Source organism: Triticum urartu, chromosome 3A (genome assembly GCF_056163025.1).
Source record: "Triticum urartu cultivar PI428250 chromosome 3A, HENAU_Tu73, whole genome shotgun sequence".
In the NCBI taxonomy this organism is placed as follows: domain Eukaryota; kingdom Viridiplantae; phylum Streptophyta; class Magnoliopsida; order Poales; family Poaceae; genus Triticum; species Triticum urartu.
This window is the reverse complement of record NC_141875.1, coordinates 597,467,588-597,539,676: the sequence shown is the minus strand read 5'-3', so window position 1 is coordinate 597,539,676 and position 72,089 is coordinate 597,467,588. Positions and strand designations below refer to the sequence as shown.

Sequence of the window (72,089 nt, the reverse complement as noted above, 5' to 3'; positions counted from 1 at the left end):
TTGCCATCTTAGCTGTTAGTCGGTGGGATGTTAGCATTTTTTTGATTTTAGTGTTTTTGTGTGATCCACACGGGCATGGTTTGGCGTTACTCAGAGTTACGTTCATGGGTTTTTGTGTTCCAAACAATTCTGCTCGCCAGTTCATTTGGAGAGGCATGGCCATGAACTCATGGGAAGCATTTTAACGCATTGGTCAGAGCCAAGATACCACGGTTGTATGCTTTTGGTATTTCCAAATGATTTCGCTCGCTCATTCTCTTGGAGAGGAATGGATGTGAAAACGGCGGGGGCAAGTATTGTTATTAGCCAGAGTCACGTTTGTCCACGTGTGTGTTACATTTATTTTCTCTGGCAAGTCACTGTGAGGTCCGTGGAAGTGAATCCGAGTTGGCACTGTGTTGCCAATGCAACAGGCACATTACTTGCGCTGTGTATGGAAATGTTTTCCTTCCTTTTTTGTTGAGAGTTGCGGTGGTGCGTTCTAGGGAGGCACTGTTTGTTATTAGAGAGAGTCACGTTGCATGGTTCTTTGTGTTCCAAACGATTTCGCTCGCCAATTCATTTGGAGAGGCATGGACATGAACTCATGGGAAGCATGTTAACGCATTGGTCAGAGTCAAGTTACCACGGTTGTATGCTTTAGGTATTTCCGAATGATTCCGCTCGCTCGTTCTCTTAGATGTGAAAACGGAGGGGGCAAGTAATGTTATTAGCGAGAGTCACGTTTGTCCACGCGTGTGTTACATGCATTTTCTCTGGCGAGTCACTGTGAGGTGCGTGGAAGTGAAGCCTAGTTGGCACTGTGTTGCTAATGCCACAGGCAGACTACTGACGCTTTCTATGGAAATATTTTCCTTGTCGACTCGTTCCTTTTTTTAGGGAGAGTCGCGGTTGTGCATTGCCGGGAGGCACTGTTTGTTATTAAAGAGCGTCACGTTCGTGCCTGCGTGTGTTACGGACGTTTTCACTAAGGTGTCGCCTCGAGAAGCGTGCAAGTTAATTCGCGGATATAGTAAGATTTTGATATAAATATCATTTCAAAAAATGGCAATGCATAATAGTATGAATTCGACAGTAATTTCTCTGGAATACAGTCAGACGTATACATTAAGTTAACTGTGTTTGAGATGTTTTTTTATTGAATATGTATGGACCATTTGAAAGAAGTTGGGTGGTTGTAGTGTGGACGAACGCACGGGGAGATGAAATGATAGTACTTGTCTTTCCCAAGCGTCCAGAGTTTGAGGTATTTAAGAGAGATTGTGAGAATTCGAGGCGTTGGTTACTCTGTTTGACCGTCTGACCGGTGTGCATGTGTTATAAAAAGGTACCTACTCATGGAACATTCCGCGTCCACAATTCTCCAGAGTCAGGCCCCTCTTCCTAGCTTGTAGCTCCTTGCTTGCGCCATGGCAGGTAAGAGGGGTTCTGGATGTTCAAGCAACCACGCAGCGAGGACCAAGGCCGCGGAAAGAAGGGAGAGGTCCCGCCGCTACGATGTAGCGGAGGTAGGGATATCTTGCCCCGTTGCCCAGGTGTCGAACGATCTCTCGCATGGAGGCGAATCCTCCCACAAGCACATTCGCCATGGAGACGATCTCGGCAAGATGGCAGTATCGAATTCCTTAGCCAGCGACGGCGTGCTCGATGAGCTAATTAAGCAGCAACAGTTCATCGCTCGGCTGGAGAAATTGGTGCAGCAGAGCAATGCCTCTATGGAGAAGTCCACTGGTCTCATATTTCGATCTTTGTATAAGAATGAGAAGCTTCTCAAAGAGCTCCACCAGAAGGATCAGGAGGCCGCCCGCTGGAAGAATCTGTATGAGCAGAGCCATGCGTTGGTGCAGAATCTGTCGGGCGAAGTGGAGCAGCTTATGGATGAGAATGCTGAGGTTCTCGTCAAGTACAAGAGCCTGGTTGAGGATTCGTATGCTGCTGTGAAGGAAGGTCATGAGGCGACGAAGAAGCAGATTGAGGATGCGCTCGCCCACCAGCCGATCAAGAACGCTGCTGGAGTGTAGGCAGAGAGCTTGAAGCGTATGTTTTTCTGTTGCATTGGGGCATGTGGCCTTTTGTACTTACATGAACCTGTAAAGCATTTATGCGTTGCATTGTCTTCGTGTTGTTTCGTTCTTTGGTACATGTAGATGAGTAGGCTCTGGGCATGGATGTCGCTAGTTAGCGTCGGTCGTGAAGTGAATACAGCGTCGGTTCTGTACCAGTTAGTGACATGAGTTGTGTACTAGCAATGGCATGGACGTTCGTGGTTCTGTGAAGGGTCACAGGCACGGGCGTGGTTCTGTTAAGGGTCACAGGCACAATCCTTGTTTTTAGAAGCCACGGCTCTGTGCTGAGTTGCGTGGCGCTTCTTTTATTAGAAGCACGGGCGTGAAGTGACTACAGCCACGGTTCTGTTCCAGGTAGCAACATGACCTGTGCACTGACGATGGCGTGGACGTTCGTGGCAGTGTTAAGGGTCACAGGCACGGGCGTGAAGCGCTAAAAGGCATGCTGCCCTACAAAATAGAGTCACGCTCTCAAGTGTTTGTGTTCCGAATTGTTCCGTCAACTCCATCAGACGGAGATGCACGGGCGTTTAGCACACAAAGGTTCTTTAATTGGGGAGACCCAGCGGAATTGGTTCAGATGTGAATACCCACTGTTTACTCTGTGAAGCACGGACTAGCAAATTCGAATAGGCACGTACGCAGGTGAATCCCATGGGGGCATGGTTTCGTCTTTCGCATAGTCACGTTCGTACGTTTATCATGGAAAGAAAGCAGAATGGGTTTAGATGTTAACGCTAGCTGTTTACTTTATGAGTGGCCGATTCGAGAGTAGAGTTGTTTAAAAGCGTAAGTTCCTTGTTTTTAGAAGCCACGGCTCTGTACTGAGTTGCATCGCGCTTCTTTTATTAGAAGCACGAGCGTGAAGTGACTACAACCACGGTTCTATTCCAGGTAGCGACATGACCTGTGCACTGACGATGGCGTGGACGTTCGTGGCAATGTTAAGGGTCAGAGGCACGGGCGTGAAGCTCAAAGAGGAATGGTGCCGTATGATATAGAGTCACGAGCGTGAAGTGACTACAGCCACGGTTCTGTTCGAGGTAGTGACATGACTTGTGCACTGACGATGGTGTGGACGTTCGTGGCAGTGTTAAGGGTCAGAGGCACGGGCGTGAAGCTCAAAGAGGCATGGTGCCGTATGATATAGAGTCACGCTCCCCTGTGTTTCTGTTCCAAGTGCTTCCGTTGACTCGATCAGAAGGAGATGCACGGCCGGTGATCCTACAGAGGCATAGCTTTGCATTACACATAGTCACGTTCGTTTCTTTAGCCTAGGGAATGGGTTGAGGTGCCAACACTAACTATTGACTCTGCTGTTAAAAGTTTGTTTGCTCATTTTCAAAAGCACAGTCACGCTTCTTTCTTGATGTTTCGTATATTATTCGATAAAGGCGTGGACTCGATTAGATGGAGAGGCACGGGCATGGTATTTTCTTATATAGAGTCACGCTCGTCTATGTTTGCGTTCTGAATAATTCCATTGACTCGATCATATGTAAACCCAGCGGAAAGGCATCGTTTGGTCTTACTCACAGTCACGTTTGTTTCTTTAATTGCGGAAACCCACTGAAAAGGGTAAGAGTTCCTTGTTTTTAGAAGCCACGGCTATGTGCTGAGTTGCATGGCGCTTCTTTTATTAGAAGCACGGGCGTGAAGTGACTACAACCACGGTTCTGTTCCAGGTAGCAACATGACATGTGCACTGACGATGGCGTGGATGTTTGTGGCAGTGTAAGGGTCACAGGCACGGGCGTGAAGCTCTAAAAGGCATGCTGCCCTACAATATAGTCACGCTCTCGTGTGTTTGTGTTCCGAATTGTTCTGTCAACTCCATCAGACGGAGATGCACGGGCGTTCAGCACACAAAGGTTCTTTAATTGGGGAGACCCAGCGGAATTGGTTCAGATGTGAGTACCCACTGTTTACTCTGTGAAGCACGGACTGGCCTATTCGAATAGGCACGTATGCAAGTGAATCCCATGGGGGCATGGTTTCGTCTTTCGCATAGTCACGTTCATTCGTTTATCATGGAAAGAAAGCAGAATGGGTTTAGATGTTAACACTAGCTGTTTACTTTGTGAGTGGCCGATTCGAGATTAGAGTTGTTTAAAAGCGTAAGTTCCTTGTTTTTAAAAGCCATAGTTCTGTACTGAGTTGCATCACGCTTCTTTTATTAGAAGCACGGGCGTGAAGTGACTACAGCCATGGTTCTATTCCAGGTAGCGGCATCACCTGTGCACTGACGATTGCGTGGACGTTCGTGGTAGTTTTAAGGGTCACAGGCACGGGCGTGAAACTCTACGAGCCATGGTGCCGTATGATATAGAGTCACGTTCCCCTGTGTTTCTGTTCCAAGTGCTTCTGTCGACTCGATCCGAAGGAGATGCACGGCAGGTGAGCTCACGGAGCCATAGCTTTGCATTATGCACAGTCACGTTCATTTCTTTAACCCAGCAGAATGGGTTGAGACGCCAACACTTACTATTGACTCTGTTGTTAAAAGCTTGTTTCCTTGTTTTCAAAAGCATAGTCACGCTTCTTTCTTGATGTTTCGTATATTACTCGATAAAGGCGTGGACTCGGTTAGATGGAGAGGCACGGGCATGGTGTGGTGTTATATAGAGTCACGCTCGTCTGTGATTGCGTTCCGAATAATTCCGCTGACTCGATCAGATGGAAACCCAGCGGAAAGGGTTCAGGTGTGAACACTCACTGTTTACTCAGTGAGGCACGGAATGGCTTGTTCAAGTGAAGCTGTTGTGGTGTATTCTTTGCACGGTGGTGGGTCCGAGGAAGTGACGGCGTGGTTGTAACGCCCCGGACGCACCCGCCGGTGGTCGTTACTCCTGGCGGGATCTAGACTGGCCCGACAGATCAATACTATTCTTTTCTGCGCACTTTGTCCTCACTCGTGCGCACCCGGGAGCAACTTCCCGGTCGGTCACCCATCCTGAAACTACTCCAAGCTGAGCACGCTTAACTTTGGAGTTCTTTCTGAATGGGCTCCCAAAAAAGAAGGAATTCCTTATTGATATGCGTAGTCTATCATCCCTAATAAGCCAGGCTATCACATACACCCCCACTCAAAGGAACCGACGTCCTCGTCGGGCCACAGGAACATTCCCTCTTGGCACATACGTCTGTGCATCCAGTCCGGTACATGTGCCATGCCGTGTGCCACGACGGGTCACAAACGTCATGCACAACATGACAACGCACCTGTCTGCAACCATGCGTGTAACCGCGAGGGTCGGCTCTGATACCAACTTGTAATGCACTGGACACACCCGCCGGTGGTCGTTACTCCTGGCGGGATCTAGATTGGCCCCACAGATCAATACTAGTCTTTTCTGCGCACTTTGTCCTCACTCGTGCGCACCCGGGAGCAACTTCCCGGTTGGTCACCCATCCTGAAACTACTCCAAGCTAAGCACGCTTAACTTTGGAGTTCTTTCCGAATGGGCTCCCAGAAAAGAAGGAATTCCTTATTGATATGCGTATTCTATCATCCCTAATAAGCCAGGCTATCACAGTGGTATTGTGAGGAGTCATGTTATGTTGTTTTCGTGTTCCAAATGATTCCGTTGAACCGTTCGCAACGGCAGGCACATCCGTGCATCGCGAAGAGGCATGGTTATGATTTACCAATAGTCACATTCGTGCGTTTATGGCGGAAACCCAACGGTTCAACGGCCGTCTCTTCGTACGGGAGTGAACACCATGTGGCTCCGCTCCAGAAACCTAACGGTGCGACGGGCGTCTCCTCCGGTGACGCCGTTCTAGCTCGTCGCCCGAGACTAGGTTCCAGCTATTTAAGGCAGACGGACGGAGTGTCGAAACCCTAGCCACATTCTACTCCTCGCTTCGTTCGCCGCTAGGCCTTCCACTCCTGTTGCTCATCATTATTCACTGACCATCTCCGCCATGGCTGGGCAGAAGGAGACTATTCCGGACCGCCGTGCCCTATCGCGGGAGGAGATCCAGGCTTGTGAGGGCTCCTCGTCTGTAAGTTCACCCTATTTCTACTTCTCCTTTATTCGTTTTTTGTTTCTTTTGGCTGCTTTGATTTAGTTTGTGAAACATGAATTATTATGGTCAGTTGACTCCTAATTTGATGTGGGTCTGTCTTGCTGATACTGATTTACAGTTAGTTGGAGGTAGGGTTAGTCTGCGTCATGGTCTTGAACAGAAGTCCCTTGCTGTAGAATTGGGGAGCAGCTGTGGCTCGAAAGAGATGGGAGTGGTGAGCGGAGCGGCGACGGGAATGGTGCACGTTGTTTCATTTGCAGAGGCTAACAAAACATGTGACGAGCTTGTGGAGATCATCCACCGGTGGCAGGAACTCTTCCAGGAAGCAAGGGAAGATTTGAAGAAGGCGAATGCCGGGATCGTAGAAATTACGGTTGAGAAGAACAATCTCCTTGAAAAGCACGTCCGGTCGTTGCAGGAATCGGTTGCAGCTGCGAAGCGACATGACGAGGATGTGAAGGCGCTGAAGAAGGAGATTTATGAACTGCGCTGGGAGCAAACCTGCAACAAGATCATTGGAGACTAGGTATACAGGGGCATCCCTGGCTGTTGTGTGCGTCTGGTGTTCTTAAGCAGTGGAGTGTAGTTTCTTACCTTTACTTGTGAAATTCTGTCAGCTACCTTGCAAACAAAATGTATTTTGGTTTCGAGTATCGTTGTAATTAGGCGCCATTACTTATGATGCACGGGACGTGAAGTCTCTGCATCTACGGTTGTTAACCTATTATTGTAATGACTTGTGTACTGATGAAGGCGTGTATGTTTGTGACATTACTGTGTTGCTGTGTTTCGGGTCACAGACATGGCCTTGCATCCCACAGATTCATGGTGTGGTTTTATATAGAGTCACGTTCGCTTGTATTTGTGTTCGAAATGTTTCCGTCGACTCGTTGAGAAAAATAGGCACGTACTCTGGTGAATCCCACAGGGGAATGGTTTCGTCTTTTGCATAGTCATGTTCATACGTTTATGATGGAAAGAAAGCAGAATGGGTTTAGATTTTAACGCTAGCTGTTTGCTTTGTGAGATTCGAGAGTTGAGTTGTTTAAAAGCGTAAGTTCCTTGTTTTTAAAAGCCACGGTTCTTTACTGAGTTACGTCGCGCTTCGTGTATTAGAAGCACGGACGTGAAGTGAATATAGCCGCGGATGATGACTTGTGCACTGTCGATGGCGTGGACGTTCGTGGCAGTGTTCAGGTCTTTTGCATAGTCACGTTCATACGTTTATGATGGAAAGAAAGCAGAATGGGTTTAGATTTTAACGCTAGTTGTTTGCTTTGTGAGATTCGAGAGTTGAGTTGTTTAAAAGCGTAAGTTCCTTGTTTTTAAAAGCCACGGTTCTTTACTGAGTTACGTCGTGCTTCGTTTATTAGAAGCACGGACATGAAGTGAATATAGCCGCGGATGATGACTTGTGCACTGTCGATGGCGTGGACGTTCGTGGCAGTGTTCAGGGTCACAGGCACGGGCGTGAAGCGCTAAAAGGCATACATCCCTATAATATAGAGTCACGGTCTCGTCCGTTTGTGTTTCGAATTGTTCCGTCAACTCCATCAGACGGAGATGCACGGGCATTCAGTCCAGAAAGGATTTTTAATTCTAGGGAACCACCGGAATTGGTTCAGATGTGAGCTCTCAGTGTTCACTCTGTGAGGCACGGATTGGCCTATTCGAATAGGCACGTACGCAAGTGAATCCCGTGGGGGCATGGTTTCGTCTTTCGCATAGTCACGTTCGTACGTTTATCTTGGAAAGAAAGCGGAATGGGTTTAAATGTTAACGGTAGCTGTTTACTTTGTGAGTGGCCGACTCAAGAGTCGAGTTGTTTAAAAGCGTAAGTTCCTTGTTTTTAGAAGCCACGGATCTGTACTGAGTTGCGAGGCGCTTCTTTTATTAGAAGCACGGGCGTTAAGTGACTACTGCCATGGTTCTATTCCAGGTAGCGACATGACCTGTGCAGTGACGATGGCGTGAACGTTCGTGGCAGTGTTAAGGGTCAGAGGCACGGCGTGAAGCTCAAAGAGGCATGGTGCTGTATGATATAGAGTTACGTTCCCCTGTGTTTCTGTTCCAAGTGCTTCTGTCTACTCGATCAGAAGTACTAATTTGATGTGGGTGTGTTTCCGCTGACTCCTAATTTGATGTGGGTGTGTTTTGCTGATACTGATTTACAGTCAGTTGGAGGTAGGGTTAGTCTGCGTCATGGTCTTGAACAGAAGTCCCCTTCTGTAGAATTGGGGAGCAGCTGTGGCTCGAAAGAGAAGGGAATGGTGAGCGGGGCAGCAACGGCAAGTGTTGTGAGGTCCTTGTTAGTTACTCTCAATAACCTGGTCGATGAGATGAATACTTTGGTTTCACTTCCAAAGGCTGACAAGACGTACGAGCAAGTGCTGGAGATCACCTACGCGTGGAAGAAGCTTTGCGAGGAAACAAGAGAAGATTTGGACAGGGCGAATGCCAGGATCGTAGAAATTACGGCTGAGACAAAAAATCTCCTTAGAGAGCACATCCGGTCATTGCAGGAATCGGCAGCAGCTGTGAAGCGACATGACGAGAATATGAAGGCGCTGAAGGAGGAGATTGATGAACTGCGCCGGGAGCAAAGCAACAAGAAGGTTGGTGGGGACTAGGTATACAACAGCGTCCCTGGCTGTTGTGTGCGTCTGTCATTGTTAAGCAGTGGAGTGGAGTTTGTTACCTTGTCTTGTGAAATTTCGGTGTCAGCTACCTTTCTAACAAAATGTATTTTGGTTTCGAGTATCATTGTAATTAGGTGCCGTTACTTATGATGCACGGGACGTGAAGTGTCTGCAGCCACGGTTGTGAACCTAGTATTGTAATGACTTGCGTACTGATGTAGGCGTGTATGTTCGTGGCTTTTGTGTGTTGCAGTGTTTCGGGTCATGGACTTGCACCCCACAAATTCATGGTGTGGTTTCATATAGAGTTACGTTCGCCTGTATTTGTGTTTGATATGATTCCGTTGACTCGTTCAGAAAAATAGGCACGTACGCAGGTGAATCCCATGGGGGCATGGTTTCGTCTTTTGCATAGTCACGTTCGTACATTTATCATGGAAAGAAGGCAGAATTGGTTTAGATGTTAACGCTAGCTGTTTTCTTTGTGAGATTTGAGAGTCGAGTTGTTTAAAAGCATAAGTTCCTTGTTTTTAAAAGCCACGGTTATGTACTGAGTTACGTCGCGCTTCGTTTATTAGAAGCACGGACGTGAAGTGAATATAGCTGCGGATGATGACTTGTGCACTGTTGATGGCGTGGACGTTCGCGGCAGTGTTAAGGATCACAGGCACGGGCGTGAAGCGCTAAAAGCATGCTACCGTATAATATAGAGTCACTTTCCCGTATGTTTGAGTTCCGAATCATTCCGATGACTCGATCAGATGGAGAGGCACGGGCGTTCAGTGCACAAAGGCACCGTCAGGTTCTTTCTTTAAATGGGGATACCCACCGGAATTGGTTCAGATGTGAACACCCACTGTTTACTCTGTGAGGCACCGAATAGCCTATTCGAGAGACGCTGGTGTGGTATATTCTTCGCACGGTCATGGGTCTCAGGAAGGCACGGCGTTTTATTGTGTAGAGTGACGTTAGTTTGTCTTGGTGTTCCAAATGGCGTGGTTTTGTGTAGAGTCTCGTTCGCCTGTATTTGTGTTCGAAATGATTCCGTTGACTAGTTTAGTACAAGAGGCACGGACATGAATGCCATCAGGGCATGGTTGGGTCTGTCGGAGAGTCATATTTCGTAAGTTTATTGTTGAAACAAAGCGAAATGGGTTTAGGTGTTAATGCTAAATGTTTACTTTGCAAGTGACCGGTTCCAGAGTCGAGGTGTTTAAAAGCGTAATATCCTTGTTTTTAAAAGCCACGTCTCTGTGCTGAGTTTTGTGGCTCTTCTTTTATTAGGAGGACGGGCGTTAAGTGACTACAGCTACGGTTCTGTATCAGGTATCGACATGACTTGTGCACGGATGATGGCGTGGACGTTTGTGGCAGTGTTAAGGGTCACAGGCACGGGCATGAAGCGGTAAAAGGCATGCTGCCCTATAATATAGAGTCACGGTCGCATGTGTTTGTGTTCCGAATTGTTCTGTCGACTCGATCAGACGGAGAGGCACCACCGTTCAGCGCACAAAGGTTCTTTAATTGGGGAGACCCTGCGGAATTGGTTCAGTTGTGAATACCCACTATTTACTCTGTGAAGCAGGGAATGGCTTATTCGAGAGACGCTGGCGTGGTATATTCTTCGCACGGCTATGGGTCCCAGGAAGGCACGGCGTCGCATTGTGTAGAGTGACGTTAGTTTGTCTTGGTGTTCTAAATGACTCCGTTGAACCATTCACACTGAAATACACAACTATATGCGTTACACGGAGTCACATTCGTGGCGTTCACTCGTATTCGGTGTGAACGCCTCTCCGGAAACCTAAGGGTCTGACATGCGTTTCCTCCGGTGACGCCGTTCTGAAGGAGGTGGAGGTATTTAATAGAGTGAACGCCACGTGTCCGTGCTGCGGAATCCAAAAGGACCGACGGCCGTCTCATCCGTCGGTGAAGCGAACGCCGCGTGTCACCCTTCCGTCTCCCAGGGTCAACAAGCAGTTATTTAAGCCGAGCGGCGTCCGCCACCACTAGACATCATCCTGCTTCTCCCTCTTTCACCGGCAATCTTAGGAAATCACCCATCTTCCTCTTTTCGCTTGTGACGTTCCCCGCCATGGTTCGTCACAAGATAACTACTTATGCGATGCTTACTCCCGAGCGTCGCTTTCAGTTGCAGGAGGACATCCGTTCGAGGCGCGCGACTCGGGTCGCAGCAGGCATGTCTCCAGACTCGCCGGGGCTGGAGGAGATTGGGGAGGTGGAGGAAGTGGAGGGGGATCCGTCGAAGCTCATGCAGGGAGTTGATCTAGTTGGGGGAGATGTGATGGAGGAAGAGGAGGGGGTGACAAGGATGAGGAAGACGATGTGGAAGTCATGGACGAGGATGACGAGGAAGGCGTGGAGGAGGATGACGAGGACGACGAGGAAGGCATGGACGAGGATGAGGAGGACGACGAGGAAGATGTGGACGAGGACGACGAGGAAGGCATGGACGAGGATGAGGAGGACGACGAGGAAGGTGTGGACGAGGACGATGAGGAAGACGTGGATGAGGATGACGAGGACGTCGAAGAAGGCTTGGGCGAGGATGACGAGGACGACGAGGAAGGCGTGGACGAGGACGACGAGGAGCGAGATGACGAGGACGTCGAGGAAGGCTTGGACGAGGATGACGAGGACGACGAGGAATGCGTGGACGAGGAAGACGAGGCGGAGTTCTATCTCGGTGAATCGGCCTTGATGGCGGAGCAGACCGCTATCCTGGAGTCCATCCAAGATGATGCGTATGTGGAGTCCAACCGACGCTTCCTCCGGGAAGAGCAGGCGAAGATCGATGTGCTCTTCGACGAGCTGGATGCGGAGCAGGAGGCGGAGGCCAACGACGTCGATGTCACAATGGAGATAGTGGACATCTCCGACGACGGGGAGTAGTGTAGTTTTGTTGGTAGATGTTTGCTTTTCCATGCTTTTTATGATTTTCATGTTTTATGTGTCTGTAAAGGTTGAACAATGTCAAGCAATCGTCGTTGTCAGAACGGAGACAGTTTCGTCTTAGTGTCAAACAATCGTGTTTTGTTCCTAAGTAGTAGTACTACACCGTCCAAAATAAATGTGTCAACTTTGCAGTACAATTCACATTGTACTGGTTAGTACAGTGTTGAGCGAATTAATTTGTGATGGAAGGTGTATGTTTTATTTCAAATTGCAGTTTTAAGTACCATATTTGTCTCGTAAGGCGTATGTTTTATTACACTATATTGTTTTATTATAGATTGCAGTTTCAAGTACAAAATAAACGTCTCAACTAGGGCACATATTTGATTCTAGAGATTTCAGTGTGGTTAGATTTGATTATGGTTTCAACATGGTTAGATTCTAGAGAGGCACTCAACAACATGCACAAAAAAGCCACAGATGTGCTTCTTCGACATTTATCCAGGACATTCGGGGTTTTATAAGTGTAGAAAGAATTTTTTTTTCACTTATATGTTGTGTGGCAGAGGCATGGCAATTACTTTTGTGAGAGGCATGAATGTGCCGACGGAACGGGCACGGTCACGTATCAAATAGGTGCAAGGTGATCCCTAATGTCTCCTTAAGGTATCATCTATACACTTTACTGTTACAAGCACGATCGTCGTTCTTGTTGAGGCACGGAGGTGAAGGATGGAGTATTTGCGTCAGCGATAGTCACGTCCTATATTAAGGAGGAAGCAAATCTTCACAACTGCGATATGTCGGAAGCTGGTTGTAAGGCACGCTCCTGCCTCTACGTTTTCGTTGACGTCACGTTTTTGTTCTGAGCAACCTTGTTAACATGTTATGCCCGAGAGAGGTACGGTGTTACCCGGCGTAGAGGCATGCACGTAACTAACTGGAGGCACGGAGACGTCATTTCAAGGGAGGTACGGACGCGAAAATGATCGTTATGCAAGGACGTGAAGGTGTGCCTCTGCTTTAAAGAAGCTTTCACTGGCACATTTTCATTGTGGGGGGCATGGACTATGAGCTCCATGTGTTTTCGAACGCATTAGACCTCATTAATGAACATATCAGAAAGAAGGTGAATCTTTTGGTTGACGTCTAGAATGTTGCGTAAAATGACGTGAATCCAAGTTACGCATGGTCCCCTTGGTATCAGAGGCACGTAGGCACGTAAGTGCCTATTGTGGTGCACTGGAAATAAACTTGTGCAAAAGACATGTAAACTGCAAGCAAACTACAAGGTTAACTGCGACACTAGCAAACCTAAATTTATAACAAGCAAAAGGCAGTCTTGAGCGAAAGCAAATCTAATGAGAAATCTAGAATGTTCTAGATAATTTTGTTTGCCGGGACCATCTGCTTCAGTAGTCGTAGTCGCCACAGGACCTAGCGCGCTTCCTGGTCTGCTCCTTGTCGAGTTTTGCCCGGCGAAGCCCTTCCTGGATGATGCTGAGGCGGTTCCATATCTCGTACGCAGCGTAAGCGTCCTTTGCCGCGTACTCGATGTGCCTCATGGACAGGGGCATGGACGCCCAGCGCTGGTGAGCTCTACGTCATGGACAAGGATGCCTGAGACGTCCCCAAGGGAGTTCATAGGCTTGGTAGCTGTAGGCACCCTCCATTCCTTCTGGATGTCGACGTAGTGGGCGATCTCCAGTCCAACGCGGCCGAGCATCTCTATGTCGCCGTCGATGGAGAAGCCAACAAACGTGTACCTGGGGTCCGCGAGGAAGTTGTCGAACTTGGTGCAGTTCTTGTCGGCCGCGCTCAGTTGGAAGAGCAGCACCGGATGATCCTTGCCGATGGAGAGCTGGACTAGGGCAGGTTTCTGATCTTCGCCATGGTCGTTGGTGTACTTCACATCAACTCCGACGATCTTGTGGCGCTCGAACTGGAGGTGTCGCTCGAACTGCTCAATGGTGGTCGCCGCCTTGTGCAAGTCGTTGGTGTGGATCACGTGCAACTTTGTGTTGCTGTGGGCCTGCACCTCCATGAATTCCCTGGTGAATCCCATCGGTTGGAGCAGTTGGTCCTCCTGTAATCAGATTTTTTGTGGAGAACAATGAGTGGGAGAGCAATGGCGATTTCTGTTCTTTGTGTGTGAGAAGGCCGCAGCGGGAGTCTAAATTTAAGGGCGGGGAAGTGGCAAAGGAGTGCACGATCTCACTATCGACGCGGTTGTGCACATCGTGGGTTCTGGATCGTGGGTTTTCTTTATAAAAAATAAAAATAAAATCAGTAGTTGCATTTATAAAAATGTCATATCTCCAGCAAGTCGTGGAGATGATCGTTGTCTTTCGTAGTTTGCTGTCAAATGTTAACTTTTACAATCTCGTGAGGCATGCAGGGGCAGTATGTATTGTAGAGGCACAAGTCTCTGACCAAGAGAAGCATGCTTCAAATGGAAGCTTTAACTGTCAGACACGGGGGCATGGTACATTTATTCGGAGTGGCAATTGTTTTCAGTGATACAATCGCTGGTAGGAGCAGTGCTGTGTTTCTTCAGAGGCACTGTTATGTGTCCGTGTTGCAGTTGACGCTACGAGACGGTCAGGAAGAACGAGAAGCAATGAGAGGCGGCGTCATGCAGCTACAAGAAGCACTCATATAGCTGGAGGCAAAACAAGAGGCACGGATACGATGCTACGTGATGCACGGAGTTGAAGCTATGTGATTTCACGGACGTCTATTCATGCTATGGTGCTATGTGAGGCACGGGCACAAACAAATAGTCGTGCACTGAAGTACCCACGCAAGGTCGTCCCTAAGGTGTCCTATACGCTTTACAGTTTCAAGCATGGTCGCCGTGCTTGCCGAGGCACGGAGGTGAATGATGGAGCCTATGCCTTTGCGATAGTCACCTGCAATGTCAAGAAGGAAGTAAATCTTCATAGACCCGATACGTCGGAAGCTGGCCGTAAGGCACGCTTCTGCCTCTGCGTTTTCGGTGACATCACGTTTAGTGCCAGCGGCTTGACGTAACGCACAGACTCTATAGGAGTGGAGGCACCGAAGAGCCTTCGTGGGTTTTTTAAGTAGCTAGTTGGTGTTATTGACGGACAACCGTGCCTCTATAGTGTTCTTCTCTGAGGATCACAGGCGTAAGCAGTGTTTTCGAAGGAGAATAAACACCTAACTACCTCTGTATTCAAAATGTTTTTCCAAAGTGTTCCATACGAACGACTATTAATATTTGTGTGTGCACTGGTTTGTTAGAACATTGTGCACTGCTTTTAGGAGCATTCTGTAATTGTTGTCCTTGCATTTCGACGCTGCATCCACAAAGGTACTAGTGCATTGCATGCTCGTCATTTTTGTGGATTGCTATGTGTACCTGCTCTATGCGTTACGCTAATCGTATAGTATCTGTATTGTGTTTATATTTTTTAGTTCACGCCAATATATTCTAATAATAGGAAACTGCAACATTACACTGGAAATGAACTTGTTCAGAAGATATGTAAACTAGAAGCACAATTACAAGGTTATCTGTACTGTGTTTATATTTTTCAGTTCACGCCAATATATTCTAATAATAGAAAACTGCAACATTGCACTGGAAATAAACTTGTTCAGTAGATATGTAAACTGTAAGCAAACTGCAAGGTTAACTGCGACACAAGCAAATCTAAATTTAGAAGAAGCAAACGGCAGTCTTGAGAGAAAGCAAATCTAACGGGAAATCTACAATGGCATGAGCAATCTTCTAGTTACTTTTCTTGGCCGGGACCACCTGCTTCAGTAGTCGTAGTCGCCCCAGCACCTTGCGCGCTTCCTGGTCTGCTCCTTCTCGAGTTTTGCCCGGTGGAGGCCTTCCTGGATGATGGTGAGACGGCTCCATATCTCATATGCAGCGTAAGCATCTTTTGCTGCGTACTCGATGTGCCTCATGGACAGGGGCATGCGCGCCCAGCACTGGTGCTCTGCGTTGGTGAGCTTCTTCTTCATGCTGTTGTAGTAGTCGTGGACAATGATGCCTGAGACATCCCCAAGGGAGTCCAGGCGCTTGGTAGCTGTAGGCACCCTCCATTCCTTCTGGATGTCGATGAAGTGGGCGATCTCTAGTCTGACGCGCCCGAGAATCTCTATGTCGCCGTCGATGGAGAAGCCAGCAAACGTGTATCTGGGGTCGGCGAGGAAGTTGTCGAACCTGGTGCAGTTCTTGTCGGCGGCGCTCAGTTGGAAGAGCAACACCGGATGATCCTTGCCGATGGAGAGCTGGACGAGGGCTGGTTTCTGATCTTCGCCAATGTCGTTGGTGTACTCCACATCAACACCGATGATCTTGTGGCGCTCGAATTCGAGGTGACGCTCGTACTGCTCGATGGTGGTCGCCGCCTTGTGTAAGTCATTGGTGTGGATCACGTGCAACTTGGTGTTGTTGTGGGCCTGCACCTCCATGAATTCCTTGATGAATCCCATGGCCTGGAGCAGTTGGTCCTTCTGCAACCTAGTTTTTCGTGGGGAACAATGAGTGGGAGCGCAATGGCGATTTCTGTTGTTTGTGTGTAAGAAGGCCGCGGCAAAAATCTAAATTTAAGGGCGGGGAGGCGGCAAAGGAGTGCACGATCTCACTGTCGATGCGGTTGTGCACATCGTGGCTTCTAGATCGGGGTTTCATCTCCCTGGTGGTGCGGTTGTGCACATCCCGAGTTTTTGATCATGGTTTTTCTTTATAAAAATTAAAAATAAAATCAGCAGTTATATTTTTAGCAACCGTCGTATATCCAGCAAGTCGGGGAGATGTTCGTTGTCTTGCGTAGTTTGCTGTCAAATGTTAACTTTTACAAATTATCTCGTGAGGCATGCCGGGACAGTATGTAGAGGCACAAGTCTCTGACCAAGAGAAGCATGCTTGAAGTGGCTGGTTTAACTATCAGACACACGGGCGTGGTACATTCATTGGGAATGGCAACTGTTTTCAGTGATACTTTCGCTGGTAGGAGCAGTGCTGTGTTTCTTCAAAGGTACTGTTGCAGCTGACGCTACGAGATGGACAGAAAGAACCAGAAGCAACGACAGGCGTGGATATGCAGCTGCAAGAAGCACTTATACAACAAGAGTTTTAAGTAGAGGCATAGATACGATGCTACGTCAGGCACGGAAATGAAGTTACGTGGTTCACAGACGTCAATTCGTGCTATGCTACGACGTGAGGCACGTGCACGAACAAATAGCCGTGCACTCAACTACATGCGCAAAAAACCACAGATGTGTTCCTGAGAAGCACCGGCCTTGCATGGTTTTGCCGCAAGGTGTGATTCGACATTTATCCAGGGCATTCCGGGTTTTACAAGTGTAGGAATAATCGTTTTACACTTATATGTTCTGTGGCAGAGGCACGGCAATTACTCTTGTGACGAAAGAATGAACGTCGAATGTACGTGACGTGAGGATTGACAATAGGCGTCCGTTTACTGTTTTCCCGGAATGTTTTTCAATTAACTTTGAGAGGCATGAATGTGACAACGGAACAGGCATGGTCATGTCTGAAATAGTGGCAAGGTGGTCCCTAATGTGTCCTGAATGTATCACCTGTAATGCTGCACTCTTACAAGCACCGTCATTATTTTTGCAGAGGCACGGACGTGAGAGTCATGAATGTGTCGACTCAACAGGCACAGTCATGCCTGAAATAGTTGCAAGTACGAGATGGGCAGAAACAACGAGAAGAAACGAGGGGCATAGGCATGCAGCTGCGAAACGCACTCATACATCGAGTAGCACAGCTAGAGGCACAGGTACGATGCTACGTGAGGCACGGACATGAATCTATGTGAAGGCATGGATGTTTAAGGTGACTGAGGCATAGTGTTGTGCGGTTGACAGAGGTGTATGCTTGAGCTCATCGCAACAAATTACTTGGCATGACGCTATTCTGCGGAGCACCATAGTGAAAAATATGTATACTACTGACGTGCGGAGCTAGCAACGTCACTAAACTATTCTGAAACATACTTCACCACAACCATTCATCCTCCATTATTATTCAGCGAATCCCTTTATTATTATCAGAGATAAATAAACTAACCCACGCAAGTGTTTCACCTTCTTTGACAGCGAACTTTCACCACCGTCCTCTTGGACGTAATTATATGCCCAGTTACATACCATGACATAACTAAATAACAAAACTGATCTGTACAGGCTGTTCAAAAGACAGACATAAACTACTGAACTAGGAAGTATAGCCACCGGCAACGCTCTATCAGGAAAGGTCGCTGATTATCATCCGCAGCAGCTTCATGTTTCCCAATGTTGGCCACCACTTTTCAATTGTGACAAGGACAATTGAACCAGCCTTTAGCTGAGCTTCCCGGGCAAAATCTGAAAAACCGGTCACCTCCATTCTGCTGTCAGCTCGTATGGAGTACGTTGTGCTCATGTCTATTGCATCATACATCTCTGTTAGGCTGATACCACCGTTTTGAGGTAGATATCCCAGGTTCACCTTTAGAAGCCTCACAACGGCAGACGGGATTCTCTGCAGATTGTACCGATATTAGTAGATAAAATTAATGTACAAGGACATAAAACATCGAAAATAGCAAACAAAACAATGGCAGTGGATCAAAACAAATATTAAATGACTAACCAGACGGCCATTTATGACATTGGTGACGTTTAGACGCTGCACAAAGGGTATGGTGGGGAAGTCGTCAGACTCAAACACATGGTATATCATCTGTCCTAATTGTCTATATGAGAGGTTAACGCCTCGACCGAACACTGTTTTCCCAATGTACTCCCTCTCCGAGTCATTTAGAAAATCAAGAGCTGCATGGAACAAAATAACTCAATTTCAAAAAAATTTGTTTAAATAGATGAACTCGGTATTTAAGTTTAAAATGAATGGTTAAATTCAATGCATGTGATCAAGTTGGGATGATAATCAACAGAATTGCAAAAAATGTTTTCAAAATAACTTTGACTGTAAGTATGTCACCAAACAAGATGGAAGTTTGTGCACTTACCTAGTGATGGTTTGGGGAGGGGCCTGTGACCTCCTCGGGAATCACTGAGTCTCAGATCTATGTCAATGGACAGACTCCCAGTATCCAGGTTTATGATGATTAGATCTCGATAATGAAGATCGTAGTCACTAATTAACTTTTCCCAGCCAGGTCCATGAATTTTAGACCGGTTAGGTTCATCGGTGATGTAGATCTCATATGACACATCCTCATTCGTGATCAATACTGGATTTCTTTGTTTTCCTTCTTCTTGGAATGCTTCCTCATTCCACCGATAGATTGAAGAAGTGACTTGCTGCCTGCAGTAGCATGGCACATACTGCGCAAGAAAAAAAAAATCTTACCAGGCATGTATAACCAAGACAGATAGCGCTTATCATATATGTACCAATTATTTTCAACAGGTTGCTATTTGATAAAACAAGGTACATCAAAAATTGAAAACATATCATGAAATGCTTAAATGTAGGCATTCCATTCAAACAATATGGTAGAAACTTTTATTTCCTTCATTAGAAAGATACACTAGTTGGTAGTAACTGATGGGCAGCATGGGGTGGCAAACATTTCTCCTTACCATGCATGTCTTGAAGCATCAAGGAAGATGCACTGTTGTCGCGCTGTGAAGAACGCCTGACTCTAGTCCGGAGCAACCGAAGTTGGTACATATATCACAGCGCATGGTTTCCCCTGTAATACATTGCAAAAAAATGTTTATATGAAATTCTCAACACAAGGAGAATTTCATTATCTTGAAAAACTATTCGGCTAAACCAACATTTTTACATAAATAGTCGTTCACAAGCAATTTCCTAAAAAGGATTTCTACTACTTGGTTTTAAAAGCAGCTTTAGCAAATGTATATTTCAAGACAAGACAGACAAAAAGGAGAAACAATAGTCTATCATCAGGCGTCTCAACGGAGTGTTTGTAACATTAAAATTATATGTAAATTGGTCGGAGCTGCACCCAGCAACAACGTCATCCGCGACCATACGCCACCATCGCCGACGCCAACCACCGGAACATGTGTGGCTAGGTGGTATTTGAAACGGGTGATCTATCAACGTTAATCGCTCACCTGTGACTTGGACTTCCGGCAATTTAAACTACCAACCTCCCTCGACGAAGTTCATCGCTCACCTGTGACTTGGACGCCGCAGGTCGCTGCAGCTCGTAGCATTCTCAAGCACAAACGCTGACTTCAAATCAACCCCACCCTTAAGAGGCACGGGTCCTGTACAGGTTTGGCCTCGTAATGCGTTGATTTGGTCTGGATCACAACGAATTTCCAGGCAATTCCTAGCATAACAGCGCAGATGCGTCGCTTTCAATCACGGAGAGACGAAACCAACAGGGAGGAAAACTGATCGGAGCGAAAAATTCACATAGAAATTAAGAGAAAATGGACTAACCCTGGATCTAGAGGGAGAATCGAGAGAGAAGAGACGATGAACGCTACAGCGGGTGAGTGGGAGTGGGTGTTCTAGGTTGGCACAAAGCAGAGCAGACAGTTATAATACGCGCCTACTCACTGGCATGGGGCTATAGGCTTATTATAGGAGCATAGAGGCACGCACGGACGGCCCCAACACGCACAGACGTACATGCATATAAGGCACAGTTTTGTTTCTGTTTTTGAAATTTTCTCAGTGGGGCGTTCACTGAGGCAGGTTGTGCACGTCCATGACGCACGACCATGCTTCTATTTTCCGAAGTATTTTTCCCTAGTACGGTCTCTCTGAGAGACAAGGACGTGAAGCCACGGTGCGCATCGTCGTGTAAGGATAAGAATGAGACGCACGGAAAGGCCTCTGTATTCTAAATGTACGTGCGGACGACGTACAAACGTCTTTTGTGTTCTCCTAGTTGTTTTGGAATGACATGGCCATTCCTAGTTGTGTTCTCCTAGTTGATTTCGCATGACACGGCCATTGCTAGTTTTGTTCTCCTAGTTGTTTTCGCATGACATGACCATTCCTAGTTGTGTTCTCCTAGTTGTTTTTGCATGACACGGCCACTCCGAGGGACAGTGGAGTGAAGCCACGGTGCGCACGGTTATCCAAGGAGAAAATGCAGTGAAGTGCCTCAGTTTTCGTAACACTTTAAGTTGCTTGTTCATTGAGAGAGGCACGGGTGTATGTTTAAATGACGCAAAAGACCGTGCTACTATTTTTTGAAATGTTCATTTCTGACACGGTCTCTCGGAGGGACACGATGTCTACAATTAAAAGGGGCATCAATTTTGTTCAATATGATAATGAGAAACGGGAACCCAGCATCTAAAAAAGTGATTGAAGGTTCGTTGCTGACCTTAAGTCATTATCACAGCATTCCAAATGTTTTCAGAGATGTGTTCACACGGACGTATGATTTTCACAACCTCTTGATGCACGTTCGTTTCCCGTGGGGTGCACGGACGTCCTTCGGAGAGGCGCAGTTGGAGCAGTTGCAGGTTTGCAGTGGACGCATGTTGCTTTTAAAAGACAGAATTTCATGCCAAGCAACTGAGATAAACAAGAGGATACTAGTTTGATTTTTGAGCATATGTGTGAGCTGATTTCTTTTATCATAGGGTCCAGAAACATATGATCGGTATTGAAAACAAAAAGCATGTACATAATTGCTTGACCATGTTTACACAATGCACTCATTCAATATAGCATGTACATATCTTCAGACCTATTTTTCAGCATCCACAGTTGAATGGATCTGGCAAATCCAGATATTCAACACCTGTGTTTTTAAGTCCATGTGCATGTGCTCGCAAGTTGTTGTTAATTTAAGCTCTGCGCAATTAGAAGCCCTTTTGTCCATCTGCAGTACCTCTTCTTGCCGTTTGTAAAATTCACGAGTGAAATTTCTGCGCAGGCCAAACTTAAGCCTGATGGTCAGTAGCATCCTAGCATTGAGAATAAAGAATGTCACAAATTCAGTGTTTGCATCTGTGACATCATAGTCTTCCAGCATTAATGTCCTCAAACAAATGTCATGATTATTGAGAAACACCCGCTGCTTTTGGCGCCATTCATTTGTTATACCTCTTTGATCCCATCCTCCCCCCTAAACACACGAGAAGAGTAAAGTTAAGAGTTAGTGCCAGTATATTATGCATATTTTGTGTGGGCTTTCAACTTGTGTGAAATCATCACCTCGATAAACAAGTTTTGCAAGCATTGAAAGCATCACAGCAAGTCAACAATCTGATCCAGGTTAAAGCATGTCTATGAGATAAACAAGGTCTTGACGGAATACAGCACCGCGTGTAGGCTACTTATGCAGAGACCCTTCATTGAGCACCTAACGTTATATTATTAGCTTGTGGATGCGAATCTCAAGTGCTTTTGAATAACGCAGGTCAAAGTAACGTGCAGAGGAAGTACCTGAACAACTGTAGTCCCAATGACGATATTTGTTTCACTGGGTAATTCAGAAATTTTTCCCAGTGTGTCCAGCACAGGTGCGGAAAAAACTGTTATCTGTAGTTGTGCATCTACAGAATCATGTAGCAGTCTCCGGAGGGAAGGCGCATCCTCAATGGTAAGTTTTCCTCCGTCGGAACGAATGCCAATTCTTACAAGCCTAGCTGACTTTATTCGTAGATAGCAGAATTTCTTGTTGCAAACAAGCAGCGGGCACTGCAGGGCAGGGCAACCGTGGTGGATGAACTTCTCCAAGGAGACATCCGATATATAAACCTCCACCAGTGAAAGTCTCCTGAGCAGTGGGAGGCAAAGCATTTCCACAAGATTGTCTTCTAGTTTGCACATGGCGAAGGTGATGGTGTGGAGAGACGAGCGAAATCTCGAGATGGATGCCGGTGGCGACTTCATAGAAGAAGGGATTCTGCGTGCTTGCCTGGTCACTAGGTAGAAGAACTTTGGGAATATATGATAGAACTCTAAAACCTGGAGTTGGTCCAGATTCCCAGTCAGGAACAACTCATCGACGCCACAAGGTTCACACTAGAGGTAGCTTATCGGGATGCAGAGGCGGCAAATCGGGCCCTTGTGATTGGAGAGGATAGATACAGGAAGACTGAAGCCATCTGCGACAGATTCTCCGCGGCAGTTGCAACTAAGATGTCGGCAGTGAGTTTCGACGTATATTTACTGGACGATTTGCTTGCTCGGGAGAACGCGGATGATTTGGCAATAGTTTTTTTTCCAGAGATCTGGTAGAACGAGTATCAAGGATCACACAAAAGTCGAGATCGAGTGGTGTGGTGCGCCATATGAGGCACCACCGAGATGCGAGCACTTGTGTGCGCATGCCTTCCTTTATGGGCAGACGAGAGATGATCTCGGATGGCATCGGGAAGATCGCTGATGCGGTCCGGACTAGACTCAACATGGTTCTCGGATCCAGTGGGCGAGCCATAGCCGCTCCTCTTAACGAGCTTAGAGGGCACGGGTACAGCGGCGAACCTCGTCTTGTTGCTTGAGGCACGCTTCTTCATCTCCATTGCCAAGCTCGTTCCGCCTCCGTTGCAGGTCTCTGTGCGGTGGATTTGGGAAAAGGGTTAGGGTTTTACGATCCATAAAGACGACAATATATATACGTACCTAATCTAGAAGATTTCGACAGACGTGGTGGAATAGTCACGGCGTAGACAGACGTGCGTCTTCACGAGGCACGGGTATCAACTGTCCAGATACAGATAAGTTTCATGGGGGAGGAATGTGTCCAAATACTCAGTTAGAAACGCATGGTTGCGCGGTCTGTAGAGACACGGGGGTGTGGCGCCACCACACGGGGGCAAATCTCATCTGAGGCACGTGCGTGCAGGCGGTGGAGGCATCTAATTGCAGTCTGTACAAGCACGAACCTCGTTGAAGCCTCCACAGAGCCAGCTATCAACTCCTTGGATGCACAAAAGTGTGGTGCCAGAGGCATGCCTGTGAACACTCAGGTGAAAAGACACATTTGTGAAGTCTCTGGATCCACGGCGGTGTGTCTCCAGCGGAACGTAAAAGCCACGGCTCGTGGCACGTGGGGCACAAGGGTGCAGGCTCTGGAGGCACCAAAGTCTAGCCTCTACAGACACGTACGATCGGCAACCCTCTGAATACACAAAATTTCGGTGGCAGAGGCATGGATCAGAATACTCAGCTATGGAGGCACGGTTGTGTATTCTCTGTAATCACAAGGGTCACGGCAAGTGTTTGCCTCTGCCACCAAAATGAAGCCTCTTAGGCACGTGTATTGAAACACCAGAGGCGCGTAAATGAAGCCTCTTAGGCACGAGTGTCAGCCCAATGGATGCACAAAAGTGTGGTGGCAGAGGCATGGGTGAGAATGCTCTACTGGAGAGGCACCGTTGTGAGCTCTCTGGACCCGCGGGCGTCTGGCTCCACGGGCACCTAACAGCCACGGCTTTTGTCAGCTATGGAGGCACGTAGACGCAGAAAAGTCCCTGACTCAGTATAAACCCTATCTGGGTGCAGAAAAGTGTGGAAGTAAGGGCTCTACATGCACGTGTACCAACCTTCTTAATACTCAGTTAGAAAACCACGGTTGTGAAGTTTCTAGACAAAGTCCGACCTTAACACAAAGAATAGCCGTCATGTCACGAGACACACGGTTTTATTGGCTACCAATCACGGACTTGCTTCGGTATTGGAAATGTTCTCACTGACGATTTCATTATCAGTGGGAACATCATACTATACTAAGAAAGAGTCAGTGTCGTGATGGTAAAATACTCAGAATCTTTCCACTGAAATAGTGACGTTTGCACAGTTACAACACTTTCGTTTGCACAGTTACAACACTTTATAATCAAGGATTGTTATGGCAAGCTTACAAAACGGTACAAAATATTACAAGGGTTGTCTGTTCATGTTCAGACGAAACGCACGTTCAAAAAGGGGCAACAACATGTTACCCTGCAAGCTTGGACAACTTACTCCAGCTCTGTGTTCAGCAGTCACATCTGAATGGGTCCGTCAAATCCAGGTATTCAACACGCGTGAGTTTTAAATAAAAGAACCAGTGCTTGCACGCTCCTGATACAGTCATGCCTTGTGCACTCATGAAGGCGTGGACGTTCATGCATTTCTTTGTTTCGGTGTTTCGGTCACAGGCACGGGCATTAAACGCTCAAAGGCATGGTCGGTGGTGTTTAATCTGTGAGGCACGGAATGACCTATGTGAGATAGCCTGTTTTTAAAAGTTTATTTCCTTCGATTTAAAAGCACGGACGTGAACTCCCTACGGACACGGTTCTGTATTAAGTTGTGTCACGCTTCTTTCTTGATGTTACGTATATTGTTCGATAAAGGCATGGACATCGTGGCTGTCTGTGTTTCAGTGTTAGGGGTCAGAGGAATGGGCATAAAACACTCAAAAGCATGGCCGATGGTATTACATGGAGTCATGATCACGGATTGAGAGGGAGCATGGTCGTCGCTTCCTTCCGCTCCGACGACAAGCACACCACTAGAAGGCAGCGTCGCCGACGGAGCCACTCTGGACCTCTTGGTACTACGAGCAGCGCATTCCATCTCCACATCCATTGCTACGGTGGCGCCGCCTACGACTAGTGTTCGGTGAGGTGGATCTGGAAGAGGCACGAGGAGAAGCCCATGGAGGCATACTTTAGTATTAGGCAGAGTCACGTTCATGTGTTTATTGCGCAAACCGTACATTTCATTAGCTAGACGGGCTTGAAGTCTCTGCAGCCACGGTTATGTGCGTTTGTGACTTTCTGTATTTCAGTGATAAGGGTCGTAGACACGGGCGTCAAATACACAAAGGCATCGTGTGGTATCATATAGAGTCATGTTCGCTTGTGTCTGTTTTCCAGATGATTCCGTCGAGTCGTTTAGACGGAGAGGCACGGACAAGAAGCCCATGGAGGCATACTTTAGTATTTGGCAGAGTCACGTTCGAGCATTTACTGCACAAATCGAACACGAGATAGACACTTAGCTTAGGTCTTCACTGCACACGTACAAAAAACACAAGGGCTTAAGAGAGGAGGAGGAGAAGATCTCAGAAAACAGAACGAGGATGAGGCACATGCACGTTTGTCAAGCCCACAAACGCATGACCTGTAGTTATCCAGAGTCACCTTGGTGTATCTTTGTGTTCCAAATGCATCCGTTGACTATATTACCAGGACAGGCACGGTCGGGATGTCGAGGGAGGCATGCGTGTGTTTTACGCGGAGCCATGTTCGTGCGTTGATTGTGGAAACACAACGTTTCGACGGGCATCTCCACCTACTCGGGTGTGAACTCCACGTGGCTCTACCGTGGAAACCCAAGGGTCCGATGGACGTCTCCTCCAGTGATGTCGCTCTGGCTTGTCGCCCGAGGCCAGGCTCCGACTATTTATGGCAGACGGATGGAGTTTCAAAACCCTAGCCACATACTCTTCCATCCTCTGCCCGCCGCCAGGCCATTCATTCCTCTTGGTGCTCTCTATCCTCGCCCTCTCCGCCATGGCTGGTCAGGAGGAGACTACTGCGGAACCCAGTGTCCAGACACTGTAGGAGATCCAGGCTGACAAGGGCTCCTCATCTGTAAGTTCACTCTACTTCCGCTTCATTCGTTTTTTCTTTCCTTCGGCTACTTGGTTTAGTTGTGAAACGTGAATAAGCCAGACGGAGTCTCGAAACCCTAGCCACATCCCCTTCGTCCTTTTGTGCGCCTCCAGGCCATCCACTCCTCTTGCTGTTCTCTATCCTGACACTTTCAGCCACGGCTGTGCAGAAGGAGACTCCTCTAGAGCACCATGTCCAGTCGCAGGAAAAGATCTCGGCTGGCGAGGGTTCCTCATCTGTGAGTTCGCTTTGCTTTGGCTTCATTCATTTTTTTTATTTCTTTTGGCTACTTGATTTAGTTATGAAACATGTATCATTGTGGTGAGTTTCATCCTGATGTTCACGAGGGTGCGTCCTGCCATCAATCTTACATCTTCTCCTTTGACCAGATGAAGAACCTGTTCAATGCTGTGGAAGACTTCTTGAAGATATCAACGAAGTTGGACGAAGAGAACAAAGCCGTCATTACACTTCTGATGCATGAGAAGGCGCAGCTCGAACATCAGCGCGATAAGCTAAAGCTGGAATCATACGTTATGAAGAAACAGATCGAGGAACTTCGTGCCGAGCAACCAAAAAAGAAGTCTCGCCGGACTAAGTAGACAGCAGCGACCCTGATCCTCGTATCTGAAGCTGTTAAGCAGTGCACTAAAAGTTTCTTATTTTGTCTTCCGTTACCTCGTGCCGTCAGTAACTTTGATAACAAGTGTGTTTTACTTTCCTGGGTCACGTTCATTCCAAGTTTATGGCTACAGATGAACATTAACGTAATGGTCAGTTCTAGAGACATTGTTTTTAAAAGCACGGACGTGAAGTCTCTGCAGCCAATGTTTTTGAACCAACTAGAGTCATGTCTTGTGCACACATGAAGGCACCGACATTCCTGCCTTTCTTTGATTAGTGTTTCGGGTTACAAGAAGGCATAGTCGGTGGTATTACATAGAATCACGCTAGCCTGTGACTGACGGAGACACACGGACGTTTAGTGTTAAGTTTCACAGGCAGGAGCATAAAACGCTCAAAGGCATGGTCGGTTGTATTACGGACACAAACTCTTGTAAATAAAAGTTCACAAGATATGGACTCTCTACGAACACAATTGCGTACTCAGTTGGGTCACGCTTTTTTCTTGATGTTACGTATATTATTCGATAAAAGCGTGGAGGTTTGTCGATGTATGTGTCATAGTGTTAAGGTTCACAGGCACGGGAGTACAGTCCTCAAAGTCATGGTATTGAATTATATTGAGTCACACTCGCCTGTCTTTGTGTTCCGAATGATTCCGTCCACTCGATCAGATGAAGAAGCCTGGTCGTTAAACCCACAGAGGCAAAGCTTTGTCTTACGCACAGCACGTTCGTTTTCTAATTGCGCAGAACCAGCAGAATTGGTTCAGATGAGGACACCCACTGTTTACTTTGTGAGGCACGGAATGGCTTATTCGAGAGACGCTGGTCTGGTATATTGCTCGCACGGTCGTGAGTCCCAGAAAGTCACGGCTTGCCATTGTGTAGAATCACGTTAGTTTGTCTACGTGTTCCAAATGAATCCGTTGAACTGTCCGCGAGCACAGGCACCGCCATGAAGCCCAAACATGCATGGTTATGCTTTACATGGGATCATGTTCGTGCGTTTATAGCGGAAACCTGCAACAGCCGCCTCATCCTTGATTCAGTGTTCCGGACACAGGCACGGGCATGAAGCGCTCAAAGGCATGGTCAGCGGTATTAAAATGAGTCACGCTAGACTGCGACTCAATCAGAGGAAGATGCATGTGCGTTTAGCCCACGGAGATGAACCTATGATGCATAGCCACGGACGTTTACTCTGCGAGGCACGGATTAGCCTATAAAAGAGATGCTTTCCTTGTATTTAAGAGCAAGGACGTGCAGTCCATACAGACACGGTTCCGAACTAAATTGTGTCACGCATCTTTCTTGATAAAGGCATCGATGTTCGTGGCTGTCTGTGTTTCAGTGTCAAGGGTCACAAGCACAGACATACAACCCTCAAAGGCATGGCGTGCTATTATATAGAGTCACGCACAAGGGTTTTCTGATTGTAATCCGAATGAGTCGGTGGGCTCGGTTAAAAGGAGAGGGATGGACATCCAGCCCTCGGAGGCATAGTTTGTTCTTACTCGGAGTCACGTTTATGCGTTTATTGCAGAAACCTAATAGGTTCGGGCGACTGTCCGTGTTAGAATTGTTTTTGTTGCATGACATTCGTGCCTTTATTGGGGAAACCCAACGCTTCGATGGGCGTCTCCTCAGATTTGGTTGTGAACGCCACATGCCGTTGCTCAGTAAACCCATTCGTCCGACGGGCATCTCCTCAATAAATAGTGTTGGTACCCTAGCTAATAACAACATATATCAACATTGGTCCTAGTTGTAGCTTCACAAGACCACTTATGCCACACATGGAGGACAGCATCGGTGCATGCTTTTTTTCGTGTGTCTGTGTCTGGATAAATGTCTTAAGGAAATTCAAATTGGTTCGGCCGAACACACTTCATCAGCCGAATTGGTTCGAATACCCGTGAGGCAGTTGGAAATGCAATTTTTTTCTATGGGTACCGACACCTAGGGTCCCCTCGTCATCCACACAAATGCGCCACCACATGTACCACATTTGGCTAAGTGCACCTAGTACTCCACATCATTTTCAACTTCTTCCTCCCCTTCTCGACTAGCGCCGCCGCCGCCAGCTCCCGACCACGCATCTCTTCATCTCCCGATCTGCGCGGCCGCCACCAACTACGGCAAGTAGGTGAGATCTCCCCTCACCCCCTCGCGAATCTTCTTCCCTTCCCAAACCACATGCGTATCCCTCCGAGTGCAGATCTAATCCAGAAATTTTATTTGATACATGCGGTAGATGATTAGTTGATAGATATGATGGTTCTTTGTTAGATTGATGGATGTCGTAGTGTAGGATCTGAGCCGTACCAGGGAAAAGGGAGGAAGCACCGTGTATTGTACTATGGTAGCGTACAATTCAACTTAGAGTTCAATATGTTCTTTGTAGAATGGAGGAAGCACCGTGTCGACTGGGCAAGTCACAGTGCCGGACCAGCCTTGTACTGCCACGCTGTTCGGCATCTACTTCCAGCCTACTTTTGTTTTTGCAGCGGTAACAATTTATATGAACCTTCCGACAGTTCATTAATTTTGTTTTTTATTACTATTTCCACTAATGCATTGTGTTTGTTATTTGTTTTTATCTTGCACAGATCATCCCTTGCAATGTGAGATTGGCATTTAATGAGCTCGTCGGAGACACCGTGACCTTCGACGCTCTTGGGGGGCCGTACACTATGCAGGTCGATAAGGGGCGAACGATAACCCAGATTGGAGGAGATGAATGGGATCACTTCATCGCCCGCTTGCGTCTTAGTGGGGGTGAATTGATCAGCTTCTCCTTCAAAGCAGAAAGGCCCAAGATTTCTATTATCTATCTGAATTTGATTTCCGATAGTGAGGATGAAGTTCATGAGGAGGACGATGGTGAGGATTCAAATGATGATGAGAACCCACTTGATGAAGCACTCTATGCCCAAAGACTGAAGCTGAGCGGTGATGAAACATGCAACCTCTAGGACATGCTTCCGCTACGTGAAGACTACGTCGAGATGCCATTCATGACACGCCTCACAAGGACGAATGTTAAACAGCCTATCATGGTATGTTACTTACTATGGTAATTACACGATATGCATGCTTAATAAGTGTACTATTTGATATGATATGCATGTTGTAGTACTGTGATATATCCTTATGTAGTGTAGTAATATGCGATGATGTGGTTAGTGTACGTAGTAAACTAATGGTATGCTTAATTACTGTAGTAATTTGATGATTAGCGTCTAGTGTAGTGATGCGATGATATATATGCTCAATGTTGAATCCAATGATATATGTGCCTTTAAGTGTATGATTTGGTGATAATTGCACGTGACATGCTCATATATCATACCAACTGTTTTCAGAAATTACCTAAGAGGTTATCTGTTAGTTGTGGCATCGAGACGCATGAAGAAGGCATGGCTGCTGGACTACGCCTTACCAGAACGGACTCCATCACCACCTGTGCCTACGCAGTGGACACGGACGGTCGCACTATCTTCAACCGGGCGGGGTGGAAGAAGTTCCTTCATGGCAAGAATCTTCGGGTAGGTCAGGGCATCCTACTCATTATTGCGAACACCCGTCGCTGTGACTTGAGGATGATGATCACCATCAACCTCATTTAGAACTGGCTGGGCCATGTTTCGATGTGAAATGAACTTGATATGTTAGCTCTTGTTTCCAAGTACTTGCCGTGTATTACCATACCTATTGAAATGAACTTGTTATGTTTCGGGCTTGTTTTGCTGTTGCCCCAGCGGTTATTTGAGACTTCCTTCAACTTGAAACTGTCTTGACTTGTTGTTGGATGCTTGGTGTTGTTGCTTTGTTTGAGACTTCCATCAATCCTATTGATGAGAAGGCGAAGGCGAAGCTCGCCCTTCAATACGACACATACGTTATGACAAGCTCAAGCTGGGCACAGGCAGGGCATGAAGTGCTCAAAGGCATGGTCGGTAGTATTATTACATAGACTCACGCTAGCCCGTGACTCTATCAGACGGAGATGCACAGGCGTTTGGCCCACAGAGCCGAACCTCTGTCTTATGCAAAGGCATCGTGTGGTATAACATAGAGTCATGTTCGCTTTTGTCTGTTTTCCAAATTATTCTGTCGACTCCGTTAGACAGAGAGGCACGGGTGAGAAGCCCATCGAGGCATACTTTAGTATTAGAGAGAGTCACATTCATGCGTTTGTTGCGCAAACCGAATAGAACTGGGTTCTGATATGAACACTCGCTGTTTACTTTGTGAGGCAATGAGTGGCAGATTAGGGAGACGCTATTTTTGAACCTTTGTCTTACACACAACCAGAGACGTTTTCTCTGTGAGGCATATGCGATGGGCGCTGTTTTTAAAATCTTATCTTCCTTGTATGTAAAGCACGGACGTGAACTCCCTACGGACACGCTTCCGTATTAAGTTGCGTCATGCTTCTTTCTTGATGTTACATATATTATTCGATATAAAAGGCATACACGTTCGTGGCTATCTATATTTCCTTGTATTTAAAAGATAGCAATGACACGCTTTTAAACAAAGCACAAGCACAGTGGTTCCATGACAAGCACATCTCAATTTGCATAAACGGCACTGTCGTGATTCTACGGGACGCTATGTTCTAGGCTGTGCACCATGTTTCCACCCAAACGTTCACCACAGGCTCATGGACATACACAGAGGAAGTGTCGTGCTGTGACAACAGACGCACGGTCTTACAGGTACAAGAGGCACGAGGAGGCATGTAGATTAACATCACCACAAATGAAACAGGCTATACATGCGCACGCATACAGAGAGATGCATAAAAAGTGGACTACAAGAGATAAACTAAGTTGGTAATACTAAACGACCGATGGTATTAATTAACAATGGAAATTAATGACAGGCATACGATATTAGAGTCAAATTCATAGTAGAGCACACACAATAAATAGAAGTCATGATCATGATAGATCGACTGGGTCACTGGAAACTCAAAAGTAGTAGTAGCTAGCATAAGTATATAGAACTTGCCTACAAGCATGTGGGATGTGGCTTGCAGCAAATGAACAGAGAGCCAAGGCAACGACCTAATCAAGGCGCCCGGGCTTGTGCCCTTGATTGTCTAGAGGTTGGACGAGAAATGGGGGCGGCGTCGGCGAGGTGGATGTGCTCCTGAACAAGCTTCGCCAAAGTTTGCCTGTGGTCGAAGTAGGCCGCCATGCTCGACTCGTGGACGGCGCTGCAGCTATCCTCGTGAACAATCTGTCCGTAGATCTGGCTCAACTTGTCGATGTCATCATGCATGTTGAGGCGCTGCGCGGCGAGAGCGACCTCCAGGTGATCCTCCGGCTGCGTCCCGACCGGGAGCTGCAGGGCCATCAGTGCGCGAAAGAGATCGTTCCCATGGAGGCCGGCGAGCCGGGTCACGGAAGCTGAGGCGAAGGCTCGGTCTTTACGGAGGCAACGCATGGAATGGAGGCGAGCAGTCCGGTCCTTCACCTTGCTGTTGGCGAAGCTGAACTTGTGAATGAAGTCTTCCAGTGCACCCTTGAGCCAGGCGGCGAAGCTGGCGTCGAAGAAGGAACACGCCGTGGCGGTCATCAGCAAACCCTGGAGGGGCTGCAGCGCGTTGGGCTGCGGGTTGCTCTCCCTGAACACCTCGATAAGATGTACGGTGGTCACCTGAATCGCCTCCATCGCTGATCTCTCACCGTCTCGCTCTTGCTCTGATAGCCAGATACTTGGATCGGAGTAGAAGAAGATGGATGGTGACGCTTTTAAGCAAAGCACAAGCACAGCGGTTCCATGACAAGCACGTCTCGATTCGCAGAAACAGCACTGTCATGTTTCTACAAGACACTATGTTCTAGAGTGGGAAGCGTGTTTCCACCCAAAACGTTCACCACAGAGTCACGGACATGCACAAAGAAAGTGTCGTGCAGTGATAACAAACGCACAGTCTTACAGGTACAAGAGGCGCGCCCGCCTCTGTATTGCAAAATACCTTACCCAACGAGTTATTTGGAGAGGCAGGGCCGTAACATCACACGTGACTGCGTATTCCAGATGATTTTAGTCGCTCGCTCTATTCACAAAAGGAAATCCAAACATACAGACGGTGCACAAAAACATGAAAACTTGATAGTTTTTTGAGCTTGTAAGTTGCTTGACGGCTGAAGATCACAAAAACAAGTTCCTGACAACCTTACAGACAATGGATAAAGTACAAGATCGAAGTCCAAACTGGAAAGCACGCAACAACACCTGTCTCTGACAGCCGGATAACCGTGTTCAACATCCACAGGTCAATGGATCCGGCAAATCCATGATTGGACACTGGTTTGTCCAGATGTGTACTTTTAAATCCAAGTTCATATGCCTACAATACCCTGACAATATAAGACGAGCACGTCTAGAAGCCTTGTTGCACCATTGAAGCACCTCTTCTTGATGTTCATAAAATCCTCCAGTGATGTTCTCTGGGGGGGAGAGAAACTTGAGCCTCATATTCTCTAACTCCTTTACGTTCCGAACAAAGAACTTTGCAAATTCAATGTTTTTGTTGCAGTGTACATATTTTTCCAGCGTTACTGTCTTCGGGCGAATGTCATGCTGTTTCAGAAACACCCGGTGCTTGTGGCGCCACTTATTTGTTACACCTTCCTCGCGGTATACTCCTCCCTGAAAATGCATGAAGAGTGAGAATACTCGAGGAGTACAAAAGGAGGTAGAGGCCTCAAATGTAGTACGTTGTGCATTGTATGTGCTTTCAATGTCTCTGGAAATCGTTACCTCGATAAGCAGGTTCTCTAGGCTAGGAAAGAATGGCATCAAGGCAACAACCTTGTTCAGATTTAATGACATGTGGATAAGCAGGGTCTTCACAAATTGAACCGCCATTGATAGGCTGACTACAGACAAAGCCTGCGACAAGCACACATCATAAAATTAGCTGGATAAAAGGTCGCATGACATGAAACTTCGACACTGCAAGGAATGCAAGTAAAGAGTATAGTGCAAAAGGTGAGCACCTCGATAACTGTAGAGCCAAAAACAATCTTGGATTCAGGAAATCCTTCATAAAAATTACCCAAACACTCAAGCTTAGGTGCATGAAAGACAGTTATCTGCAAGTGCCGGCTCTGAATATCGTGAATCAATCGTTTAAGTGAGGGCACATCCTCAACAACGAGTTCACCATTCTCACAAAGGATACAGATGACTTCAACTTTGCCTGAGTTTATTATGATGCAGTGGTCCAAGTTATTGCAAACAAGCAGGAGCCACTCGAGGGCAGGGCAACCATGGCTGACTATGCTTTGCAGTGAGACGTCTGATATATCAACTTCCAAAAACGAAAGCCTCTTGAGGAGTGGAAGTTTAAATGATCGTGCATACTTGTCAGGTATCTAGCAAAGAGCAAATGTGACAGTGTGCAGTGAGGAGGAAAACAACAGCGTGGAAGTCGGCGGTGAGGGCGCAGACAAAAAGATTTCATGTGGTAGTGTGATGGTTTTTCCAACAAAACCTGGGAACATGTAATAGAACTCGAGAACCTGGAGATTCTTCAGTCTTGGGGATCGAAGCCAGGCATCAACTGTAGAGGGTCTGCAGTGGAGGTAGCACGCCGGAATGCAGAGACGATGAAATGTGCCACCATGACTGGAGAGGATGGCTTCCGGAAAGCACGAACCATCAACGTCAGGTTGAAAACTACACCGAGTTCCAAAATATCTAATGCGAATGACATCCTTACTGGGGAGCATGGACAATACGTTGATATGAACTGTTTCTAGGGGCTTAAAAAGACATGGGACAGGGATCTCACTGCAGTCGAGATTCAGAGGAGCGGCGCGCCATAAAGGACGCCATCGACGTGCGAGCATTTGAGTGCGAACGCCTTCCTTAGTGGACAGACGGGAGATCACCTCACCGAGGATGGCGTCCGGGAGATCCCTGATGCGGTCGGGACCAGACTGCTCTTCTTGATCCTCGGATCCGGTAGGCGCACCCTCGCCGCTTCCAGCCGCTACCGCCAAACCACCAGAGGAAGGGGTCGCCGGTCCCGCGAGCCTCGCCCTCTTGGCGCTCGGGGCACCGGATTAGACCTCCATCTCCGTCTCCATTGCTGGGATCACGCCGCCTGCGAGCGCCGCTATCTGTGGCGTGGATCTGGACAGACGGTAGATCTGGAGAAATGGACTAGCCTGTCCATCTAGGAAACGACTTAAATACAGGTCCAGATTAAGTCAGGAGTTAAGTATTTAACCCGGGCCCTGCTGACTTGCTACATGTAGTACTTAACCCGGGCCCACAAATCGCATGTCATGTAATTATCCAGAGTCACCTTCGTGTCTTGTGTTCCAAATGCATCCGTTGACTATATTACCAGGACAGGCACAGTTGGGATGTCGAGGGAGGCATGCGTGTGTTCTATGCAGAGCCACGTTCGTGCGTTGATTGCGGAAACACAACGTTTCGACGGGCGTCTCCACCTACTCGGGTGTGAACTCCATGTGGCGCCGCCACGGAAACCCAAGGGTCCGACGGACGTCTCCTCCAGTGACGTCGCTGTGGCTCGTCGCCCGAGGCCAGGCTCCGGCTATTTATGGCGGGCGGACGGAGTTTCAAAACCCTAGCCACATACTCTTCCATCCTCTGCCTGCCGCCGGGCCATTCATTCCTGTTGGTGCTCTCTATCCTCGCCCTCTCCGCCATGGCTGGTCAGGAGGAGACTACTGTGGAACCCAGTGTCCAGACACTGCAGGAGATCCAGGCTGACAAGGGATCCTCATATGTAAGTTCACTCTGCTTCCGCTTCATTCTTTTTTATTTCCTTCGGCTACTTGGTTGAGTTGTGAAACGTGAATAAGCCAGACAGAGTCTCAAAACCCTAGCCACATCCCCTTCGTCCTTTTGTGCGCCTCCAGGCCATCCACCCCTCTTGCAGTTCTCTATCCTGACACTCTCAGCCACGGCTGTGCAGAAGGAGACTCCTCTAGACCGCCATGTCCAGTCGCAGAAAAAGATCTCGGCTGGCGAGGGTTCCTCATCTGTGAGTTCGCTCTGCTTCGGCTTCATTCGTTTTTTCTTTCTTTCGGCTACTTGATTTAGTTATGAAACATATATCATTGTGGTGAGCTTCGTCCTGATGTTCATGAGGGTGCGTCCTGCCATCAATCTGACATCTTCTCCTTTGACCAGATGAAGAACATGTTCAATGTTGTGGAAGACTTCCTGAAGATATCAACAAAGTTGGACGAAGAGAACAATGCCGTCATTGCACTTCTGATGCGTGAGAAGGCGCAGCTCGAACTTTAGCGCGACGAGCTAAAGCTGCAATCATACGTTATGAAGAAATAGATCGAGGAACTTCGCGCCGAGCAACCAAAAAAGAAGTCTCGCCGGACTAAGTAGACAGCAGCGACCCTGATCCTCGTATCTGAAGCTGTTAAGCAGTGCACTAAAAGTTTCTTATTTTGTCTTCCGTTACCTCGTGCCGTCAGTAACTTTGATAACAAGTGTGTTTTACTTTCCTGGGTCACGTTCAGTCCAAGTTTATGGCTACAGATGAACATTAACGTAATGGCCAATTCTAGAGACGTTGTTTTTAAAAGCACAGACGTGAAGTCTCTGCGGCCAACGTTTTTGAACCAACTAGAGTCATGTCTTGTGCACACATGAAGGCGCGGACATTCCTTCCTTTCTTTGATCAGTGTTTCGGGTTACAGGAAGGCATAGTCGGTGGTATTACATAGAGTCACGCTAGCCAGCGACTGACGGACACGCACGGGCGTTTAGTGTTAAGGGTCACGGGCACGAGCATAAAACGCTCAAAGGCATGGTCGGTTGTATTACGGACATGAACTCTTGTTAATAAAAGTTCAAAATATATGAACTCTCTACGAACACAATTGTGTACTCAGTTGGGTCACACTTTTTTCTTGATGTTATGTATATTATTCGATAGAAGCGCGGAGGTTTGTCGATGTATGTGTCAAACTGTTAAGGATCAAAGGCACGGGAGTACAGTCCTCAAAGTCATCGTATTGTATTATATAGAGTCACGCTCGCCTGTCTTTTTGTTCCGAATGATTCCGTCCACTCGATCAGATGAAGAAGCACGGTCGTTAAGCCCACAGAGCCAAAGCTTTGTCTTACGCACAACCACGTTCGTTTTCTAATTGCGCAGAACCAGCGGAATTGGTTCAGATGAGGACACCCACTGTTTACTTTGTGAGGCACGGAATGGCTTATTCGAGAGACGCTGGTCTGGTATATTGCTCGCAAGGTCGTGAGTCCCAGAAAGTCATGGCTTGCCATTGTGTAGAATCACGTTAGTTTGTCTATGTGTTCCAAATGAATCCGTTGAACTGTCCACGAGCACAGGCGCCGCCATCAAGCCCAGACAGGCATGGTTATGCTTTACATGGGATCTCGTTCGTGCGTTTATAGCGAAAACCCGCAGCAGCCGCCTCATCCTTGATTCAGTGTTCCGGTCACAGGCACGGGCATGAAGCGCTCAAAGGCATGGTCGGTGGTATTACAATGAGTCACGCTAGACTGCGACTCTATCAGAGGAAGATGCACGTGCGTTTAGCCCACGGAGATGAACCTATGGCGCACAGCCACGGACGTTTACTCTGCGAGGCACGGGTTAGCCTATAAAAGAGACACTGTTTTTAAAAGCTTATTTCCTTGTATTTACATGGGATCACGTTCGTGCGTTTATAGCGGAAACCCGCAGCAGCCGCCTCATCCTTGATTCACGATCCTTTACGCACGAAGACGACTTTTTGTGTGTCAATGTTTTAGGTCACAGGCACGGTTGTCAAACAAACAAACGCATGACCTGTAATTATCCAGAGTCACCTTGGTGTCTCTTTGTGTTCCAAATACATCCATTGACTATATTACCAGGACAGGCACGGTCGGGATGGCGATGGAGGAATGCTTATGTTCCGTGAGGAGCCACGTTCGTCCGTTGATTGCGGAAACACAAAGTTTCGGCGGGCGTCTCCACGTTTTCGGGTGTGAACACCACATGGCGCCGCCACGGAAGCCCAAGGGTCCGACGGACGTCTCCTCCGGTGACCCCGGTCTGGCTCGTGGTTATTTAAAGCGGACGGATGGCGTCTTGAAACCCTAGCCACACCCTCTCTCTTGGACTGTCCAGATCCACGCCAAAGATAGCGGCGCTCGCAGGCGGCGCGATCCCAGCAATGGAGACGGAGCTGGAGGTCTACTCCGGTGCCCCGAGCACCAAGAGGGCAAGGCTCGCGCGACCGGCGACCCCTTCATCTGGTGGTTTGGCGGTAGCGGCTGGAAGCGGCGAGGGTGCGCCTACCGGATCCGAGGATCAAGAAGATCAGTCTGGTCCCGACCGCATCAGCGACCTCCCGGACGCCATCCTTGGTGAGGTCATATCCCGCCTGTCCACTAAGGAAGGCGCTCGCACTCAAATCCTCGCACGTCGGCGGCGCCCTGTTTGGCGCGCCACTCCTCTGAATCTGGACTGCCGTGAGATCCCTGTCCCACGTCTTTTTAACCCTCAAGATCAAGTACATTTCGAGTTGGTCACCGCAAACTCCGCCACACCAGAGGAACTCATCCGCGTAACCTACACCGGAGCTTTTTTTAGAGGAGAACATGTCGGTGAAGATAATTCCTATGATGATTCATACCTTCCAGAGGCCATCCTCTCCGGGCGTCAGAGTGCAGTTCGCCGCCTGTGCATTCCGGCGTCCTACCTCGACTGCAGGCACTCCACGGTCGACGACTGGCTTCGATCCCCATGACTGAACAATCTACAGGTGCTCGAGTTTTACTACATGTTCCTACCATGCTTGAGACAACATGACATAGGGCCATTCTCATGCCCTTCACTCATGCCATCACCACCAGCATTAAACCCTCAGATTTCCTCCTCTCTCCAAACCATCGCCTTTGCTCTTTGCAAGTTACCAGACAATTATGCATGGGTGCTTAAACTACCACTGCTCAGGAGACTCTCGCTAGTAGATGTTGATGTATCAGACGTATCATTACAAAGCATCATCAGCTCTACTTCTCCTACACTTGAGTCTCTGCTGCTTGTTTGGACAGTCAGGCACCATTCCATCAGAATAAACTCACCTAACCTTATAAGCATCGGCATTTCTGGTTACTATGGTAAAATTGTTATAGAAGATGCCTCGCCACTTCAACGATTGCTTTATGATGGTGATTGCAAAAAGTTGCGGGTAGTTATCACCTCTGCTCCTAAACTACAGGTCATGGGCAAATTATCAAATATTTTCTGTGAATCCGGCATCACAAATGACCGTATAATTATTCAGGTACTGACTTTCAACAATACTTTCACCTCCATTCATTTGGTACGAACAAGTTCCATGCAATTCAACCTTTACTCTACTAATATTATGTTTTACTCTACATGAAGTGTTTGCCGACAGTCAGCACATCTACAGCGGTTCATTCCATCAAGAGGTTGTCTATCAGCATGGATTATGACCTGCACGTAGTCTTTTCCTTGGTGGAACACTTCCGAATCTTGGAAAACTTGTATACTGAGGTGATGCTTCTCACACAAATTGTAAAACACATACCATGCATGGTGCAGAACTCCATTCAACAAAAGGAAAACTTGTATGTAATGTACAAAGGTGTATATAATCATGGACGAGTATTAGGACAAAACTAAAAAGAAAGCTTTTATTACAATAGAGGTTACAGACTTATTCATTCCAGCAGAATCACTCTTTATCGAGCTTAACCATTTCGAATATTCATGTTTATTCAGGAAATAACCTCTAATGAAGAAACTCTTGCGAACGACTGTTCTTGCAAGCACCATCATGACGTTCGTTTGAAGTCACTGACACTGGAAAGCTATGTTCAACGCGACAAAAGCATTCGATTTGCAACATTCTTTATTCTCAACGCAGCACAGCTGCAGACTATGAGGATCAAGTTTCTTCTTCAGGAACACTTCATGGAGGAATTCTACAAACAGCAACAAGACGTGCTTCAGTGGGACAAAAAGGCTTCTAAACATGCTTGCCTTAGGTTGTCGCCAAGTTGCAACCACAGGAACTTGGATCTAAGGCACACATGTGTTGAGCACCTGGATTTAAAGGATCCATTCATTTGTAAGTGCTGAAAATAGTGCTGGAATTAGATGTTTCCGCCACTTTCCGGTTTGGAATTTACGTAGGTGTGCTGAAACAATGCCCGTACCTTTTTTGCTCAATCTGTAACCTTACCAACAACGAACTCGGTATTTCGGTAGATGGCTAAACGGTCTTTTTTCTCATGCCGTACATTTCATTAACTAAAAGGGCTTCAAGTCTCTGCATCCATGGCTATGTACATTTGTGACTTTCTGTGTTTCAGTGATAAGGGTCACAGGAAAGGGCGTCAAATCCGCAAAGGCATTGTGTGGTATTATATAGAGTCATGCTCGCTTGTGCTAGCGTTTGTGTTCCGAATGATTCAGTGAACCACGGTTTGTCAGCAAACACACAGACGATAATGATTTCGTAGAAAAGTGATTCGAGACGCATTGTTCTACCTGTGACACAGGCACGACCACGGCAAACGCACGGTTTGACACGAACCACACAACGACCGTGAAGTGATACGACGAGCACTATTCTACATGCCACACAGGCACGCCCGTGATTCCACGTGCTTCAGTAGCACGTAAAGATGTAATTCTTTCACAGGAAACGGCGGAAACCTACTGCCAAGCACTAGCACTATATGCATTTGTAAAACAGAAACGCAAACACAATTGTGACCTGTTGTGTTTGAAATCTTTGCTTAACAGAAGCACCGCGTGAAGGCACATGAAGTACAGTTGGACACGCATCGCAAGCACGATTATGCACATGAGGTACGGTTTGGCACAGTGCAGGGACAAAATTGCAGATGTCATCGCTGTTGCGCGTTTTTTAAAAGCACGGTCTTGCAATCTTTCTGTTTCAGTGTTTCAGTAATTAGGGTCATAGCCACGGGCGTCGAATCCATAAAGGCATCATGTGCTATTGAATAGAGTCATGTTCACTTGTGTTTGTGTTCTGAATGATTCAGTAGACTCGTCCAGACGGAGAAGCATGAACGAGCAGCCCATGAAGGCATACTTTAATATTAGGCAGGGTCACAATCAGGCGTTTATTGCGCATGGTCGATGGTATTACACAGGTTCATGCTCGCCTGCGAGACTCGATCAGACGAAGATGCACGGGCATCTAGCCCACGGAACTGAACCTTTGTCTTACGCACAGCCACGCGCGTTTACTCTATGAAGCACAGAAATGCCTATATGAGAGACACTCATTTTAAAAGCTTATTTCCTTGTATTTAAAAGCACAGACGTGAAGTCGATACAGACACGGTTCCGTACTGAATTGCGTCACGCTTCTTTCCTGATAAAGTCTCTGCAGCCACGGTTATGTGCATTTGTGACTTTTTGTATTTTAGTGATAAGGGTCATAGACACGGGCATCAAATCCACAAAGGCATCACGTGGTATTATATAGAGTCATGTACGATTGTGTCAGTTTTCCGAATGATTCCGTCGACTTGTTTAGTAGGAGAGGCACGAACGAGAAGCCCATGGAGGCATACTTGAGTATTTGGTAGAGTCACGTTCGTGCGCTTACTACAGAAACATAACAAAATTGGATTCAGATGTGAACCCTCACTGTTTACTTTGTGAGGCAATCAATGACCGATCCAAGAGACACTGTCCTTAAAAGCACGGGCAAGAACTCTCTGCAACCACGGTTCTGTACCAAAGAGCCACTGTCAAACGCATGAAAGTCATGCAACGAGGGCCACACATCTAGTAGTAGAAAAAGCACTTTATCAGCTGGCGTTGCTCCTTTTCTACACGCACAGTAGGCTGGCTGTGAAAGGCACGTTATTCAAGCAGATAATTTTAATCAGAATGCCAGCACAAGGTCAAAAGCATGGACAGTGATACAGGTACATATATAAGACAGGCACCGTCGTACATACAAGACAGCACGCTTATACATGCAGCGCGCATCTTTCCACTGAAACATTAAATCTACTTTATGTCTCTTAACCTTGGTGCCACAGCATTTTACGGTCCTTCGGCCTTACAAAGCCGCAAAACCAAACATTTCCTTCATGACTGTACGCAACACAAAAATAGACAAGCCTACACACGGTGCAAAGACTACAACGATAGTCTTATAAAGTTTACATAAAACCCAAGCTCAAAAGAACGCAACAACAAATAACTCCATACACCTGGTCAACTAACACAAGGCCTGATTTCAGCATCCACACCTAAACGGAACCATCAAATCCAGGTATTCAAGACTCCTCTTTCTTAAATGCGGGCGCGCGTGGCTGCAACTTGATGATAATCTAAGACGTGCACGTTTAGAAGCCCTTCTATCCCACTCCAGAACCCTTTGTTGCTTTTCGTAAAATACTCCCGTGAACTCTGCAGGAGGGGAGGTAAACTTAATGGTCATGGTCTCCAGTTCCTTTGCACTAAAAACAAAAAACATCGCAAATTCAGCATAACTCCCAGAGCGAACATAATCTTCCAGCGATACTGTCTTCAGACAAAAGTCATGATGTTTGAGAAACTACTGGTACTTACGACGCCATTTGTTTTTTTCACCATGAGAAATCAATGATCCCTAAAATATAAATGATAGGTTGAAAATACATAGCGTCTATAAAAAGAGATACAGACCATCAAAAAACCAAATGCAACAATTAGTACTACCACCTCCGTAACAAGAAGTTAGACATAGACTTGTCTATATGTGGATGTATCCAACAATAAATCATGTGTAGGTACGGGAGCACCAATTTCAGTCAAAATTAAGACTAGCATTTCAAAAAGGAACGAGTACTACAGAATGCAAATTTCTGAAGATCATCACCTCAACAAACAAGTTCTCCAGTTTAGGAAAGCATTGCAGCAAATCAACGACAATGTCCACCTTATAATCAATGTAGATAAGCAAGGTCTTGACAGATTGACGCATTGTTGTCAGACTGACTGCCTTAACACCCTTGATGAAAAATAACAGAAGATGGATCACAAAACTAATAGCATAAAGGTTGGATGAAATAAAACTTGTTTCCTTGCAAATAAAGTTAAGCTGGAAGTATCATAAAAACTCAATACCTCAAGACACGTCAGACGACATGGATACGGTTCAGACGCAGAGACAACGGTTACCTCCAAGTCCTGACTCTGCATGAAGAATACAACAAAGACCATCAAATTAATAGAACAAACATCGGAACAAGTACAGCTCTGTTCTAGTATTAAGGAAAGTCAGTACCTCAAGACGCTTCGAGGGAGACACAAACACGAATTCACCCAACGTCTCTAGTTTAGGTGCAGAGACAATGGTTATCGAACAGTCGTCAACCAGACAATCAACAATCAACCGTCGAAGCGAATGGGCATTCTCAACAATGAGTTCCCCGTGTGGACAACAAATGCCAATGCTTACAAGGTTAGATGAGTTTATTGTGACATGACGACCTCCTCTATTGCAAACAAGCAGGAGAGACTCAAGTGCAGGGCAACTAGAGTGGATTATGCTTTGCAGCGACGCGTCTGATATATCAACCTCCACAAGCGAGAGTCTTTTCACCAGTGGTAGCTTAAGCGTCCCTATGTAATTGTCTGCTATTTGGCAAAGAGCACAGCCGAGGGTGTGGAGAGAGGTGGAAACCCGAAACACGAACTCCGGTGCCGAGGGCGTAGTTGAAGTGCATAGATCCATTAGAGTTACCTCTTGCGTCAGAAATTCTGGGAAGAGATAATAGAACTCAAGAACCTGGATATTGTTCAAATTCCAGGATCGGAGCCACGCATCAATGGTGGAGGGCCTGCACTGTAGGTAGCACGCCAGAATAGAGAGGCGTCTAACCAAGCCAGCATGGCCGGACAGAATGGATTCCGGAAGACTGACAACAGGATTTCCACAGAGCCGCGTTCCGTAATAGCATTTACGAATGGGATGATTGGTGAAGGCGCACAGATGAGATATGGTCTCGATATGAACTTTTTCACCATCGTGAAAAAGACGAGTGTCAGAGATCTCACGGCAGTCGAGATTCAGAGGAGCGATGGGCCACAAAGGACGCCAGCGACGAACGAGGATTCGAGTACGGATGCCATCCTTGATGGCAAGACGAGAAATGATCTCACCTAGGACACCATCAGCGAGATCGCTGATGCGGTCCGCACGACATCCCTCTTCTTCCTCATCGGATCGGGAGGGAGCACGGTTGCCGCTTCCATCCCCTCCAACGACCAGCACACCACCATAAAGGGGCATCGCCGGTGGCGCCACTCTCGACCTCTTGATGCTAGGGTGGAGCCGCCCATGACTAGTGCTCACCGAGGTGGATTTGGAGAAATGGATTACAGCTTGTCAATCCACGAGACGCCTTAAATACCCACGACGGGGAGCGGGGGGGTCCAGATTATTTACTTCTTCTATTTTTCTTTCTGACAGAGGGGCCCGGGTTAGGTACTACTCGTAGCAACTCAATGGTAGGTGACTGCTTCAAACATTAAATAGAACCACGGCTTTCAAGGTAGGAGATGCACTATTGCACACACAGACCAGGCATGGGGCGTGCCCATCCGTGTATTAATTATTTACGGCACACATTCAATAGAAGAATCTGTTTGACGCCGGAAGCATGGTTCTACAGTCATCTTGCCTCTACGAGAAGCAAAATTTCCCACGGACACGTTCACATTTAAGTCAATAGAAGATTCAAGGCCGTGCCTCTGCTTTGCAAATGATTCTGCTGAAACGCTCCTGTCACGGCTTGTCACATACCAGACACACGGTACGGCTTGGCATTGTCACGTACCAGACACACGGTCCTGCCTTTGGCATTGTGACGCACTATTCTACATGCCACACAGGCATGTACAACAGTTCGTGTCTACATTCGTGTCTCTTTGTGTTCCAGATAACTCCATTGACTCTAAAACCAGGAGAGGCACGGTATGGAGGCCCAGAGAGGAATGCTTGCGTTTTACGCGGGATCACAATTATCACAGGCACGGGAATGAAGCGCCTAGAGGCATGGTCTGTGGAATTACATAGAGTCACGCTAATCTTAGTCTTACGCACAGCCACAGGCGTTTACTCTGTGAGGCACAGAATGGCCTATACGAGAGACCCTGTTTTTAAAAGCGTATTTCCTTGTACAGGCATAAGCACGTACATACAGCATGGAGGCACGGGCGTTTACTCTGTGTTTTAGTTTCAAGGGTCACAAGCACGGGCATATAGCCCTCAAAGGTCTTCTAATTACATAGAGTCACGCACAGAGGTTTTCTAATTGTATTCACAATGAGTCGGTGAAGAGGCATGGTTTATTCTTACCCGGAGTCACGATTGTGCAATTATTATGGAAACCTAATAGAAATGGACAACTGTCCGTGTTACAATTGTTTTCGTTGTAAGATTTTAACTCAAATGCACGAACCGTCAAGTTTGTCAGTGTTTCAAGTCAGAGGTCACCTTCGTGTCTCTTTGTGCTCAAATGCATCCATTGATCTATAACCAGGAGTGGCAAGGTAAAGCTGCTCAGGGAGGCATGCTTGTGTTTTATGTGGAGTCACATTCGTGCGTTAATTGCGGAAAGCAAACGTGCGTGTTACAATTAAGTCACTAGAAGATTCAAGGCTGTGCCTCTGCTTTGTAGATGATTCTGCTAAAACGCGGACAAAACCAAGTGAATGAAGTGATGGCAGAACCACGGCTTTTCAAGAACGAGACACACAGTCCTGCCTTCGGCATTGTAAAGCACTGTTCTACATGCCACACACAGGCACGGCCATGATTCCACGTGCCTTAGTAGTAACAGCAAACGTCGTGAACCTACTGTCAGGCACTATATCCATTTGTAAAAACAGAAACGCAACCACAACTATGACCCATTGTGTTTGAAATCTTTGCATCACAGAAGCACCGCGTGAAGGCACATGAGGCACGGTTGGACACGCATCACAAGCACGGTTATTTGAACTACTTACAGTCATGCATTCATAATAGAAGAACATGCGTTAGAACAGGCGAGGCACAGTTACCACGAAAGCCGCGGTTATGCAGCCCAGAAGCACAACCCAGATTATATGCTTAAAAACGTATTCGTTCCATAACGGCGGGCGTGATCATGCAACTGTGAGAGTCACGGTTGAACACTCACCGGTGGCATGGCTGTGGCTGCCTGTGCCCTTAGGTTAATTTTATCTCTCTGTCACGCAGCAGAGAAGCATGCTTGTATGCTTACGACATCCACGTGCAAAAACTGAGGCGGCTGCGGAAAATAACAAGGAAACCTGTGTCTCTGATATTTTCGTCCGCAGAGTAAAAAAACATAAAGAAGCAAAAGGCGTTCTTATTTAAATTTGTTTTGTTTCTATAACTGTAGCAAATTAACTTACAACCCGTTCTTATAACCACAGCACAAGAAAATAAACAATCCCAACCAATTTCTTGCTATTGCATCGCTCCACGTGCGGCCTTGTTTTTGAATGTTCAATGATCCAGACTTCCTTCCCGACCCTTGTGCAAACCGACCCTTCTGCGTTGCTATTCAACCTATTTACCTGTAAAATTAATATTCATACATAAAAACAGAGTGAAAGATTGCAGTCATCACTATTTTTTCCTCACGTCTTGTTTAAGCTGCATTATTACCTTTTAATTTTTCTATTCATACTGTTCTTCGGTACCAAAAAGTCTCCACTCAGACCTTTCCTTTCTGGAAATGGACTGCGCAGATTCCGTGCCTTGTCCCGGGCTTCCCTGCATGCATTCTGTGTGCCTGGCTTGTGTCATGTTTGATTCTGGCGTAGATGCAAGACTTTGGTAAATGCTCCCTGCTGTCAGTGGGGTCGTTGGAATTGCCGGCATCTGACGTCTTCCTCCTGGGCTTGGAGTGCATTGTCCTGAGCCGTTTGATGTCCTCGATGGTGTTGTCGGTGTTGTCGGCCATTTCATTGACCTTGCCCTCTTCTCCAGCTGCGATTTCCTCTTTTCCTCTTCAATCCTCATCCTCTCTTGCACTTCTGGGTTATCCGGACAGTCTGTTTTCCTGTGACCCTTTTCTCGACAACGGCCGCACTTGGTTGCGGCTTTGAAGCCTTTTCCTTTCTTCTCAGAACCAGCTTTGATTCGATCTCCTTTTTTAGTAACCTTTGAGCCACTCATGGGAGGGTTCTTGAGAGTTTCAACAAGAATGCCTGTGTCTGGTTCCTCGGCAAGTGCCGCCATGACTTTTATTTTCATGTCTACCATACACTCACGCAGCACAAGGTATGCCTTCTCTTTTCTGCATGCATTTGAACAGATATCCGTCAACTCACTGTAAGCGAGGCCGAATCTCATAGTTTCATCGTCTTGTATGCTCATGCTATCACCTTGACTTGTAGACAGAACTTTCAGACTCTCTGATAGATTCTTGGTCCATCTGGGGATGACAAAGGATTTTGGAAGTTGATCAACCATGCCTGTTTGGTCCATCACCTTAAGCACATGGCAGCACTGAATGCCATCCCTACTCATTTTCTTGCAGCTGCAACTGTATATTTATTTTTGCTCATCCACATCTACCCCGAACTCAGACCTATCAAATTCCTCACCGGGATAAGGTCTCCACACTTTATCTCCAGGATCAATAATCTTTTTTTAAAATACTGCCTCCCCTTTGTCAGATCAGAGTACTTGAAGTAAGTTCGGTTCCGTAGCTCCAGCTGGAATTTCCTGAAAATTTCATTCGTGTATACTTGACTTGCTTGTCTTTCAATCGGAAAACCCGTCTCTAGTGATGGCGCCTTCTCTTCTGTTCGGTATCTTTTCTTATCAAGCGTGGCGAGGCAATTTTACTGAATCGTGTGATACGCTTCAACAAACCTTTTTATAGTGTCCGAGTGGTCGACGTAATTCTTCCACATAGAATTCGTGCTCTCACTGCGAGTGGTTGTTGACGAGAAAGGATAGAAACAGTCCTTGAAGTAGGCCGACACCCAAAAAGTTCGGAGTTCCCATAGCGTGTTCAGATGTTTGTTGCCTTCCGCCTTGTGCAGAGAAATTGCTGCTTTCCAGGCACGCTCAAACTCGTCTTGATCTAGTGAGTTTTTGACGATTCAAAATATATCATCAGACATCCCTGGGTGCTGCGCAAACACTACTGCGTTATTTTCCTTCAGGTTCTTCCTAATATGCCACCAGCAGAACCTGTGCCTCGTCCTCTGAAGAGCTTCCTTTATTGCAGTCTTCATCGCCTGGTCCTGGTCTGTTATTATGTATTTCGGCTCTTTACCTCCCATTGCCTCGACAAACATGCTTAGGAGCCACTTGAACGACCCTATTTTCTCATCCTTCAAAAGGCCTACCCCAAATAGGACGGTCGACCCGTGGTTGTCGACACCTATAATTGGTGCAAATGGCAAGCCATATATATTCGTAGAGAATGTGGTGTCAAAAGACACGAAATCTCCATACAGATCATAATTCATCTTACACAGGGAGTCTGTCCAGAACAGGCTGCGCACTACATTGTTCTTTGTCTCTTCCACATGGTGGAATCCCGGCCTCTGCCTCTGCATATCAGCAAACAGTTTCATGGTGTCTGTGATATCAGTGCCGCGCTCTCCAGCCCTCTCCCGGCATGCAATGTTGCTTATGTCAATCGTGTCGAACATAATTTCTCGCCTTGATTTCCCCATGGCAGCAAAAATCTGCATAACCTTCCTTGGTTCTAACCTCGCCTTCTGCAGCACTTGTATAAAGAATTTCTCCTGAGGTGTCATCTTCTTATAGCATCTCATGAATTTCAGCATCCAATCAGATGGGTGAAGCTCGTGGTTGTGCTCTAGATGCACGTTCTTCAGATACCATTTCCTCCTATCTGTATCCCTCTTGGCTGTTATTTGGACTCGGCAGCTTGTCCGGATCAAGCAGTTGCTCCTTCTCTCCTTAACATGTCTCTCAGTTGTTTTATTTTGCCCTTCCTTGGTGCACTGAAAAACCTGCTTGTCAAGCTGCTGATCATATGTCGATCTTCTGCTCGTTGATCGTTTGGCAGCAAAGCCAACCTTTCTAGCATATCTACAGAAAAAGAAAAAGCACTCATCCAATGATCTGAATACCATACCACCTTCTGGTTCGACCGCTTCGGTGACCTCCTGAATCGTTGGGTATATGAAATCTTTAAACATGTCATCCATTTCTTTCTCTACAATGGTCGGCGGCGCCATGATGATTCTGTCCACCGTGTCTTCGTTCTTCTAATCGCATTCACTTCTGACGACATCAGTCTCATCACCAGCCACAGGTCCACTTACAGCAGAGCTGCTGCTGCTCTGTTGTTTGTCACGCGCAGCAGAATCGTTTCTGCATGCCACAACCAAATCCATAAATGAGTCTGCCTCTCCAATGTTGGATTGTGCAATGTTGCTCCCTGTTTCTCCGGCACTCGAGCAACCAAGGGACTGTGCTACTTCTACCATGCAATCCGTGCTGGCACTGTACACTAATTGCTGCTATGAACGTTGCGTTTCCTTCGAAATGGATGGAGAACTATGACATTTCATTCCCTCGTCTGTTATCCCCTCCGCCAAATCCTGAACACATGGCAAGAAACAGAATTAGATATCCAGAGCAGCATATGGATTTTTTTTAATTTCTAAACAAAAGATTTATATGACTCATCAGGGCTCATCTGGTATACCAAAACCAGACCCGTGCCTCTTCAACGAGTATAAGCAGTACACCAGAGGCACTGTTCACATCACGAATGCGACCATGCTAGACACACATCTGCACAAAGAGGCACAGATGTGCTTCTGTTTACACCATACAACCGGAGACGCACAACAACATCCTATATAAAAGAACAACTGCACATACAGCCGTACAAGACGGACAGCCGTCCTCCTGTTCTCCACTTTACCCTGTTCTCCCATAAAACTGTTTGTGTGTTGAATTGAAAAAGCATAGTTCCGACGTCACCTTTGTTTTACCATGCCTCTCTTGTCCAGCAAATCTTGGCGACAACCTCCGTGCATTGGTGATTTTGCTGACGATTTTGAATGCCATCGAAGATCCTTTGGAAGGACCCCTCATGTTGAATGCCACAGGTGATCTTTTCAAAGGACCTTGCCTTATGTTTTCATCAATTTGTGGACTACCACGATACTTGCTTCCTTCCTTGTACACCTACGTGTGGAAGATACTGCAATTTAAATATACCAGACGAAAACAAAGAAAAAATTGCTCACAAAAAAATATACATTTGCTATAAATGTTGTTGCACGTTCGTATATGCTGTCACCTGTATTGCTTTCTGATTCTGCTGTATGGTAGAGCTTATTGCTGCTATGTTTTATTTTGTCGTTAGGCTCTTCTTGCTTGTGCAAACCATACCGAATCCTTGAACACCAATGCTTTTGTTGCCAATGATCCTTCTGCTTGCATCAAAGGAAATTTTGTTACCCTGCACCTCTTCATTATGACCGTTTACAAACGCTGGGCCGTCACAACGCCCTCTCTGCGCCTTTGTGGGCATCTGTGCCTTCAAACCAAAAAATAATGAGATGCACGTGCGACCAAAGCTTCCACATAGGTTAAAACCAGCGTTTGGTATTTTCGTCGTTACCTGGACAATCTTCTTAGAGGAGTCTCTGCTGCTTAGAATGCTCCTCTTGGCAGGTGTCTCTTGCACACCATGCTCCTGGTTGGGGCGTTTGCCAAGAACTTGTATCTCACTCTTGACTCCAATTATTCCAGCCCGCATGGCATGTGCGTGTTTGACAGCATATGCATCCTTGATCTTCTTCTCGTTTTGTAGTAATTTTTTTTCTTCCACCTCTCGATACTCAACTGCAAAGTAGATGCACATGATAAACAGATATTACAGATTCATCCAGGATATATAAATCATTTTTGTTTTTGTTAATGATCTACTATTTGGTGTTCTCAGTGGTGACACCTTGATAGCAAACGTCCTAGGAATAAAAGACCAAACACTAATGTTCAACTGCCTTACTATTACCTGCCTCCCATAATCCTTGCCGATGTCATTCAAAGACCGACCGTCCCTGTTGTCCTGACCAGATGACGCACTCCTGAACATCTGCCCCGAAAAAGAGACGTAAAAAATATAAAGGTTATAAACCTGCAGTATCAGTGTTGAAACTTTTCAAAGTCGTTACCAACAGAGATATATTTTTCATTAAACTACAACCTCAACAAAAGTGAGATCCTCTCATGCTAATTTTCTTGTGTAACACTTAACACAAAGATAACCATGAAACCTAACAAAAGTAACAACCTCATATTACAAGGACGAGAGGATACAAAACAAAAAACAAATTCAAATCAAAGCTACAGTGTAAAACTAAACAGTCTTATTCTATGAATCCCGACCACAACAAATTCATTAACGAATTGAATCTCGTGTATCAGGAATCGCCACACAAAAGGTGCGTTGATAAATTCTTTACTAACCTTTGATTGCCGAATCTTATGCGCTGACTGTTCGGAAGTCACACCTTTCTAAATTTTGGGGGGATCTGCTTCACTGCAGTTTGTCAGCGACCCCCTTCAATGATTTTGAATCTCGGAGAGAGAGAAAAGAGAAAGAGAGAGGGAGAGAGAGAGAGGCTACTTCGTTTTTTGCGTGCAGGAGAAGAATAACCTGATAGGTGGGGTGAGTTTTGCGACGCATGAAAGATGGGCATGTTTTTTGGGCGTGAGGAGATGTGGTAGGTCGACTTCACTTGACCATCCACGACACTGACAAGTGGGCTCTCAGTCACTAATTCCTCTAAGTCTCTCACTAACTTGTGGGGTCGGCCTTATATGAGTCCTACGAGGAGTACCTCCATCTGAGGTGTGAAAATGTGGTAGGTGGACTTCAAGCTCACACTGACATGTGGGATCTCAAATAGTTCCTCCAAATATTTGACTAACTTGTGGGGTCGTCCGCAGATGAGTTCCAGATCTCTCTCCATCTAGCATAGGTGGCGACAAGCGAGCTCTCCAAAGGAAAGCCAATCCTGATCCCTCCGCAGAGTTCGCTCGTCATTGAAAAATTATCGGTCTCCTTCATCTCAATCGCCGTGGATCTCCTGTTCAGGTAATCCATTGCATTCTCGCCATGATTATGCCACTGATTCAATGTTTGAACAAAAAAAGTACCAGTGCTAGCAATTCCGCGGGCTGCGTACACACCGCATGTGCGCAACACAACAGGTGGGGCGCGATTTGAATATCGGTTCCGCATCCAATTATCTTTAGCTGGTCCGTGCTCAAACTGTTGCGCCGTCTTAACAGCAGAGGGGTCGCGGATTTAAAATTAGGACTCAGCTAACCTCACTTTAACCATGCAAACTGCATGCTTGCGCCGTGGTTTTGCTAACTTGAGTTATATCTCCAGCCATGCAAAACTTAAGCACTCGTCTTAGCTAACCAACTAGAGACAGGTCAAATAATTTGTATAGATCCTCAATCTATAGCAGATATCCAAAGGATTTACGTCCATTTTTGCAAAGCAGTTACTAACTCAGAGTTAGAACCCGTCTTAGCTAACCAGCCCGTTGATGATAGTCTCACATGGACTGCTAACAACTGTCTTACATAGTTGACCTAGTTACGATGGCGTCTCATGACCTCTTATGTAGAGTTCGATGAGATGGATTCCACCCCACAGCTGTCGGAGACTCAGTCTCAGTCTGTCGATGGCACGGAGATTGTCACCCAAGATTTCATGGTTCATGACCAACTAGAGACAGAGAGACTAAGGATCGAGTTAAAACATGCAGCGCACAAAAAGCTTGTTGAAGAGTACAGGACAAAGAAGCAGCTTGCTGCCTCGAAGTAGGTGTTTTTTATCATGCATCTCGCGTGTGTCATTGAAATTTCTTTGGAAATCAATGCCTCTCATTCTAGCTGCATTTTTAATCACGGCTTAAATATTTATCTCTATTTTGTCGACTCGGCGTTTATATCTAAGCTTCTGCCAGAAAAAGCATGTGGTTAAACAATAAATTTGCTAAAGGTCATTTCTTATATCTGTCCGCAGAGCTACTGCAATGGGTGAATACGAAGAAGAGTTCAGCACAAAACTTTGCTTCTAGAAATTCATTTCTGTCTGTGAAAAGCTAACAGAACCACAAAAACATCTAGTCAGAGATATTGGTTTTGGGTACCTACTAGATCTGTGCTATCGCGAGCTTCCATGGTGTTTCGTTCACTGGCTTGTCCACTATTTTGATTGCCCTTCCAGGTGTTTCATACTGCCTAGTGGATACATATTCCTTATCAACTTGTACACCATGCACCGGACTTAGGAATTCCACTGGGCGGGCACAGTATCCCTAGAAAATACTTAGAAGCTTTCAGATGTCAGGTTAAGTCTGAAACTCGGTGTGCTGGGCATGCTCCAAACATCAGAGAGTTAACTGATCTAATAACCCCAGAGCTGACAGGAGAAGTGTTTCAACGGGTTTTCGTGATGTTTGCAACAGCGGTATTTCTATGCCCAATGACATATGACTGCGTTAGCCCCGACTATTTAGCCGCTCTAGAAGGACCAGCAAGTAACATATCATCATATGATTGGTCCAATGTTGTCACAGAGAAACTGGTGACATCACTCCAGACCTTCAAGGACAAAGGATTCATAGGCGCCCTGTGTGGCTGCCTCCTGATACCAGTGGTTCGTTCACTAACTTGTACACTTCTTTATACCCACAAGCAGATACAAGAACATGATTAAATTGTACCTCTTCCTCACTTGCAGATAACGTATTTTGAGTACCTGGATACGAAGATTATGGACCTGGAACCTGACACTCCTGCAAGACTTGTCATATGGGACACAGAGGCCGTTAAGAATTATGCTAACATAGACAGCCTATCAACGGAGGACGGAATTTTTGGGAAACACACGGTAAGTCAACTTTTCATCATTTTCCTTTGGCGAACTTTTCGACTCAACATAATGACTTACCTGCCATATATTAACTTAACTTGACTGTAATTTTTTCCTTCCACATGACAGCTGAAAGACATTAGGCGCACACCTTTCCAGCCACCGCCTGGCTTTCAGGCACCATTTTTCCAAATGAGTCCCAGACTAGAAGCCTACATAGAAGAATTTGTGCCTCAAGAAAAACTTTGTTCCATAAGTGATTTCCAGCTTCTGCACATGATTTTATGTTTGAAATGATGTTCCCTAAGTTTTTACGAAACAGATACATATCCTATTATGTTCATCCAGACAGTTTCCTATACTACGTTAGCTATGATTTTGTGTTAAAACCAGAAGTGCTTCCTATAGGACGTTAGCTGTGCTTTTGTATTAAAAACAGAAGTGCTTCCTATAGTACATTAGCTGTGCTTTTGTGTTCAATATAAAAGTGCTTCCTGTAGTACCTTAGCCATGCCTTTATGTTAAAACCAGAAGTGCTTCATATAGGACGTTAGCCATACTTTTGTGTTAAATATAGAAGTGCTTCCTATACTACGTCAGTTGTGCTTTTCTGTTAAAACCAGAAGTGCTTCCTATAGGAGGTTAGTTGTGCCTTTGTGTTAAAAACAGAAGTGCTTCCTATAGTACGTTAGCTGTGCTTTTGTGTTAAATGTAAAAGTGCTTCCTATAGTACCTTAGCTGTGCCTTTATGTTAAAATCAGAAGTGCTTACCATAGGACGTTATCTGTGCTTTTGTGTTAAATCCAGAACTGCTTCCTATAATACGTTAGTCGTGCTTTTGTGTTAAATATAAAAGTGCTTCCTATACTACGTTAACTGCGCATTTGTGTTAGATATACAAGTGCCTCCTATAGTACGCTAGCTGTGTTTTGGTGTTAAAACTAGAAGTGCTTCCTATAATACGTCAGCCGTGCCTTTGCGTTAAAACTAATAGTGCTTCGTATAGTACGTTAGTTGTGCTTTTGTGTTAAAACAAGAAGTGCTTTCATATAATACGTTACCCGTGCTTTTGCGTTAAAACTAACAGTGCTTCCTATAATACGTTAGTTGTGCCTTTGCGTTAAATATAGAAGTGATCCCTGTAGTACGTTACCTGTGCTTTTCTGTTAAAAATACAGGTACTTCCTATAGAACGTTAACTGTGCCTTTGTATTAAATATAGAAGTGCTCCCTATAGTACGTCATCCATGCTTTTTGTGTTAAAACTACAAGTGCTTCCTATAGTACGTTAATTGTGCCTTTGTGTTAAACAAAGAAGTGCTTCCTATAGTACGTCAGCTGTGCCTTTGTGTTAATTCTAACACTGCTTCCTACGACGGGAGATCAACCATGCTTCGTAAGGTAGGTCGACTGCGCTCTTTCAAGGAATGTGTTCACCATGATTCATGGACTTTGTTAGCTGCGCTTCCCGCAGCACACCATGTGTCCTTCTGCGCACATTATTCCATGCCCTTTCTGCAATTATTGACACAATGTACAGTAGTTCACAAGATATTTTTAATTTTCGGTATTAATAACTTATTTTCATTATCGGTGTTAATAATATCTGATGGTTTTTCTTTCAGTTCCAGGCCAAGATGAAAATTGACAAAGTTATCAATGAAATGTACACAGAACTTTTCTCGCGGTTTCAACCAGTTCTCGAGCAGAAATTGGAGAAGCTCCTTTCACTTGGTAGGGATCTTAGTGCTAAAGAAACCAAGACCAGAGACTAGGGCGTTTATTGTAACTTGCAACAGGACAACTCAAATGAAAAAGAAACTTTTTCATCACTCCCTTCAACATATTCTACGCTTCCAAGTTCTAGCACGACAAACAGTCAAAGTTCTTCCAGCAGTGGCTCAACCAGTGTCCTTCACGCCACATCATACTCCCTGGAAAATTTAAAGGGTTGTTGCGATACCCCTGACCCAGAATCCCAGAATCCGTACGACAAAGAGCAGTCCCAAATTTGTCTATCTTCACACCTAAAATCATCAACCCAAATTAAGTTGCTACTGGAAGTGAATAGGATCGACCACAACAAAGTGGACATTGATGAACAAGCCAAGATTCATCTGGACAAAGTACATAACCATCTGCACAACTGCCTTGATGGCTTGCCGGTCCATGAGCCATTTGTGTCAACATCCGAGATGCTGGAGAGCGGGGCAATTATAATGACAGGTGAAAATTCATCTGAGTGTTCTGTACCGATTGAAACCCAAAATTCTGCTGGAGGATCCGCAGACCACAACTCTCTAACAAGCCCACTGGAAAAACTCTTGGAGGAAACAGCAAAACATACTGCAACAGAAACATCAGCCTCGCACTCAGCGATTGACAAACAATTACTGACTGATCCAATCTCAGCAGATACACTTGGAGCACCTATTTATCACGTTGGGAAAACGTCACCAGCTACTGCATGGTCCAGTGGATCTGACAGCGCTCACAACAACTCTTCAACCAACACAAAAAGCCTCACTGTATCCCAGCCTGCACAAAAATCAAACAATGTCACTGGACAACGTTCTTCTTTGCTACAGGAGGATAAGGTCCATCTTGTTTCAACTTTGAGTGACGAGAAGAACATTGCTGAAACAGAATGCACAAGAGCTACTTCCTCTCTTCCTCCTACAGTAGAAGTCCCCACTGATTCTGCCAACGGTTCTGGCTCAGTACTGGAAACAGGAAAAACAATTCCATCCACTAGTGAGGCTCCACTGGTTGCTACACCATCTGTCAATGCAGAAGACAATAACATTGCAGAAGAACATGAACAGTGTACGAAGCAACCACCTATTGATCCCACAGACAACGTCCCTATTACCACAAGCGCACATCCGCCAGAACTAGAAAAACAAATGGCACCTTACAAGAGGTCCTTAAAGCAGTCAGAAGATCCAGGTAACAAGAGTACAACGCCTCCTATGAAAAGAGTTAGGATACTGGAGCCTCCACATAATTCAACAGAAACTGCAAACAACCAATCTCTACAAGCTGACAACCACAAAGGCCTCATTAGTTGTGGATTCATTGATGATGATCAAATATGGTCTGACCCATCTATCTATGAACAACTTGACAGAGTCATTGAACAAAAAAAGAAACAACCCTTTCATAACCAAGTAGCATCACAAGAATGCCAACCTGATACTGTCTCACACTTGGCCAATAATTCAAGCTCCTCAGCTAGATCTTCCCTTTCTAACTATCCGGAGCCACTTATACCCAGCAGATCAGGATCAATGTCAGGCGGTAGCCACCCCCACACAGGCCTTTGATACGTCATACTCTACAGGTTTAACTCAATCTGTCTTGTCCCAAAGTTTACCAGCAACTCCCTTGTCCCAGCACTACAACCAACCAGCTCCTAGTATCAAAAACCACTTCTACCGACATCCAGGTGCTCAGAATAACGACGGTTCAAACAAAAGCCTGCGCTCACCATATGCGATGAACAACCAAAGTCACAAGCAGTACCAGCAACAAACCAATGTCCGTGATCCCCACTACCCCCAACCCAATGATGCTCAGAATAACAGCACTACACGGTGCCAACAACGCCAACCTCAAGAGCAGAACAATCAGCAACCACACAGAGGCAGGTCTAATGGGCAAAGTTACAATGCCTTGCAACAACAGTTCAACAGCATGCAGTGTTCCTGACATCCTCTCCAGCATTTTCCAACAGATATTCCTTCAAGCTCAACCGGTAATCCAACTGTCAGAACATTAGAATTGCACATGCAGCACCAACCACAACGCCTAATGTTCCAAAGAAACAACAATTATAATGAGGGTCGTCTGCAAATTAGTAATGGTCAATTGAACTCCAGTGGTCATGTCTTCCAGCCTCACCAACATCATTCTGAGCTAGAACAGACTCGATTCATTGACCAAGGAAATGACCATCAAGATCACTGCCAACTTTTGGAAATAAGAGATTCCACAAACGAGGAGAAAGAAGTGTATGAAATAATCATCGACAATACGCCAGGTATCAAGCAAAATGATAGGTAATGAATTCGTTGTTCCTTTACAGTAAAGTTTTGGTCCCTTCGTTTAATAATGCAAATAGTTTCATCTTATCTTTAAAAAGAAAATCTTACGATTTAAAATTCATTTTTTTTACAGCAAGAGGATATTCTCCGTCGATCGACGTTGGGCCGATCATCGAAGTTTAGGTTTGTCAATGAAGGTATACGGATATATCCACTCATTCATGGTCGATGCTTACTCAGCGTTGCTGATGAAAGAACAATTCTACGCAACGCCAGCATTTGTGCACAAGCATATAATGTACATGGACGCTTCTGTAAGTTCTTGCTTCTCATAAATAATAATAACAAACCACAGTTACTACTACTACCACACTGAGTGACACAGCTACAATTTTCTGCAGGACAAATTTAAAGTTCTAGGAGCAAGCACAGAACTACTCAAGGAACAGATTGTGGAAAAAACTATTGGGTACAGACTGCCCAACAAATGTAACATCATGAGTTCACCCTACTCACTCTATCTGGCCAGTGTTCGTCTTTGATTCTACAAGTTTTTCTTGTTACAATGATATTATTCCCTGTCAATTGTTTTAGGTCTTAATACCTGTGAGAAAGGATCCACATTTTATCTACCTCGTCATCGTGAATCTTGTAATGCGTTGCTTCGAAATTTTGTGTCCTTACATCAATTGCGACGGTATAAAGGAACACTCGGACATTGTCATCGAAAACTTCAAGAGAGCTTACCATTCTGCTTACAACAACTATCCTCACACCATGGCCTCCTTTCATGTCAAACCTGTGTAGAGTGTATGTAACTCAGACAAAGAGTAAGTTTATTTTAACTGTAGCTCTACCTCATTTAAACCATGCATCTTTTTGTTCCACTACACATCCCATAACTACTGTTCACCTTCTAATCACAAACATTAATGCTCTCAATTTTCAGGGATGACAGTGCTATTTACACCATGCATTTGATGCCGCTCATTAACATGAATAACAATTCATTTTTTATCAATAATGTAAGTTCACTCTCATTGACAACACATCAACATACGTTCATCCAAGCCAGCTGAACATTAATTTTTGCAATAAATTTTATTAATTTGCACGGTTATGTGTTTGCAGATCCATGTGAAACGATGAGAGAACAACTAACTTACAAAATGATAACATCCAACTACAACACAAGACATGTATTTGAGGCACTGAGCATCGTCCTCAACAAGTACAATATCCGGCGCAAAAGAAGAAGAGTTGAAAGAAGATGACTACTGCTTAAATTTGCCTAAATTTAACTGGAGCCATCCGAACATTGTTTCAGCCAGCCATATCGACTCATATGTAGTCACAACAATGTTTCACCTATTTTTGTGTCCGTCCAAGATATCTGCTATGGATCCCGTTAAACACAGTTGTGCGTTCAAATGGTCAAGTCTTAAATTCCTGAACAGCAAACATTTACAAATAATAATCATATTTTTTTCCAAAAGTTCTAAACATGATATTCAACACATCACTTCCTTTGCACTAGAACACCACTCACTTCAATAAGACATAATAAAAGAAACAATTGAAACACAGAAGAAAAAAACTATCAATTCATAAGCATCTGACGAAGGAGCTAAATGACTCACCTCCAGTAATCCGGATCATAGAGGCACTGTCGTGCCTCTTATCCATGTAGAACGTGCCTCTCTAACCACAGACAACTAAGCTGACACACACAAGTGCGCCACCAGCTAACACAGGACTGTCCCCTCTCTACAGCTTAACACCGGTCCCTCCCCAAGCCAAATGAGTCATGGAAGCACGACCGTAACTCAAGTTAACGAAAGAAGAACCATCCTCTGTGATAGACGACTAAACTGAAAAAATACCAAAACAGAAGAACGACCGTGCCTTCAACTGTAAAATGTCCGTGACCTCACAAGTTTCAACGACGAGTCTCTCTCAGCAAATAAGTGAAAGCAGACGTTTCGAAGGAAAGGCACGACCATGCCTTTGAGTAACATCGTAGACGTGCCTTTCCGAGCGAACGTGTAAGAGAAAGCATTTGCGAACAACAGACAGAACTCTGACTCAACATAACATAGCACATGCCTCCACTAACTAAACAGACATGACTTCAATAGCAGAATAACTACAAATATTACAGAACATACAACCATGACAATGACTCATACTAACATAACGCAGTGCCTCTCCGAATTTAATACCGAAAGGAAAGATAACGCCTCTAGAACTTTAGCTGACGTAGTCATCGGAATTGTGTGCGTAACTATAAGTGTCGCGGAGATGAGGATGACGCGCTCCAACAAGAACAAGAGGGAAGAAGAGACGAGAAGGTGCGAGGAGCAGTGATGCAAGTGGCATCGGGTGCACTTACCGTGCGTGTGGCGTGGTCTGCGTCGTTAAACCATGGGTTGAAAGAAGCTGGAGCTTACCTCCCGCCACTTCCCCTCTCGAATTTTGTTTAGAAATGGTAGTTATCCTACATTCATTCAGAGGAAGAAAATTGCTCGGTTAATTAAAGAAAAACCATGGTCGCCTTCACGGCCATGCCTTTCAAAAACAAAGTACCACCACAGTAATAGAAAGACAGAAACGCAACCGTCGATAACACAATACTCCCAGAGCAAGTATCACACTGGATTACCGTGCCTAAAACAGAGAACATATACTGAAACAGACAACATATATTGAAACAGACAGCAAAGTGAGAAAATCTGAAGAAAAACCATGGTCGCCTTCACGGCCATGCCTTTCAAAAACAAAGTACCACCACAGTAATAGAAAGACAGAAACGCAACCGTCGATAACACAATACTCCCACAGCAAGTATCACACTGGATTACCGTGCCTAAAACGGAGAACATATACTAAAACAGACAACATATATTGAAACAAACAGCAAAGTGAGAAAATCTGAAGAATCTTAAACACACTCAAGCTCTGCATAAAACCATTTCAAACACACAACCACAACCATATATTCAATATAAAAATAACCGTGCCAAACACAGTACAAACACAAAGGAAAAGTAAAGCCCCTACCTGTTAGTGAAGAAGCTAGCAAACTAATAAGACCAGACCGTGCCTTGCCTAAAACAAAAACAATGCCTCCCTGAACAAACGACTGTGTGCTGCCTAGAATCACGAAAGTGCACATCTGAGTGCTCCTCTTAATACATCTCATCTTATACCAACTCATAGCAACAAATCATGGAGAAAAATATTCTTGAACGCACCCAATCAAGGAAAACAAAATGGAACGAAAATAAACTTAAATTTCCAAACTGGTCAACTCCATCCGGTTCAAAAGAAAACAACCACAATTACAAATTCATCAGTCTATGTAATACTACCCCATACAATAACTACGAAATAACCAATTAATCACACAATCCATCATGCCAGCACTTCCAACTGGACTACTCCTCAGAAACGTCCTCGCCATCTGAGATCAGGAAGACATCGACGATGCAGGATGTCCCTCATCGACAGAAACCGGCGGTATAGCTCATAGCTCACATACCCTTCCTAAAGGAAAATCAAATTAAAACATGAATATACAAAAAAACAAGTACTGTTCTAGCAACAAAGGCAGAAACTAACGAAAATGAAACCTTCACTTACAGTAGCTCCATATTTTAGGTGATCAAATCTAAGTGGCTTCCAATCCCAATAGTGACGAAGAAGTTCTGGAAAAGATGACTCCAGCTTCGAATAAGATTCGTCAATGATGGCTCCTGCTAAGTCCTCCATGGAGTCCCTTTCTTTGCCGCCTTTGATCATAAACTTCTCTTGGATGCCGATATGGTACCCTTCTGGAATTCTGATGAAATCTTGAAAAAGAGCATCTCTAATATTCCTGACGCCCACACTAGAGAAAGTTATACCTCTATTCTCAAGGAAATCCTTCAAGGCAGGGCACTCCATCCTGGCCCTGCAGAAGTGATAGAGCAAAACATGATTCCGCATAGCCAGTTGCATGACAGCGACTTTTCTACGCCCGTAAAAATCCTTTCGCGTGAACTCCATGCCGAGACCAACAAACTTGTGCTTCTCCTCGCGCAACCAGTCCTCATACAAGCGAATGATCTCCTCCACCTTACCAGGCTCGTTGGTATACCACACGTCGAGCTTCGTGTTACCATCGGCAACTATAGAATGGTACTCGGTGGTGTTCAAAAAGTCGCCATGGCAACAAGCAGCAAGGTGCCAATGGAGATTCCTAAGACCCTGCGACAAGGTTGGGGAGTGGCGAGGAGGCTGGGAACTGTCTGATGTTCTGTGGCTACAATACGACGTGAAAACCTCACAAACACGGCCAGAATTTAACCTTGGCGAGGGACCTTTGAGTTACAATACACATTAACGTGCGAACTAGGAACAGCGAATAGACGTTGTGCTTCCGAAGCTCATAAAACCATGCACTTCATAAAGTCACGACTGTGCACAAATAATTGATGCCGTGCAGACATCGAGGAGCCTCTAACTTTATTTTACGGTAACTGACACACAGAATAGTCACATCGAACAGCCGGCACATCGGTCATCAATTCCTCCTTTGAAAAAAAACCACCAACGAAAAAATCCAATGAAGCAAAAAAACAGCCAGCCGAACGCCTTAGATCCGAAGGCCAAAACTCATCTGTGCCTCATCTAGCTAGATTCACAACATTTGTCCCTCGATAGTCAAGGCTGGTTTCAGGTGAGGCCCGGGTATGCCGGCACAACACGCACATATGAGTCTATCAGGCACGAGTGTGCAGGCGCACGACGCACATACGTGTCTATTCCACAGGCACGTAGAGATACAGGCAGCAACTCACCGTAAACACGTGAATGCAGGCAACAAAGGCACAGAAACGTAACCTCTACATGCACGTGCTTTGTCTTGGCAAGGCACGAATACAACCTTGCAATTAACATCCTCGAGCCACGACTAGACACCCTGTGCGTATAGACATGGAATTGCAGCTTTTCTGACGCACAAGAACGGTTTTCGAATTGGCATTATCGACGCACATATACAAATCCTCTACATACAAATCATCTGGATGCAAAAAAGAGAGGTGGCAGAGGCATCGGTAAGAACACTCTGTTCGAGAGGCATGGTTGCAAACTCTCAAAAGGGGCGGCCATGTGACACCGCAGACACATAGACACGTGAAGTGTATCACATGAGGATACATCAAATACAATCAGCGAATCAACGGTAGAAGTGACCAGAGGCACGGACGTGTAGAAGCACGGGCACGACGAGTCATAGCCACCGCATCCCCTCACGGACAGGCATCTACCACCACAGGCACGTAGAGTCACAGCCAGCGTGTCTCCTGAGACAAGCGAATGCAGGTATAGGACGCATAGAACTACAGCGTATACAGGCATGGAATTACGACTTTTGTCACAGAGGTACGGCTTTCAAATTGGCGTTCTCGAGGCATGGATACAAACCACCTGAATGCATAAAAGAGTGATGGCAGAGGCACGACTGTGTAGTCTGAAGAGAAACTGTCGTGTGACACCACCACATAGAGACATCACGTGTGTCACATGAGGTGCGGTCCCGAATAACACAAAGACAGGAAACTAAAAAATATTGCCTCGTACGTTACCAGACGTGCATCTCTTGTGCGAATGTGTAAAACACAACAATACAAACACAAACAAACAGTGGTGAATATAAGCCAAACAAAAAAACACGCTTCTACCAGACAATACATATGCGTCCCCTCATGGACTGGCACCAGAGGCACGTAGAGTCACAACGAGCATGACGCCTGAGACACACAAATGCACGTACAGGAGACACCGAATTACAGCATGTACAGACATGGAATTGCGGCTTCTCATAGTTATCGAAGCATGGGTACAAACAACCTGGACGCACAAAAGAGTGGTGGCAAAGGCACGGATGCGTAGTGTCAAGAGGAACCGCCGTATGAAACAAGCACGTTACAGACATGGCGTGTCTCACGGATGTACATGCATAGATGGAAAGAAGCCATGGAAGTGAAGCCTGAACATACACGGATGAATGGATTCTCAAGGCACGGTCCTAAAGCACACAAAGAAACGAAACTAAAATGTTGCCTTGTACGTTAGCAGACGTGTCTCTCTTGTGCAAACGTGTAAAAGACAACAATACAAACACTATCAAACGGCACTGAATAAAAGCCAAACACAAAACGCACTTCTCCCAAACAATACATATGCGCAACTTCAACAGGTTCTCTAAATATACATGAACTCGCGCAAACGTCAACAATGAACTTGTAACATGAAAAAACATAAGAAATTATATTCACATAACATGAGACGGTACTCCATAGGATTGAACTAAAAGTACTAATTAATTATACAAAAAAATAAATGAAAGTCTTCCAGGAATCCATTCTGCTCATACCACCTGGATGACTATACTCAATAGCAGTTCTACTCAAAAGCATCAACGGCGTCCGGGGTCGGGAAGACAACGAGGATACATCATGTCCTTCATAGACAAAACTCGGCAGTAGAGCTCGTAGCTGACATACCCATCCTAAAATAAAAAGCGGATGAGAATGAAGATATACGTCAAGGGGAAAAGGTATTGTTGTTGCAATAAAACAAAGATATAAAGACGAAATTTTCACTTACACTTGCCGCATATTTCAGGTGTTCAAGGGAAAGCGGCTTCCAATCCCAGTAGTCATGCAGACCTTGTGGAAAAGACGTCTTCATACTCAAGTAAGATTTGTTTATGACGGCTCCTGCCAAATCTGCCATTGAATCCCTTAGGTTGCCTCCTTTGATCATGAGCTCCTCTTGAAGATCGATGTGACACTCTCTTGGGATTTTGAGGTAACTATTTGCGAGAACATCCCTATCGTTCCTGACGACGACACTAGCGAAAATTATACCTTTGTTCCGAAGGAAATCTTTCAGAGCAACGCACTCAGTCCTGGCCTTGCACAAGTGATAAACAAGAACATGCTTGCGCATCGCCAGTTGCATAACGGCAACTTTTCTAGTACGATCAAAATAATCCTCTCGTGTGTACTCCAGATCAAGACCAACAAACTTGTACATGTCCTCACGCAGCCATTCCTCATAGAGAGTAAGAATCTCCTCCACCTTGTGGGGCTCATTGGTGTACAACACATCGAGCTTGGTATTACCATCAGCATCTACAAAGATACGCTTAGTAGTGTTCCTGAAGTCATCCATGGAACCGAGGCTGAGACGACAATGGAGTTTGACTATGCTTCTCGTACGAGTCGAGGATGACGAGAGATACCTACCCTTCTCTAGAGGGAATAAGACGCAATAACCTCCAGGAATAGACCACTACTTAACCTTTGGGGAGAGCCGACTCAGTTACCAAAGCGCCCATTTAATTGCTAAGGTAACGCTGAATGGACGATTGTGCTTCTGCAGGTCGTGAAACCATGCACTTCAAAAGTCACGACTGCCACGCTGTAATCGAGGAGCACCTAGATTGACTCTACCACGGTATCTGGCACAATGAACACTAACAATAAATAGCCATCCCATAGGTCACCAGCACATCTTTTAACCGAGAGAACAATGAGAAGAAGCAAACAAGATGACCCTGTCGTACAAATACTACACGGGGACTGAACAAAAATAGAAGCACGGTTCGGCCAACACAAAAGCCACACACGTGCCTCCACTTTGCTTTAAAGACAAACCTCAGTGATATCAACAGACATGCATCTCTATGCCTGTCGATGCTTCTCACATACAAATAACTGTGGGATATCATATATATTCCCGCCTGAACCCAACGTACATAAAAACAGTGGCTCCCTGGGTCAACAACTGCTTGAAAAAATTACAATAACAGAGTCATGAACTGTGACTCCATTTCAGATATGAAAGTGCCTCTCATTAGGAACCATCATGCCTCCCCTCAATTTGCCTCACCCGACGTATCGACCATGCCTCTCCTGCTACAACAACCGTGCATCTAATAACATCATCACTGTTCCTCTCCTAAAGACACACCCAACCATATCTGATTAAACATGTGATTAAAAAAATTAAAACACAGAAGCAGGAGTATGCTTTTTAGCATGTATAACGGTGCCTCGCAAAAAGTATGTGAGGCAGCATAGGCACGTAAAAGACTCCACTCTGACGCAGCACAGCTGGACAACTATAATGGGAGTCAGCTGCACGAGTCAAACATCTCGTGTCCCCATAACACCTCGGGATACACGTACACCATCTATAACCAACATTCATTCCATTTCGCCGAATAAAAAATAAAACAAGAAGCACTCAGTACTACTCTTGCTCTCTCCCATCTCCTTTATATTTCAATAAGCTCCGACTCCCTCAGCCACAACACAACTCATTTGCCTTCTCCGATGCTTGCTTCTAGGGTTCGTGCTTCTTCTCTGTCTCCTGTTTCTAGGGTTCGTGCTTCTAACCCGCACACAATCGATTAATTTCTAACCCATACTTCTCTCGTAGATTGCTGGCCGTGGGTGCTTTCCCTAAGCTTCCCATCACAAGCCTTCTGCATTATTCGTCCACCTACTTCTAAGGTTCGTGCTTCTTCCCCGCACACAGTCTCATTTCAAACAAGTTATTGAAGAGTTTTTATTGGGTCTCTTGATTAACTTCCCAGCTGTCCTTCTCTCGTAGATTTTGCTAGCCGTGTGCGCTTGCCCTAAGCTTCCCCTACCCAAATCTCCTTTCGTCAACCCTCGCTCTTCTTCTGTCACAGGTAAAAAGCATATGCGTAAGCAGCATGCTCCGATCCGTATTTACGTTTTATGTTTAGGTTTTTCATTTGATAGTTATTGAAGTATCAGATTCGGTACAATGACTTCATTCTCTAATGGAATATAAAAACCATTTGAAAATCTAAACAAGTGTTATAAACTCTGTCATACTGCTTTTCTCGAAGGAGTAGATGAGAAGATTTATGGTAAATTTGTAGTTGTTGCCTGCCTTCAATATAGCTACCATATTTGTAGCTAGCCATTGTCTACCTTCCATGTTGAAGCTTGTTTTTAAATTGTTATGATATTCTTGTTTTCCTAACATAGCTTTTCTGAAATATTTAGGTATGATTTGCCCTGCCTGCCGCCAACCAGGCGGCCCTTGCGAACCACACCCTGAAGTTATCCAGGAGTTTGAGGTTATTCTTGATGAAAATTGCTGGAGCCGCATGGTTAGTAAGCATCACTAACAAATTAGTTGCTTACAACACAGTAAAAATCGTCACTGTCACTCATACCCCCTTACACCTACACTAGGTCCCCCTGCTGCCACTTATTCGCACCTGCCTTGTGTTTTCAATTTCCATTAGTTTGCTTGCCTACACCCTGATTAATATAGTCCATTAATTTATAATACAATTATGTTGTTATCTGTAATTCTTATCAAAAATTCATATCAAATTTAAGAAAACTTTTAAAATTAATAGTACGCAAGTTCAAATTTATACTAACAGGTTGTTATTTGCACTATTTTTTCCAGTATGTACCTTGTAATGTCAGAGCTTTTCTCGCTGAATACATCGAAGAGGAGAAGAAAGAAGCAAGAAGATTGCGTAAACAGCAAGTAGAACCAGCCCTTCTTACACATGAAGGAAGGTCTTACAATGCTTTGTTTAAGCATAGGGCGAACTACACAAAGTTCTGCGGTGGTGAGTGGAACATCTTTGCGGCTGATTATGAACTTCGTGCTGGAGACCGCATAGAATTTGAACTACCAGACGAGGGTCTCAATCTCGAAATACAAACATATCGAGATAACAAAAGGCTGCTTCCATTACCCCACGTTGGTAGGTATTTAATATTACAAACATTACAGACTTATCTTCTTTCGCTGTAATTTTATATGCATGAATCGAACTGAATAATATTAACCCCGTGTTGGATGTAACTTTATCTAACTTTAAAAGCTTTTTATTTTTCTAGCTCTGGATGATCTTTCTTCTGAAGATTTCGACCATGTTCACTGATGTGTCTACTCTAAGGATATTGAGCTCACCTACGACCAGACACGATTCTTTCTACAACGCATTTTCGGAGATACTTTCATCGGTTGCCCTCCGTTTGTCCATGTCCTGACTCACACTAACACCAAAGACTAAATCATGGTTGGTTACAACTGTCCTTGTTAAAATACCAAAAATATTTTGCTCATATGTAATATAAACAATATTGAGGTAATATTGCTTATATGTAAAATTATAAAAAACCTATTTATTCAAAACTAAAACAACAAAACATCTGTTGTTCTCTTAATATGTTGTTTTATCTGTTTACACACAAACCTGAACATGCCAAGAACTATGTTACTTCAAATATGGAATTTCTTAATGTCTGTGCACTCACCATATTCAGACATCCTTTTATTTATTGTCCAAGTGACAAATCAACGGTTTTAATTTCTATTTAATTTCGATTTTATTCTAGAAAATTCCGAGGAGCGTTGTCTCAACACTGAAGAGATGGGTGGGCATGCCAACAAATGGCAGGGTAACCCTTGAAGCTCTTGGTGAACATACACATGTCACCACTCCTTCATCATACTACATCTCCAAAAACGACGGCAGGATGGTAATACAAAAGTCTTCTTTCAGAGACTTCATATCAGCTGCATCCTTCATTGAAAAGAACGTTGTTCTAATCACTTTCAAAGAGCGAAATGACCATTCTGTGTCCATCATCATTCAGCGCATCATGTAGATTCCATCGGAACTAGCACGTAAAATGGAAGCAAACAGTGCATCTCCTAGAATGTTCAACGCTCATTTCATCATGATGCCTCCAGGAGCAAAACACTGATTACTATAAGTTTGCTACTTTGGATGGTAGAATAATTTAACTAGTATGGACCATGTGCTTGCTTGAACTATCGGAATATTCTTTTGTAACTTATGTAGCTCTTACACAATCAACTAGCTGTTTCAACCATCAGAATGATCCTTTAAAACAAATGTTGTTTGAACCATCCAAATGATTCAATCGAAAAAATGTAGTTCTAATCCTTTGAAAAGTTCACAATTCCAAAAACCAAAAAACAAAAAGATTCATTTTCAAAAAATGAAATGAAACAAGAATCAGTTCGTGATTCAAAACCTCTAGCAATACGATGTTATCAAACTTATTCAAACCATCTAGTGAAACATATCTCAATTAAAAACCAAACAGGACTACGTTTTCAAATCCAAACTATATTCAGTTCAACTTTTCCTAAACACACTTGTACACCGAATAACATAAAAACCGTGCCTCCCTAACCAAGAAAGATTATTAACTGAAAAAAACGTTTTACAACAAAGGCACGACCATGCATCTGCTGAATGTTTACTATCACAGCCAAAGATGCATCACGCAGGCAGCACGCAACGAATAAAAAAAATTCAATTTCGAAATTCTACGCCTGGAACCGCCGCGTGACTAGCAACTGCTCTTTGGCGGTTCCCTTTTTTGCACGACAAAACAACCCTTTCACTTTTCCGACTCCATTTCATCCTCTTCCTCGAAAGTTTCTCGCCGGCCGCAGTTCACCACCGCACACCTCCAGCCATGGACGACGGGAAACTAACAACATTCACCGAACACATCACTACCCACGGTACAACCATGCTCGAGGTGGTGTACACCAATGACCCAAGGACCGTGGAGCGGATCATCAACAAGTACGAAGAATGGCTAAAGGAGGAGAAGAACAAGTTCGTCGGCCTCGACCTCGAGCACACACGTAAGAGCAGTTACATACGACAAGGGATCGCCGTCGTCCAACTTTCCATGTGCCAGCATGTCCTTGTATACCACTACTGCAGGTCCGAGCGCTCCCAGGCGTTAGTTGACTTCCTGCAACGGAAAGCAGTAACTTTCACTAGCGTCGACACCAGGAACGACAAGACCATGCTTGCCCATGCATGCATCAGAATTCCAGATGAGCACCACGTCGACATCCAGAGGCTATTCCGCATCAAGGGTGGTGGAGAAAGGGACTCCATGGCTGACCTTGCAGTGGTCATCATCGACCCCTCATACAAGAACATGAAGAAATCATTCCCAAAGGAGAAGCACCAGTTCTGGGAGTGGAAGCCACTTTCCCCAATACACCTTGAGTACGCGGCAAAGGACAGGTATGTTAGCTACGAGTTGTACCGTAGAATCCTAATCATCAAGAATGGGCTACGTCACCTCCACCAACAACTAATGAAAGAAAGACTCCGCCCACGTAAGAACAATGACGAGGGATCTTCCAGTGGCTGGAAGCGCCGGAAGGGAAACAGTGGTTGGTAAATTGCGAGAAAATGGATGTCTACCTATGTTGTAAATATGTTTGTTGTTGCTCAAAGATGTTGTGTGTATTGTATTACTATTTTACATTTGAACTTTGAACACAGTGGTGTGCTCATGTACTAATTTGGATTGTATGAACCTATGTTGTAAATATGTTTGTTGTTGCTCAAAGATGTTGTGTGTATTGTATTACTATTTTACGTTTGAACTTTGAACACAGTGGTGTGCTCACGTACAAATGCATACTACGTTTTGCATGTCTAAATGCAATTAGTAAGTTATGTCTAAATGCAATTAGTAACTTATGTCCCAGTACTAAGCAAGCATATATTGTATCCATGATTATAGAATGAGAGATATCTCGCAGATATTGTATTATAATTTTCATACTCAACCTTTACAAGATGCATCGTGCATTTACAAGAATATGTGATGATATCGTTGTAAACTCTCAGTACAATGCTTATTAAACATTGGCATGAGCAATTCATAAATATTGCAGAAGATCATCCGGTACATAGTCACAAGCGACGATAACTTTGTTACCTTAACCACATTGGGAAAAAATCCTTGCCTCCATTTCACATCAAACACTGCTCCGTCGATTCAGAACATCCTTGCTATTCTGCACAGGTTCCTCTCCGTACACCAGTTCTGCACAATGCCACAAAACTACACTACTGCGTGCAACTGACCTATTTACAAGCGTGACTCACTAAGTATCTACTAAATCCATGCCTGTGGTGCCACGCACCCGTGACCCTAGAAACTACACACCTGTGCATCATTAACCGAACCCCTCTAACCAGATATTGGGACCGACGCCTCTACTGTCGTGCACCCGTGCCTCTAGAATCTTGACACCAGCAAGTGGGTTCAAAACCGTGCCTCCAGACAACCGTGCTTGTACTGACTGCAGTGCCTCTGTTTGCTTGATCAACGTGCCTCACTTGAAACCCAAAGTAACTCTACGTGCTCCGCACGCGTGATTGCCAATGCAACTTTGGTGCTACATAGATGCGTCTCTTAGTATACCCGTACCTCCACAACCGTGCTTGTACTGACTATAATTCCATGCCTCCGTTTTGCTCAGTCCACGTGCCTCACATAAAACCAACAGTAACTCTACCTCCTACACACACAGAAGCCTCTCGCATGAAACCCATAGTATCTCGCCCGTACAACTTTGGCACTGCACACATGTAGCTCTTAGTATACCCGTGCCTCCTCACAACCATGCCTACACTGACTTCAATTCTGTGCCTTCATTTGCTTAAACCACGTGCCTCACATAAAAGAGATACACAGCCGTGCCTCAGAGTAAACAACACACGTGCATCAACTGTATTCAAAACTATAACCCCGATTAAATAACATCCGTCCAAAAGAACATCTTTAAAAGAGATGCACAGCCATACCTCTTCTACAAACATATAACAGCAATGAACACTTAGGTTCTTAGGTCCATATCAATTCGTATAAAAATACAACATTAACCGTAGCATAGATTTTTAAACAAAAACCATTTATGTTCAAAGGCTATAACTAACATCACTGCGGCAGAAGATTGAAGATAACAACAAGCCTCCCATCACGCTCTTTGAAAGTTATCAGCACCAAGCTGTTTACTTCAATAGACGATGCCTGGAGAAAATCACTGAAACCTTCCTGTTTGAACACCATTCTACTACCCAAGCCAATGAAGTAGGAGCAAGGAGTGCTCACATATATATCATCATCACCAGATTCCAAAGTAACTTCAAGGGTTAAAACGCCAGTCGCAGGAAAAGTCACAAACTCCTTCAAACTCCTCACAACAATACCAGGAATAACCTGACAAAAACAACAAGCTATCAGAAATAGAACAAAAATTAAAAACTATAAACAGAAGAGATAATAAAAATAAATAAATAAACAGAAACAAAGA

At 45.4% G+C, this 72,089-nt stretch overlaps 3 protein-coding genes and 2 pseudogenes across 3 annotated transcripts; 1 reads left to right on the top strand and 4 right to left on the bottom strand.

Moving 5' to 3' along the window:
- Positions 1-13,065: 13,065 nt before the first annotated feature.
- On the bottom strand, positions 13,066-13,718 carry LOC125542195 (uncharacterized; annotated as a pseudogene).
- A 1,724-nt stretch (positions 13,719-15,442) lies between these two features.
- On the bottom strand, positions 15,443-16,126 carry LOC125542201 (uncharacterized). Its single transcript, XM_048705153.2, has one exon. It carries the CDS (start codon positions 16,124-16,126, stop codon positions 15,443-15,445), a length of 684 nt encoding a protein of 227 aa, XP_048561110.2.
- A 26,216-nt stretch (positions 16,127-42,342) lies between these two features.
- On the bottom strand, positions 42,343-44,189 carry LOC147980711 (putative F-box/FBD/LRR-repeat protein At4g00315). Its single transcript, XM_087515726.1, has 4 exons — positions 43,182-44,189; positions 43,076-43,090; positions 42,774-42,905; positions 42,343-42,372 (listed from the first exon to the last, which is right to left on the bottom strand). Exons 1-4 carry the CDS (start codon positions 44,187-44,189, stop codon positions 42,343-42,345), a joined length of 1,185 nt encoding a protein of 394 aa, XP_087371852.1.
- A 2,400-nt stretch (positions 44,190-46,589) lies between these two features.
- LOC125547026 (uncharacterized) lies at positions 46,590-51,769 on the bottom strand (annotated as a pseudogene).
- Positions 51,770-69,433: 17,664 nt separating this feature from the next.
- On the top strand, positions 69,434-70,162 carry LOC147980710 (uncharacterized). Its single transcript, XM_087515725.1, has one exon. It carries the CDS (start codon positions 69,434-69,436, stop codon positions 70,160-70,162), a length of 729 nt encoding a protein of 242 aa, XP_087371851.1.
- The last annotated feature ends 1,927 nt before the right edge of the window (positions 70,163-72,089 follow it).

Coding starts and splice junctions, on each gene's coding strand:
- LOC147980710 (XM_087515725.1), top strand. CDS start 69,434: ATGGACGACGGGAAACTAACAACATTCACCGAACACATCACTACCCAC.
- LOC125542201 (XM_048705153.2), bottom strand. CDS start 16,126: ATGGGATTCATCAAGGAATTCATGGAGGTGCAGGCCCACAACAACACC.
- LOC147980711 (XM_087515726.1), bottom strand. CDS start 44,189: ATGCCCCTTTATGGTGGTGTGCTGGTCGTTGGAGGGGATGGAAGCGGC. Junction 42,373..42,773: donor TGGAGAACTTGTTTGTTGAG/GTGATGATCTTC, acceptor TTTTGTTTTTAG/TGCAAAGGAACTGGAGACCA.